The following is a 72,089-nucleotide window of genomic DNA, read 5'->3' on the forward strand; positions in this document are numbered from 1 at the left end:
GCACTCTTTGGCAAAGAAGGATTAAGAGTTTGTCAAAATTAGAATTGAACCTAGCATGTTTGTTTATTTATTTATTTATTTATTTATCTGTCGTGTCAGAAGTGAACCAAGGGTACAAGTTGTAATGTATAGGAATACACATACAAAGTTTTAAAAACTTGGCATTATACTAAATGTCCTTTGATTAGTAGCTGGCCACTTGGAGTGCCTCTGGTGTTGCTTCAAGAAGTTCCTCCATTGTACATGTGGCAGAGCTCAGACTGTATTGTAGTAGGTGGTCTGTGGTTTGCTCTTCTCCACACTCGCATGCTGTGGACTCTGGTTTGTACTCTCATTTCTTAAGGTTGGCTCTGCATCTCGTGGTGCCAGAGCGCAGTCTGTTCAGTGCCTTCCAAGTTGCCTAGTCTTCTGTGTGCACAGGAGGGAGTCTCTCGTCTAGTCTCAGCCACTGATTGAGATTCTAGGTTTTAGCCTGCCACTTTAGCCTAGCAGATAAACTGTGTTAATTCTACAATGTAGATACATCCTCTGTCTATGAAAACTTATGATACAAATTCTTCTCCTGAATTCATCTCAAAATTGCCCATGATCCCTTGGACACACATAATTGTAGTAAAATAATATTCTAAAATACATTATTTGCTTAACAATGTTATTCATACCTATTTAAAAATAAATCCCACTGAACATACTCTCCAACATTTCACAGATCCAAATTGGCCCACACATGTCCAAGGAACATCTCTATTCAGTGAGTTGATTGTATGCAAACTACATAGGGGTGAAAGAGGGAGGAGGAAACGTATCTCCCTCTATGATCCACTTTGGAGGTTAAGATCGGGGGAGGCCCGGCTCTCGATCCCACCACCCTTGCAAGCATGATTGGTGGGGGATGAAAGACAGGACCTTCTCAGTAGTAACCCGTCATCTGTGGAACTCCCTTCCTAATGAAATCAGGTCAGCCCCCTTCCTTTTATCCTTTTGGAAAAACTCAAAACATGGCTGTGGGACCAGGCATTCAAGGAGCAAATGCAGCAATAATAATAATGACTATTTATGTGACTGATAATGAACGGACCCCGAACTATGATTTAGAGTTGTGCAATTTTTAAATTATGTTTTTATAATTGATGTTTTTAATTGTATTGTTTTTATAACTGTTTTGGCCTCTAATGACTGCCATTTGTGAAGCCACCCTGAGCCGCCCCCCCCCCCCCGGAGTGAGAAGAACGGGATACAAATGTATGAAATAAATAAATAAATAAGGAAAGAGAAATTAGGATATTTTAAAAGCAGTTTAAAGAGTAGGACAACTGGGGATAAATCAAGACTGTTCAATGGGAATAGCTCAAGACAATTATTGTATTCAGTGTCACTATATCCCAGGTATATGTTTACACCATAAGGAAGCAATTATTCCTAATTATTCCAAGGCAAACTGGATTCAGCAGAGCTTACTTTGGTTCAGATTTACCTAGAAATGTGCTGTATAGTGAGATACTGCTTCCGGGTGTCTTCAAGACTAGTACAGTCCACATTTAAAATATACTGTAAATGGAGGGAGGGGTAGATTTAAGTTTTCTTGAATCCTCTGTGTATCAGTCTATGAGTTTCTAATCAACAGCTGTTCCTGACAAAGGTCATTTGTGTAGGACTAAAGGTCCATGACCACATCATCTTCAGGCTGAGTCAGAAGCAACCTAGGTCGTCTGAAGTCATTAGCAGCTTCAACTATGACATGATAGGCAATGACATGTGAATGCCCTCCTTGCCCCAGATTGCAGTGTTCACTTGCAGTCCAGGTCAACCTGCACTCCTGTGGAATTTGTAAAGATCTCAAGGCATCCCATGGCAACACTCCCACTCATCCGATAAGGCTAAGGATCATTCCAGAGATACAGTAACCTTCCTGTAGTGAAGTGACTTACAGTAATAAGCTGGTGTCGCTTTGCCAACATGCACATCAGGGCCTTGTGTCAGATTCAGCATTATAATGCTTATTATACTTTTCTAGTGACAGCTTGAACAAAAACAAATTAAGCAGTCAGAGTCTCGAGAGTAGCTTTCGTGACATCTTGATGTCTCCTGGCCTCAAGGACCCTGGGTTTTTGGGAACACCTGTGCCAGAGAGTTCAGATCAGACCACAAGCGAAGCAAGGATTGCAGCTCATGCCCTGCAGCAATGTCAAGAAGGATCAGAAAAGAAAGAGATGTCTCATTTTCAGTAAGACTTATGCATAACCAAAGATATATATCCAGATGAGGTTACTGTATAAGTAACGAGTTGAAACTGCAAACCTGGAAATTTCTTGTTCAAATCTTGCCTCATTTATAGCTCATTGGTGCCAAGTCTACAAAATCCAGGATACAGCTACATTATAGAATGAATGCTGTCAAACTGCACTTACCACCTCTTCACATGGGACATTTTTGTTCCGTTTTGCCACTAAGTTTCACAACAAAGATGGGGCCTGCTGTATGTCATCACACAATGCATGACAGGCCTCACCCACATTCCTCCCAAAGTGGGGTGGAAGCTCTGAAAGGCATTTCCTCCACCACGACAGGGAGGAAACTGTATTTTTGGAAGCTCTGATGGAGCTATCTGCACTTTCCTCCCCTTTTCCCCAAATGATGGAGGAATGGGCAATGGGTCAGCCACACATTGCCACCCTTTCTCCCATCTGATGAGGACAGGGTGTCAACACAACCTGTCCTCCCCACCATGTGATGGGGTAAGGAGGAAGGGCACACGCGCCTTCCCTTCCGCCAGCGATTGTTGCTGCAATGGCACAGCCCGAAAGGGCTGTGTGAAAAGGTACTACATTGTAAATGTACCCTAAGATATTTGTATTTTGGGCATATCATGAGAAGATATAACCTAGTTGAAAAAACAATAATGCTTGGTAAGGTAGAAGATAGTAGGAAAAGAGGAAGACCACACAACCATTACAGATGGATAGACTCTAATCAAGAAAGCCATGGACCTAAATCTACAAGACCTGGCCAGGACATGATGCTAGAGTGAATTGGAGGTATTTCATCTATAGGGTTGGCATGAATTGAAATCAACTTGATGGTAGTTAGCAAAAATAAATAAATGAATGAATGAATAATTTCTAACCCACCCTATCTCCCCTAAATTACAATGACATATTAATAAGGTAGCTACTTTATGTTAAGCCAAATCATTGGCTTTGTAGCTCAGTATGTCAACACTGGCTGGCAGGATTCTCCATGGTTTCGGGAGATATCTCCTAACTGGAGATATCAGAGACTGAACCCAACACCTTCCACATATTAAATATCTCCTGTAATACTGAACTACAGATACTCCCAATAATTAGGTTTTGTTATTTATGACTGAAATGTATATTTTTCCTAGGCTAATCGACCTTTCTAGTGTAGATTACAAAGAAATAAAAATGCAATTACTACCAGAAAAAAGAGGCCACCTAAGCAAAAAATAAATCAAGTTTGCTGCAGAAACAGGGCAGAATGATGTGGATCAGAGTTTTATAGTGCAAGTGGTGTTCTATTTTGAAATTTTAAGATGTAATTGTTTGCAGTCATAAATGACTGCACACAATTACTACCAAAGATATCTGGGTGGCTTACAATAAAATAAACCAATTACAGTGTAAAATTAAAACCATAATGTCTAACTACAATATAAAACCACCAGCAGAGGATAAAAAATAATAAAATTTCCAGCACCACTAAAAATTCAACAGCTTCTAAAAATCCAGAAACACTTCTATAAATTACAAATTTAAGACTAGGGAAGCCTGCAAAAATAAAGAAGGTCCTCACTGGAAGAAATCTACACTTCACAATTGTAGTACTTTTATATCACTTAAAATACCATGACACCTTTGGAGTTGCATAGGTTTTGTGCCAGAAAACTGAATTTTAAGGCACTAGAAAATTCTAAGCACAATCAAGAGTATATCTACATTGTGGAATTAGTACAGTTCAACACCACTTGGCTCAGTGCAGTTTAACACTATTTTTAACTGCCATGGCTCAATGCTATGGAATCATGGGATTTGTAGTTTGGTGTGACAACAGCACTCTGGCAGAGAAGGCTAAAGACCTTTCAAAATAACACCCATAATTCTGTAGCATTGAGCCATGGCCATTAAAAGCCCTATCAATAATGACCATTTAGTGCAGTACCGCAGTGACGGTAGACAACAAACACCCATAAAAGTCCAAGAAAACCCTTAATATGCAGCAATGCTCTGTGGTTTATATAATCATCATCATGGCCTCCAACTGGTTCCTGGATTTCCTGTTTAATCATCTGCACAGAGAAACCACTTTCTCTGACACCAGTTTCAAATTGAGTTAAGTCAGTGGTTCTCCACCTGTGGGTCCTCAGATGTTTTGGCCTTCAACTCCCAGAAATCCTAACAGCTGGTAAACTGGCTGGGATTTCTAGAAGTTGTAGGCCAAAACACTTAGGGACCCACAGGCTGAGAATCACTGACTTAAGTGGTCACTGTAGATGTTCCCAGAATGGTACCAAACTGCATTAATTCTACAATGTAGAAAGATCTACCTTTAGTTGTTTATACATCTGCAATTATATTTGTATATTGATACATTTTGCCCTATTTTGTGGACGTTCAATTCTTAAACTTGGTGTAATGTTGTTCATTTTTTATTTGAACATTTTGGGTTGAAATTCATCTGATCCATTAGAGTGTTTTGGAGTAGCCAGGTGCTAAATATCAATCACCAAATATTAGTTACAGGCAAATTTGGAAAAGGGGAAGCAACATTTATTTTTCGTTCTATGTTATCATTGTGGGGAATTTAAAGGGTGGAGAGCTTCATTTTATTATTATTTTTCCTCTCCAAGATCCGATTAATTTCAGTTTTAAAAGGCCTGATGTCTAAAAGGAATGTCACCTTTAGTGGTTTATCTTACAAACTAATGATTTTTGTGGCCTTGTACCCACCGGAATATTGATGTAAACAAATGAACATCTTCTCCACATTTTCTGATTAATGCCAACCATCAGGTGTTGTGAATAAAATCTCATTAGTGTTTTGATTTCATTCAAAGAAAGCTTCATTACCATGCAAATAGAAAAGGACCTTGTTTCCAGCCTGGCTAATTGCCATCAAATACACAATACTAAGAATCAAATTCCTGTGTAATGGATGCCCTGCGCAGCTTAATGAAAGACAGGTAGCTCCATCTTAGCTCATTAAATATTATAAGCAAAACACCTACTGCATCAGACATGGATTGGTCCATTTGTTTTTCCCATTATAGATTTTCCTTGGCAATGTTAAATATTCTAATTCCTCTTCGCCCATGTTTACTTCTGATCCTTTGTTTCAACCCCTGACACCTGCAAGTGGCTTATACATATAAGCAACAATGTCCTAGCATGACAGCAAGGGGACAAAACCATCTTGACTTTTTGCCAGGTTTCCTGACCCCAAAGTTAACTGCTGGCACAGCAGCTGTCACCTGTGCCACTGTACCAGGATTCCTATTTCTGAATGTTTTCTTTGGTTTCTCTGAATGTATGTATTCAAATTTCATCAAGTTATAATTGTTACTGTTTGAAAACTCAGTAATCTATAGAATTCATCAGGGCATTACTCACTACTTCTTAAATTCTATCCAGTTGTTCATATAAACTGCTTCCATCCCTGAAATAGAAAACTATCTTGACTTCTCACCAACCAGAACAACCATGTTGTTCTGTAGAAATTGTTGTCATACACTTGTAAGTTGACTCTGACTTCTCCAAGAAGTCAGAGTCAATTTAAAGTGTATTCTGAGAAAAGTTACCATTGGCTTCCTCAATGGCTAGAGAATGTGACTTGATACCACTGAGTTTTATACTTGAGTAAGGATTCAAACCCTGGTCTCCCAACGTCCTAGTACAACTTTTCAACCACTATATTTTTTTGTAGGAATGGTTAAAATGTATGCATCACATCCTACCAAGAATTGGATTTTGGTTGTGTGTGTATGAAATATGAATCAAGTTTTTTGCTGTTTTGCAAGTGTGTGTCAGCAATGAAACAGTTAACAGCAGGCCAGTTTGACTGACAGCCTGCTGTGGCCTATACAACATGATTTCCGGCCTAGGAGGTCGGGACTTCCTTCGGACTAAGGAATATGCTTCTTATCTGTTGGACTGTGTGTGCCAAGTCCAGCGGCAAAGGAAGAATGCCTGCTTCCAGCAATGGCTTTTTGCTATTATGTAAATAGCTGTGAAAATATTGAATAAATGTTTGAACTGCAGATGTCTTTGGTCTGTACTGCTTCTCAGAACGAGAGCAAGCAGTCTGACATTGGAGAAGAATTGGTGAAGGGCAGAAGGTCACCAATTCATCAGGGTGCTGATGCGGAGCTGATGATCAATGGTTTTTGAAGACACCCACCCACACTCACTGTCAAGAGTCAGACGCCAATTAGCGAACAAAAATAGAGTTTGGGTTAAAGGCACCGTCAATTGTGCAAAATGGGAAATGAACTCCCTATAATAATTGGCAAAACCCAAAAACCTTTGCACATCTTTTTTGGAGGTTAATTCTTGCCAGGTATTGACAGCGTCCACTTTTCGTGGGTCCATTTTTAGCTCCCTCCCAGATATAACATGTCCCAAAAACTCCACCTCAGACACATGAAAGGCACACTTTGAGGCCTTAGCAAACAACCCATTTGCCCTGAGCCTAGACAGAACCTGACGCACATGTTCCCCATGTTCACGAACGTTTTTCAAATAAATTAATATATCATCTAAATAAATCACCATAAATTTGTCCAAAAGGTCCCGGAACACATCATTAATGAACCGTTGGAATACCGCTTGCACATTGCACAACCCAAATGGCTTTACTAAATTTTTGTAAGCGCCATAACAGGTGTTAAACGCGGTCTTCCATTCATCCCCAGCCTTTATACGCACCAGATTGTAAGCCCCGCGCAGATCTAATTTAGTGAAGATGGAAGCTCCCTGAACCCGAGACAATAACTCAGGAATTAGAGGTAGAGGGTACCTGTACCGAACAGTGTACTTATTTAGCACACGGTAGTCGCACACAAGTCTCAAGTCGCCTGTCTTTTTTGCCACAAAAAAGACTGGAGCGGCCGTAGGCGAGTTAGAAGGTCTAATGAAACCCTTCTGCAAGTTTTCATCCAAATACTCCCTTAAAGCCTGTCTTTCAGGTACCGTGAGCACATACAACCTGCCTGCAGGCAACTTAGCTCCTTCCACCAAGTTGATTGCACAATCATAAGGCCTATGTGGTGGTAATTTATCCGCTTCTTTTTGACAGAACACATCCCAGAAGTCCTGATAACAAGATGGAACACCTTCCATATCCCCACCCACTTTGTTTAGAGTTAAACACACTGGCGGGTCCAAGCTAATAGTTTTGCGAGCCCAATCCACCCGAGGATTGACCTGTGTCAACCAGTCCATACCTAAGATGACATCATATCTAGGTAGTGCAGTGACATCAAAAGTTAACGTCCCCTTTTGCCCTTGCACTTGCCAGGTTACACCCGCTGTTTCTTGATCCACCATCCCGGAATGCAACAACCTTCCATCAGCACCCTCCACCCAAGCTGTGACTTTTTTCTTCAATATTGAGATCTTATTCCTTTCTGCAAAACTTTGGTCTATATACAAAACGGTAGCCCCTGAATCCAAAAATGCCTGAGTGCTAACTGGTCTCTGACCCATTACACTTAATTGTATGGCCACAAACACATGCTTATTTCCTCTAGGCAATTGCATCATAGGCCCTAATGCGCTGGACTCATGGCGCATTAGGGCTTCCCTTTTCCCGGCAGCTGAGATGGTTTTAAAGAGCAATTATGAGCAAAATGCCCCTCATTTCCACAGTATAAACACAGCCTTAATCGTCTGCGTCGATCTTTTTCCTCTTGGGACAGTTTGCGTTGCACTCCAAGCTGCATGGGTTCCTCCCCAGAGTTCTCAGGGACACTAACATGATACTCCACAACTGGAGTCCTGTGAGTTTTCTTTCTAAACTCCAACCGAGCCTCAATTCTACAAACTTTGGTTACCAACTCATCCCAATTTTGAGCTGGTTCCACACAAGACAGTTCATCCTGCAAACCATCATTCAGCCCAGCAGTAAATGCCAACATAAAAGCATGTTCTCCCCAGTCCAACTGATGCTTAAGCAAATTAAACTTATTCAAATAGTCAATTAAAGATCCTTTACCCTGCTTTAACCGATATAAAGCCCAACCCGCATTTTCCTTTTGTAAAGGATCTCCAAAAGTCTCAGTAAGAGCTGCCTTAAAGTCCACCAAATTATTCTTAATTGGGCTATTGCCCCTAATTACATTAACTGCCCAACGCCCCGCTGGCCCAGTTAGTAAACTCAAAATAAATGCAACTTTGTTAGTGTCTGTAGGAAACGAGAGGTCAGATATTTGCAAAAAGTATAGGTCCACTTGAGCCAAAAAGGTTGGGAGTTTCTCCCTGGCTCCATCAAAACGTTCAGGAACAATAACTTGTCCTTTGATCTGCTGTGCCTTCTTTAAGGCTTTCAATTCCAGTTCCAAAGCTGCCACTCTGGCGTCCAGCCCAGCCATGTTAACTTGGCCCTTTGTTGTTGTTGTTTGGCGTGTGGCAATCTGTCAAGAGTCAGACGCCAATTAGCGAACAAAAATAGAGTTTATTCAGCAGATAAGCCAAAAGGTAATGTTAACACAGAAAAAAAAACCTTGAAACACTTCACTATCAGTGCTTCAAGAGCAGTTCAAACAAAAATATAATTCAGCAACACAAGCAGGTAAAAACAAAGCTAAACAAACTTAGTGCAAACTGCACTTTCTGAGTCCAAGCCCTGCCAGCCAGCTCTGTAGTTTTCAAAGGAACAGTTCCCAAAAGAAAACACCAAATTGGTCAGGAAACAAACAAACAAACTAAGAATGCAGTAGACTGCTTCCACAATGTGGATAAAGCCGAAGGCTCCAAAAGGATGGTGAAAAGACGTCGTCCGGGATTCCAAGGTCAGGTCAGGAGATAACAGCGGTGTCCAAAGAGCAAGTCAGGAGTCAAAAGCCGATAGTAGTCATCAATCACAGGGCGAAGGCAGTAGCAAGGTCAAATTCCGATCCAAGGTCTGAAGAGGGTGCAGTCATCCAAAACAGGTCCACGATAAGACACAGCGAGAGCCAAGCTAGGTGATAACAGCAGATTCAAATCATAGTCCAAGTCCAGTCTTCATGGAAACACAGAGATCCCAATGGCGCCTCAGCAACACCTTGCCACACGCAAAGTGCAGTGGCCAAACATTCCCATTTTATTCCCCTTCCTCCTGGGTGACCAAACACTCACACCCAAACACCAGGTGTCCCAAATCTACTCAGAGTCTGAGCTCCACACAGCTAGAGCTCGTGGATCTGGAGTACCTAGCAATTCGTCGGAGTCCCAATCATCCTGCCCACACTTAGCCCCATGAACACTTAAAGAACCATCCTCCCTTCTCCAAGCATCCCAATTGGGATCAGCTCCTGCAGAAACCACAGGTTCAGAAGTATCCATAGACTCCAAATCCCCAGACATCTCCGGTGGCTGTGCCCATTCAGTGCCCGCTTCCCCAGCCACCACCTGTTCCTCAGCATCCATCTCCCCATCTGAATCTTCCTCAGAAGATCCCCCATATAGCTCTCTAAGTCGCTTCCTGTGCAACTCCTCCAGTGAACCCTCATCACGAGGGTTTTTTCTTCCTCTTCGAATTCCATCCCCATCAACCATAATCCCCGAAGGCACAGTCACAACACTCACCCTGGTAATAAAATTGTTGTCATACACTTGTAAGTTGACTCTGACTTCTCCAAGAAGTCAGAGTTGATTTAAAGTGTATTCTGAGAAACGTTACCATTGGTTTCCTCAATGGCTAGAGAATATGACTTAACACCACTGAGTTTTATAGCTGAGTAAGGATTCAAACCCTGGTCTCCCAATGTCCTAGTACAACTTTCCAACCACTATATTTCTTTGCAGGAATGGTTAAAATGTATGCATCACATTCTACCAAGAAAAGCAATTTAGAACACACACAAATACAGACATTATTTGTTGTTATGTGCCCTTAGGTTTACTGTAACTGATACTGACCCTATCATGAGGTTTTCATGGCAATATTTATTTAAAGGAAATTTGAAATTGATGTCATTTTAGGCTTAGTGAGTGTGACTTTCTCAAGGTCACCCAGTCAGTTTCCATGGCTGAGCAGGGATTCAAGCCCTAGCCAACATATTTAAACCGCCATATTACACTGACTGGTTCCACTATTACTATTAAAAATAACCCTTCACATTTGATAAAAACTATAATCAATAAATGAATACAATAAATAAAGTATGCAGCACTAAAAAAACAACACAGTTCTGGAATTGTTCATCCACAGTACATAAATTGCATCAACACACTAGAAGGAACAACACAGATACATAAAAATTGAGCAAATGTCCTCATGTCTGGAGAAATAAGTATTTCTTTTCCTGTTTCCCAAAAAGAGTATTATGTCAATTCGAAGCAGTGTCAGCACCAGGCACAGTTTTCTCAGAGGTGTCAGAGAAAGAAAATAATTTGATATTATCTCAAGTGTACACACAGAGAGCAAGAGATGGGGCTTCTACCAGCCCCATCTGTTTATCAAAAAGATACAACATTTAGGACATTGTACAAAGACTGGGGAAATAGAGATTTCAGTCACCTCATAGTGTAGAAACTCACAAGGTAACATTGGGTTAGTCATTCTCTTTCAGTTGAACTTACTTAATTGGGCTATTGTGAAAATAAAATGGAACAGATGCTGAATATTACCGTATTTACTTGATTCTAATGTTCAACTTTTTTTTTACTAAATTGTCTTCCCAAAATTAGGGTGTGCATTAGAGTTGTGTAATATGGTAAATACTTTTTTGGATTTCAGGGTTTTGAAAATTGAGGTGCACATTAGATTCGATGGCGCATTAGACTTGAGTAAATGTAAATCATGACTAAAGGTACACCTACACTGTAGAATTAATGCAGTTTGACCTCATTTTTACTGCCATGGCCTGATGCTATGAAATAATGGTATTTGTAGTTTGATGAGACACCAGCACTCTTTGGCAGAGAGGGCTGAGGACCTTGTAAAAATATAGATCCTGTGCTTCCATAGCCTTGTGTCATTGCAGTTAAAGTAGTGTCAAACTTCATTATACAGTGTAGGTGCACACTTAAATCAAGTTCAGAAAGGTAATTTTAAGAATAATAAATGTGTTGACACGCTATAAATTCAGCAGGAAGGTGGAGATTTTGGTGCTCTGGATTCTGGAAGTTGTAAGCCAAAGGATTATCCTTGATCAGCGCTTGCTTACCAATGACTATGGCATATCATTTATTCTTAAAAGTACTTTCTCAAACTCAAATATATTTCTACTTAGCATGAGCTTAATTTTTAATAAAGTCATAACAAAGGTAAATGGGCTAGATCTTAGCCTACCAAAACATTGCAGGAGAGAAACATGAGTGATATTCCAAACTCCACCAACATAAGATGTGATTTTTGAAAAGTATAGCAATTCAATTGCCATTTAGGACAGATGGAAAAGGTGAGCAGCAAGTGAAGACAGCTCAGTCGAGTGCCGTCCCCACAGGCACTTAAGGCAGCTTACAGGTGCTCCAGGAAAATGGTGATTCTCAAAGGCTCCACTTACCCCTTGTTTTGTTTTGTTTTTGGTATTGTGTGCCTTCAGGTTGTTTCCAACTCATAAAAACCCTAAAGCAATCCTATTATGGAGCTCCATGATATTAACAGTAAAATACCACTAGCAGAATGTAAAGTTCCAGCAGCATGCATGCAATGTTCATTGGACAAGGGACATCTGGGCCCCATCTGGCTACAGTTGGACAGCCTAAAAAAATGAATACCTGTTGTCTTTGTAGACTTGTGGAGTACTTTACAGTAGCTCTTGGTAGAGCTGTCGAGTACAAGTTTATGACCATGAGAACACTGAATAGGGGCTTTGAAGAACCCTATCAAGGTTAGCCCCTAGACCAAACTGAGCAGGCACATTCATTGCCTGTTCACAATGATGCCCAACTGTGGTGAAATGTACCATATTTATGTTTTACACTGTTTATTTTCACTATTTTAAATTTAAACTGTTCCAGCTCATTTTTTTAAAATGCCGTCTATATGCCATGTTCAGATCCTGCTATATAGGGCAGGATAGAAAAATAAAACTTTAAATAAATGTTATTTCAGCAAGGTAAAATATAAACTCCAAAGTACTTTAACAAGTACATAGTTTTAGCGCATTGCCTTTGGTATCAGTATTCTGAAGCGGAAAGCCAGAATAAACTAATGAAATGAAACCATCAGGCTGGATATGTAGATTTCAAGATCATCCGAATTTCAGCTCCAATAGCTAAAGGCAGAAATGGTTTTCAATTTTTTTCCTTTAAAAAACACCAATCTACACCATTGGGAGGCCTTCAGTAATAATCTCTCCAGCTAGCATAACTTGTTTTTCTTCAGCTATCATCAACCAGCCCAGCTGTCATCCATAATCTTTCTGATAATGTGAGCTGCTGTAATACCCCAGAACTCGATTATTTTGTAGGAAAGTTTGTTGAAATCTGGCCAGAAAGACCATTCAACAGATCTGGATTCTCAAGTGAAAATTACAGCTTTAATTAACCTAAGACTGAAGCATTTTTCCCTGGCATTTTCCTATTTAGATAAGCTCGTAGAAATGTTATTTGGTGGGGCAAAATTAAAATCACTATTCAGACAAATAAACAAATAATGCTGCCAACCAACACCCCCTCTCCCTTCACCCTCCAACTGTATTCTTCATAACATCCGCATGTCCAATTCATCCATATATTTAAGCTATGTCTGCTTCAATTATGAAGGCTTCACCCCAGGGATTCTTCTCTCCAAGCTATTTTATCAGAGCTATGTTTGTACTCCCCCTCCTCCCTGAAAATCTTTTGGGATAAGAAGTGATAAAATGAAATACAAGGCAGGAGATCAGAAAGTGAAAGAATACATAAGAAAATAAATGAGGGGAAGCAGAATGGACTAAAGAAAACAGTTGGATGCAAGAAAATGAGAAAGCACAGAGCTGAACCAAGAGTGGGGAGCCTTGATCTTCTCTAAATAAACTCCCAGGGATGATTCAATGACAGGGCACATTTACTTGGGAGTAAGCCCCATTGAACTCAATGGGACTTACTTCCAAGAAAAAATATTGAGGATTAAATTCTTACTTGCACTAAGCAAAAAAAAAATCAATTTTAATAATACAATAAAACTTTGCATCTGGGTTTCTGTTTCCTATTGCCTATGCCAATTGTCACTACTGCATGAAATTAACATTTAATTCACATATGGTAGGTCCTCAAAGTCTGCTGAATTTGATTCCTGGACACCTCTCCCTCTCTCTGACACACACACACACACACACACACTTACACTCCTGTGGAAACTCTGTGGATGTCCATTTATATACAATGGTGTAGTAAAATGGCATCCCTTATATAAAATGGCAAATAATTCAAATGAGTGCTGGAGAGAGTCTGAGGATCTGTGAAATAGCAGTGGTTCTGGTAGGGCACACAATTACCTGCACATCAGCATGTTTCTCAGTATACACAAAATGAAGGTTTACTTTCTGGATTTTTTCCAAATATTTCAAGTGATACTGGTTTTAATATAAGGGTGCAGAACTCATAGATATTGAGGGCAAACTGTATATTGTCATATACATCAATACGAATGATGGCTAAATAATTGAGAGCAATCCAGGACAGTCCAGATCATCTGTTCCCCAAGTCCCAGTCTCTTGAGTACTGGCCTGAATGTAACACTCCACTGCTGCCAAGAAACTCTTATTTGTAAAGTTACTTCAAAAATTAGTGTGGAGAATTCTTCAGAATCACTGCTGGCAAGCTAGTTTAAATCCCAAAGCTACAGCACAAACTCTGCATTACTATGGTACCATATTCCAATTTTTGTTTCAGATTTAAGCCTCTTTTTTAGGAAAATAGAAACAAGGGAGTAGCTTTCTACATGACTTGCAGAATGTATATTTTAGAGATAGAGAGGGTAGCTGATGGTAGAAGAACAAGCTACTATAGCCCTATATTGTATGGGGTGAGTCTCAGGCCTGAAAACAATGAGGTACATGAATTTGGGGAGGCAAAAGGCAGGTTCAGGCCCTATATCAGAACCTTAAAAACAGGGTTTGGGTTTTTCCTTTGTGAAGACAGGGCAAAATATTTCATGCTGTTCCAGAGTGGCATGCATCTTTATTTCCTCCTTCATTGCAAAGCTCTCCTACTGACTTTGAGCATTTGAGTTTCAGCTATCTTGGCTCAATCCCACTGTTTTTTTATTGTTTCTTTCACTAAAATATTCAAATGATAGACCAGTTTGTCCATGAAATAGGTGAAGGTGGAGGGGCCCTGGAGGAGGAAGACCGCACAGAGCCTCACAAGACTGGAAAGCCTCAAAAGTTTATGATTTATTTATTTTATTTTTATTTTATTTTGAGCTTCTGGACCTTGGTATCGTTAGCCTGGAAAAGAGAAGGTTTCAAGGTAATATGATAGCCACATTTAAACATTTGAAAATATGTCATATTGAGGAGGGAGCAAGCTTGTTTTCTTCTGCTCCAGAGATAGAACACAGATCAATGGATTCAAACTGCAGGAAAAGAGATTCCACCTGAATATTAGAAAGAACATCCTAATTATAAAAACTGCTTGGCAGTGAAATATGGTACATCAGATTCTATTGGGATCTCTTTCTCTGTGTGTTTTTAAATAGAGACTGGATGGTTACCTGTTTGGGGTGCATTGATGGTATGACCCTGCATGGCAGGAGCTGAACTTGTTATCCCTAGCAGACCCTTCCAGTTTTGAGATTCTACAGTTTTATACTACTGGAGAAAATAGCTTATGCCTTTCTCTTTCTTTGCAAATGAAAAACATCATATGTTGCAACCCATTAGATTTTAGTTTCATGGGGCTACAACAGGGGTAGACATAGTGTGGCCCATGATCGATATTTAACCTTGGACCTGACTTTGGTTCCCAGAAGCTTGCTATGAGTTCCTCAAATCCGTCCCCAGCCCAATTTCTTTCTATAGATGGAACCATGGGAGATAAAGTAGAACCATAGTGCTATAATGATAAACAGTAAAATGACACTGGCTTGCTTTTGAGAAGCTTTTTATGTTCGAACCAGAACTTGGAAAGGTTACTTTTTGTACTAGAATTCACAAAATTCCCCAGCTAGCATACATTTTTCCCAAGATTCTAATTAAAAGTATCCACTTGTGATTTTAGAGATACAATAGGTTCCTTCAATGATGTTTCAGCTGAATCCAAGTTCATGCTGTTCATATTTTCTAAATCTGTTTTATATTTTAAACAAATACTTTTAAAAATATTTCATACCCGATGGCATATATTTTGACCTGATATCAGCATGGTGACTTACTTTCCTGGGAGTATATGTATGGTTTGTAACCTCTCCGTTTCCAAATACTACAGTGAAACAATAAAAGATTGGATTTTCACTGTCTAACTGATAATTTGCACCAGTTTATTTAAATATAATGGCTACTTTCTGTGGCAGAAGAGATCCATAAACTAATCTGAAATAAATTTATGCTCAAGAGTTACAGAGGTAAGGTAAGAATCCGAACCTTTTGTTTCTTACGTTTTTTGTCTGTATTCATACATTTCGTGAAGGCAATGAATAGTTTAGACGAGCAATTCTCTTTCCTGAGGGTTTTCTTCTCCCAGTCATTTTCATAGCAGCTTTGATAGGAATTCCACTGAGAGATGAACTGGAAAAAATAAACTACAAATCAGAATGCCATAAGAGGGAAACATATGAAAGTAGGATGCAATAAATAAACCAGCAGGGTTTATGAATATGATGAGGAGGCACACACACCTCCAAGCTATCAGTGTTCTTAAAGGCAACTCATGGGGTGAAGAAAAGTTTCAGATCAAACTAGAAGTTGGGAGGCAAAAGAAGCAAGAACATTTATATTAGTATTAAAAATGAGCCAGACCATTGCATCTATTTTCACAAACTAAATGAGCGTACACACGATTTGATGGCTTAAGGAATTATTTGGGGGAACTGTATGTCTAATTGTGAAACTCACTTCCTTTTATTTTTTTATCTCTGAATTTCTTTCACATACCCTTTGAGTCATTATCACATTGCTTTTTATTATAATTGAATTATGATGACATCTGGCAGGCAACCAGATCCATATCCAGAAAACAAATGGGAAGGGACACATTTTTTTTAGCAAATCATGAAGAGTAGTTCCATAACACAAAATAATTTAAATTATATTATTCATTCTATTTTTATAGATACTTAATTAAATCAACTTTCTATTTAAGTTACAACATTACTCTTAATTGGTAATGTATTGGTTACAAAGGAATACCACATCTGTTGGAAACACTTGAAAACTGGATCAATACACTTTGACAGAAATCAAGCTCCATTGATAAACTTTGGTGGATACTCAAGAGTGCCAGTCAGTATTTCTTGCCCCACTGTGCTTCTTCTGTGTCTTTTCAAAAGTTTAAAATTGAAAACAATCTTATATTGTAGCCGTCGACACTGGCAATGCTGCAGAAATCTGAAGAAGTTTCTTCACATTCAGAAAAAACTGTCCATCGCAGACAAGATATACTTACAGTCTATTTGATGGTTTTTCTGCAGGTGCAATATTTTTTCCATTTTTTACACCACAGGTCAAATTTTTCCATCAGTGTGTCAATGTCTTAAAGGCATTTGTTGTAAAATTCTGTGCACTTGTTCAAGTTGGATTTGAAATGGTCACAATTAATAGGAAGGAACACTTGCAGTTCCTGAACTACTTCACTGTGCCTTGTAAACCTTTCTTGAAGCCGACTCCAGAAAAAATCCAGAAATGGGATGTACAGGGCCCAGCCTGGGTGCAACGCAGGCAGGTTAGCTTCCTTCTTTGCCTCCTACCTCGCCTCCTTCACCCTTTAAGAAGCTGCCGCTGCTTTGACTTGTCTACAGTGCCTTATTGGCGTGTGCATGAAGGCACCTTTTTCTCCGCGCCTTTTCCCCCCGCAGCTGTGCTGTCTATTTTGCCCTGCCTGGGCATAGCAAGGTGCTCCTCCCCCACTGAGGCGCTTCGCCTCTTCCAGCATCCTTCTTTGCATCCTTTAGTCTATCACATTCCATTGGTGTTGGTGAAGTTGCCTGCATGTTGCTTTTATAAGTCTGCCTTGATCAGATGTGAGGAATCTTCACTTTTTCCCCCATAGACTACACCACTGATCTTGCTGTGTCAAAAATCTCCCAAAATTCTTTCACAGATTCTGTGTGCATCTCCCTGGCTTTTTCTAAGAGACTGTCAACACATTTCAGACTACCAAAAATGTCTATATCTACTGTTTTTCTAAGCAGAAGGGATGGAAAAAGCAGTCACCCAAGCAGCCAGATTCCAGGCGCCCACTGTCTTTCAGCACCCTGAGCCGGGTCATCACGTCTCTCCAGGGGATCTGCTCATCCCGCTACGAGGTCAAGTTATTTTCTGCAGCATTCACAACTACTTTCTTTGGGGCTCTCCGTCTGGGGGAGGTGGTAGCTAACTCAAAGTCTAACTCCTCAGGCAGGGCCCTGCAGTTTGGGGACGTCTCTAAACGGTGCAACTCCCTGGTCCTTCAGATCTACAAGTCTAAGACAGACCAGGGCAGGAAAGGAGTTTCCCTCCATATCCAGGGGTTGGAGTCAGGACTTACGTGCCCAGTCTGATCCCTTTCTAGGTTCTTGGATACCCGTGGTTCATCCCCAGGCCCTCTGTTTATTCATCAGGACTCGAGCCCTCTTACCAGATACCAGGTTATGGCCATCTTCCGCTTATCCCTTAAGAATCTGGGCTTCTCTTGGGAGGAATTTGGTGGGCACTCCTTCAGGATTGGGGCTGCCACCACTGCAGCATTAGGGGGTGTGCCTGTTGATGCCATTAAGGCTTTGGGCTGCTGGAAGTCTGTTGCTTACATGTCATATGTTAGGCCAAGCATGGAGGCGAAGGGGACTGCCAGCTGTTCTCTTTCTCATCCCTACAGGGCTGTTCCAAAGGGCAAGAAAGGAAATGGCACCAGTACAAAGGCTCACAGAGCAAGGAACGGCACCAGCAGGTCGACATGCGGCTAAAGCATTACCGGGATAGACACCCATCTAAATTGGATTGGGAAGATCACCCACCCTTGCTTGGACTTGCGAGCTTCTCTTTGGACAGCTTGGAATATCAGCTTCCCCAGGGGACTCATTACTTATGGACTGGGACTGTTCTTGGGTCAGGGCTCTGTGCCCCTCCTGTTGGGTTAATTTCATCCTTTTGTTGGATCACGGGGTGTGTAGGTTGTTTGTTTTTGGTTTATTGACAGGATTGGTGGCAAGGGGAGTGGGTGGCCCACCCTCCTTTTTTGTGGCGTTTGGGCATGGGCCCTGGATCTGGTTGGCCTCCCCCCCTATTGGAGGTGGGGGGAGTGCCCGGTTTGCCAGAGGTGCGGGGTAACGTTGGCTCGATCTTTTACCCGGCTGCACCCTGGCGTGCTTGGTATCAGTCAGCACTGGGCTGACCGATGTTAGATCCAGGACCCATGCATGTCAGCCAACCCCTTTTGTTACCGTTATCAATAAACAAGTTGTGGTCAATTTTTACCCAACCACGTGTTTGAGTCTTCCTTGGTTTCATGTTGGAAGGTATGTTCCCCTACCCACGCAAAGAAATTAAGAATATTGTGTACATGGTTAAAGATAACAGTATAGAGAAAATACATGGTTGGAGAGATGGGTGATGGGTGGACAACACTAGTAGCTTTTTTATTAAGAAAAATTAGTTAAATGTTAATAAGAAAAGGATGCATAAAAGATCAAGGTATATAGGTAATAACCAGCAATAAGACTTAGAAATATGGATGCAAAAGGTGTATGTGTATTTGCACCATAATTAAGTGTAAATAATATGATGAAAAAGTAATAAGTAATAAGTAATAGTAATAATAATAAACATGGGAGGCTTCCTGTGTTCTGCTGGCTCCAATTGATCTAGCATGGGTCCTCTACGGAAGGGTGATGCTTCCCCCATGTGGTGGGGAATGTATCACCAAAAGGGAGCTGTGCATGAGGTGACATATTCACCCCACTGTCCCTCTCTTTTCTCCCTAAAGCCAGGTGAAGCATGAAGCTTTGCCTGGCCTTTGTGATGAGGCCCTAATACTCTTAGATGCTTTTTACATGTGCTGCTGCTATTCCTGAGATCATTTATCCTATATTCATTTGCCTAAATTGAGAACTTCATATTTATCCTTGATAAAATAAATCGTGTTCGTGTCTTTTAAGACTATCTGTTGATTTTTCTGCTTTGAGATATTAGCTAGCAAATCTGGGAAGTCTAACAGCAACACCTTCACATTTCATTTCCATTGCCCCTGCATACAAACTTTCTATGCTGTCCAAACTAGAAACATAGTTGTCATTTGGGTTGTTGTATGTCTTTCGGGCTGTGTGGCCATGTTCCAGAAGCATTCTCTCCTGACGTTTCGCCCACATCTATGGCAGGCATCCTCAGAGGTTGTGAGGTTGTCATTTCTTTTTGGAATGATGAGGAACCATAGCTGTGGGGTTTTTTTTTTTGTTATAGTCCATCCATCCTCCAGGCCTCCACCTAACAATAGTATTGTTTGCCCCCATTCTATCAGAACTATATATGTAAGAATATATTGGGAGATCTTACTGAAAGCTTTGCTATAAACATGATATACTGAATCCCCAGCATTCCCCGGATCTACTGAGTTTGTAACTTATACAATGGCACAGCCATTTGTAGAAAAGTACATTTGAATTGCTCAAAATTGCATTTTAAAAATGTGTTGTTTTTATAAAGTGGTATGTCAAAGCAAGAGTCTGAATTTTAGGTGCTTTCTTTGAGTGTCTAGAGAACATATGCATGTGTTTAATTACAAACTACAAGCTTTCTGGGGAAATATTTTCTTTTACTATACAAGATTATCCAGATGGCTGGAACTAAATTGCATAAAAGATTGTTATGACTGGCAGTTTAAAAAATTCAGTAATTTCAAACAAAAGATTTATACTCTGTACACAAGCAGTACAGTGGATGTACAATTCTCAAATGAGTTCCATTTGCTGCTGGACACAATCAGACTAGAACTGGTAGAGGAGGAATATAACAAAACTGGCACATGTGATTCTTAACCATTCTGTTTCTTTGATCCTGTATTTTTGCTTTTTACAGAACACATGGATAACTTATAAGGCAGGGGCAATTTTTGACTGCAGTGGGCTTTTAATGATGCGCTGCTTTGTAGTTTTTTATATCCTGTCCTTTAATGAATTTTTAAATAGTTTTAACCCTATAGATTGTCTAATTGAACAAACCTTGCCAAGAAAAAACTGCAATGAAATGACTTGAAGGTACAGGATAATAACAACAAAGACACATTGCATCCCAAAATTGGAGAAAATTAAGGATAATGATGATGATAATAATAACAACAACAATAGAAAATATTTGCAATTTGTCTACAGTAAAAAATAATAAGAAGCCTATGTAATCTTCTATCTTTGCAGCAAAGGTACATACAACATTTGTAGTGGATCTATTCCTTGATCCTACCATATTTGTTAAAAATGTCCTGGACTAGATCTACGACCTTGTCACATGCGCCACAGGAATCACTGGCAATCCCAGCGGCTCCCACCCAGGGGGTGTGGGGACCTTTCACATTACATTGTCCTAGCTTCCCCTCTATCTCATCACACAGTGGGAATCCTCTTTAAGCTGGCTTAGCACATTTTTGCTTATGGAAAGATGAGGATGCTCCCATTGTGCACCACCAGTGATTTTTTGGTGGCAGCAGTGTTTTTTCCCTTACTTTCACCACAGAGCTGCCCAGAAATAATTTCAATATGTATGATGGGGGCCAGTGGGCTTCTATGGCGAAAGTGGAAAAAACCGGTTATGCAGCCAAAATTAAGACCATGTGAAGAAGTCACTAGATTGTCCATTCTAGGTTTTCTACTGTATGTCTAGAATGGCTAGAACAATTGTGCTGTTGCCTTAAAGGAAAGATCTATAGAACAATATAGTGTGCATCTTTCACATATCTGATTACCTATAGTTTTACTTAACTTTACTACTGAGATTTCAGGCCTATAAACAAATGCCTTCCAACATGTTACAGACACATGTAGCCAAGTAACATCAGAGCAAGACAGAATAAAGTTATCAATGAGGAAAAACACACAAGCTAAGGAAAACTGAAACAGTTGATTTTTGTCTGATCTCACCCAGAAGAGTAAGATTCAACATTTCCTTTTCATGTCCTGCCACTGAGGGCCCTTCTACACTGGCCCATATGTGAATTACATTGGCATTTTAAACGCCAATGCCATTCACATACAGAGGACAGACTAGGGACCAAAACCCTGCCTTTTTGGCAGAGGGACAGATATTCTCTTGTGCCAATTCTCAATAGGCACTGAGGGTATTGCTACTTTGGAAACAGGAGCATTGGAGGGGGGATTCCTCCCTCCCTCCCTCCCTCCCTCCCTCCCTCCCTCCCTCCTCTCTCCACAGCTCCTAGCACATCATTTTGATGTAACAGGAGCTCCTTAGAATCTTGTGCCTCCATCCAGATGCCTTTCAGGTAAATTTTTTTGGTAGCAGGGAGTGGATGATGGCACTGTCATCCTTCCTCCCTGGGCTACCAGAGCCCAAGGATGCAAGATATCTGTGGGGACTGATGCTGGGATCGTGCATGGGGATTTCAAGAGTCAGTTCCCACACCACAAATATCTGGGAAGATGCAGACCTTCTTGGAAGGACCACATGTGTGTATTATTTCTGAAGATCCTTGGTTATTTGAGTATTCAGTTGCATGAGAAAGGATGGAACATTAGTATTCTTTATAAATTGGATATGAAAAGCAGAAAATAATGGTGATCATTTTATGGGAACTTTTCACCCCTTTGGTATGCCTTTATAGTCCTCGGCTTGTCACATGTCTCCCATCATGCACCAAAAACACAGTGATAACAGGAAGATAAACATTTAAATCATGTGTTGTCGAAGGCTTTCATGGCCGGGATCACAGGGTTGTTGTATGTCTTTCGGGCTGTGTGGCCATGTTCCAGAAGCATTCTCTCCTGACGTTTCGCCCACATCTATGGCAGGCATCCTCAGAGGTTGTGAGGTATGGAGAAAACTAAGCAAAGAGGTTAATATATATCTGTGGAAAGTCTAGGGTGAGAGAGGTCAGTGTGAATGTTGTGTAGTTAATCACTTTAATTAGCATTGAAAAGCTTATCTGCTGTCTTCTTCCTGCCTCTGGGGCATCCTTTGTTTAGAGTCGTTAACTGCCCTTGGTTGATTCATGTCTGGAAATCCTCTGTTTTCAGAGTATTGCTTTTTATTTACTGTTCTGATTTTTGAGTTTTTTAATCCTGGTAGCCAGATTTTGTTCATTTTCATGGTTTCTTCCTTTCTGTTGAAGTTGTCCACATGCTCAAATAGTATTCTGTGTCCAGGCTGGTTCATCAAATGCTCCAACTATTTGAGAACACAAAAATGCTGGACCATTCTAACAACTATCATGTCAGACTACACAGAGAAGCCATTGAAATCCACAAGCATGTGGACAACTTCAACAGAAAGGAAGAAACCATGAAAATGAACAAAATCTGGCTACCAGTATTAAAAAACTCAAAAATCAGAACAGTAAATAAAAAGCAATACTCTGAAAACAGAGGATTTCCAGACATGAATCAACCAAGGGCAGTTAACGACTCTAAACAAAGGATGCCCCAGAGGCAGGAAGAAGACAGCAGATAAGCTTTTCAATGCTAATTAAAGTGATTAACTACACAACATTCACACTGACCTCTCTCACCCTAGACTTTCCACAGATATATATTAACCTCTTTGCTTAGTTTTCTCCATACCTCACAACCTCTGAGGATGCCTGCCATAGATGTGGGCGAAACGTCAGGAGAGAATGCTTCTGGAACATGGCCACACAGCCCGAAAGACATACAACAACCCCATTTAAATCATGCCTTTTATCTATTCATATTGCTGTTCATACTGAGCAAATGATCCATAATTCAATAAAGAGGAGATCCTGGAGTTGTGGTGTTGAGTTCATCACCCTCAAGGTTCACAAGTGCAACAAAAAGACTATGCTACAAAGTGCAGTATAACATCTCTTAAGATGGGTTGCTAGTAAGCGACCTACAATTCTGAATCATTATCGTTGTGTTTCCAACCCTCAGGACTCATAGGCACTCCATTCTAAGCTTTGAGGTCTTCAAAAGCCAGGGAAAGCATGCTTCTAGGAATGAAACTACAAAGGGGTCATCTATTCTTTCTCTTCAGTGTCCTGCATACACAATTGTGAAAGAGACTGGTTTTTAAATTAAATGGGGTCATATAAACTTTCAAAGATCCATCTATTTATCACCAGAGCCAACATAATATGGGTCCACAGACCATGTCATATATTGAAATGCCTTCCTCCCTAGCTAGTGTGCAGCCCTGGAACAGAAGCCCTATTTTCCAGATTGTGGGATTTTCTTAGAATGGAATCTCTGGTTTTCAGACTAGAAGGGCTTTGCATATTTCAGGATTTGATGCCTCAGGTTTGTGAACAAACATTGACCATTTTTATTTAAATGCTCAAAATGTTCTATCCATCCGTGACAGTCACAAATTCTGCATTTAGAACTAAGTTTTCAAGTTGCCCTTCGAATAAAGAATACCTTAACAATACATGACAGGAGTTCTGAATTAGCATTCAAGAGCCAAGGTAAGATATATTAATATTGCTGAAACTGTTTCAAACAAAGAATGAGTTTCTGTCATTGATTTCTTGTTTAATTTATACCACACGTATCTAGAATAAAAAATTAATTTTCATTTAATTTTAATGCATTGGTGTATTAATTTTGATATAATTAAGCCTAGCGAGGATACATCTCCTGAGTCGACTCTCCTTGGATATTTTAGCTGTGCACTGCACATTTCTCACTTTCTACTCAGGGCAGAGCCCTGTAAAGAGAACTAAGGATAAATTATTATTGGAAGCTCATTTGATGACAGGAGAGATTACAAATGCTATTAAAGATTTAACAGTTGGAGTTGGGGATGATGGAATACCAGTCAGACTATCCCCCCCTTCCCCATCTGCCTCTGGATATGTGGGCTCCACTATTGCTATAATTAGAGAATTAGTACAAACTTACAATTGGAGGGGCAAGGATTCTAACAATGCTTTCCACTTTCGAGATTTTATCCGTTTCTTTTTCCCATTCCATACTCCCAATAAATGCCTGAAACATTGCACTGAGGTGGGGAAAAGCTTAGGTAGGAAAGGATAATTAAGCACAAAGAAAGAATCAAGCCTTGTCACAACAAAATAAATGTCGACACTAAACCAGTAATCAGATCCTTGAACTCGTGTCAAGTTTTGGGAATGCATCTGAAATTGTCTTCATCTGAATTTCATCCTGGAATTTGCAGTGCTTAATGACCCAGCATCATTCTCAAAATAAAACTGGTACACTTGGGAACTGCTCTGGTTGCATTTAAACAAAAACCTTCTTAACATTGTGCACAGCAGCTTCCATTTCCTTTTGATTAGACTTAGGTAATAGGAAGTGCCAAAAATGTTTATGACTTAAAGAGCCAGCTGTATAAAAATTCTACAAACAGGAAGGCATTCGGCAAATAAGAAAACTGAGAAAATAGTTCAACATTTAACATCAGTTGTTGTTGTAAGCTGCAAAATATCCTTAAAAAATCAAGAACCTTCCCTCAGTTTTACTTTTTCTAAAAAAGAAAACCTAAATATCGATGAAAATGTTTCCCAGATAGGCAAATCTCCATACAAATACTGATATGTCCACACAGCAGGAAAGAACTGGAAGTCATCACCATCCTCTCTAACTGTCCCGACTTAGTAGAGACAGTCCCAATAAACTTCATGTCATTCTCCTGTTTCAACTGCTTTTAATGGCCCAGTTTCTCTGTCAACTTCCCATCTCCCCCTTTGTGTTCAACTTAATCTAATTGCTGTAAACTGAGTTTAAAGTGCAAAAGTAGTTTGCTCTCAATTAATTCAGCAGCAAAAAGAGAAGAGGAGAGGGCAGAATAATAACTTCCCCTGTAGTTTAAGTCAAGAGCAAATTGTTGTAGGGTCTTGTAACTTGCTATTCTTCCTAATTAATAGCTTTTGGCATCTTAATATTGTTGATTATATGTCTTCTGGTTTCAGACAACAATATTACATATAATTATATACAATAATTGGTTGTCTGCTGAGACACTGGAAGTAGCCCAAAAAAGAAGGAAAGCAAAAGGAAACAGTGATAGGGGGAGATATGCCTAATTGAATGCACAATTCCAGAGGTTAGCCAGAAGAGATAAGGAACTACTTTTAAACAGGCAATGCATGGAAGCAGAAGAAGACAACAGAATAGGAAGGACAAGAGACATCTTCCAGAAAATTAGAAACATCAGAGGTAAATTTCAGGCAAAAATGGGCATGATCAAAAACAAAGATAGCAAGGACCTAACAGAAGCTGAAGAGATCAAGAAAAGGTGGCGAGAATATACATAAGATCTGTATAGGAACAATAATAATATCAAGGATAGCTTTAATGGTGTGGTAAGTGAATTAGAACCAGACATCCTGAGGAGTGAGGTTGAATGGGCCCTAAGAAGCATTATAACCTCTCTGTGTTTAAATCATGTTTTATTAAGTTTGCTTTTATCCTTATATGTTAATGTTTAAATTTTAATTGTGTGTGTCTTTTTGTTCATTGATGTGTTTTATATTGTTATTGTTTTTATTTGGGCTTGACCCCATGTAAGCCGCCCCGAGTCCTTTCGGGGAGATGGAGGAGGGGTATAAAAATATAGTAATATTTACACAACAACGTTGTATGACACAGCAAACAAGATAGATATGCTGGATTTCATATCACAAAATCACAAGTTGAACACTTCCCAAGTGTTTAGGACTGTGTGTTGTATTTTCGGATGATGCACGCAGATCCCAGTAGGGTGGCCTTTTGCAGTTGGCAGATCATGATTTTGTCAATGTCTATTGTTTCCAAATGCCAGCTGAGATCTTTTGGCACGGCACCCATTATTATTATTATTATTATTATTATTATTATTATTATTATTATTATTATTATTGCTAATAACAAGGCAGCAGGAGACAACAGGATTCCAGCTGAACTGTTTAAAATCTTGAAAGATGATGCTGTCAAGGTGATTAATGCCATTTGCCAGCAAATATGGAAAACACAAGCATGGATATCAGATTGGGAAAAATCAATTTATATCCCCATACCAAAAAAAAGGGAAATGCTAAAGAATGCTCAAACTTTCGTACAGTTGCACTTATTTCACATGCCAGTAAAGTAATGCTCAAGGTCCTGCAAGGTAGACTTCAGCAATACAAGGAGCAAGAGCTGCCAGATGTACAAGCTGTGCTTAGAAAAGGTAGAGGAATGAGAAACCAAATTGCCAATATTGACTGGATAATGGAGGAAGGTAGGGAGTTTCAGAAAAACAAGTATTTCTGTTTTATTGGCTATTCTAAAGCCTTTGACTGTTCTTGATGGTATGGGGGTACCAAGTCACCTTGTCTGTCTGCTGAGGAATCTGTATAAAGACCAAGTAGCCACAGTAAGAACAGACCACGGAACAACAGACTGGTTCAAGATTGGGAAAGGAGTATGGCAGGGCTGTATACTCTCACCCTACCTATTGTATGCAGAACCCATAATGCGATGTTCAGGGCTTGAGGAATCCAAGGCTGGAGTTTAAATTGCTGGAAGAAACATTAACAAACTTAAATATGCAGAGAATATTACTTTGATGGCTGAAAGCAAGGAGGAACTGAGGAGTCTTAGAACCAAGGTGAAAGAAGAAAGTGCAAAAGCTGGATCACAATTAAACTTCAAGAAAACCAAGATTATGGCAACCAGACTGATTGATGACTGGCAAATAGAAGGAGAAAACGTGGAGGCAGAGACAGACTTTATATTTCTAGGTGCAAAAATTATTGCACACGCAGACTGAAGCCAGGAAATCAGAAGACATTTACTTTTTAGGAGGAGAGCAATGACCAACCTCAATAAAATAGTGAAGAGTAGAGACATCACACTGGCAACAAAGGTCTGCATAGTTAAAACAATGGTATTCCCTGTAGTAACCTATGAATGCTAGAGCTGGACCATAAGAGGGCTGAGTGAAGGAAGATAGATGCTTTTGAAATGTGGTGTTGGAGGAAAATTCTGAGAGTGCCTTGGACCACAAGAAGATCCAACCAGTCCATACTCCAGGAAATAATGTCCGGTTGCTCACTGGAGGGAAGGATATTAGAGGCAAAGATGAAGTACCTTGAGAAGACAGCAAAGCCTGGAGAAGATAATGATGCTGGGAAAAGGAAGAGGGTCCGACCAAGGGCAAGATGGATGGATGGTATCCTTGAAGTGACTGGCTTGACCTTGAAGGAGCTGGGGGTGGCCACAGACAAAGAGAGCTCTGGTGTGGGCTGGCCCATAAAGTCATGAAGAGTTGGAAGCAACTGAATGAATAAACAACATATACAATTAACAACAATCCTAGATAAAAGCACACAATTGAACGAAGTTAAATATACATACCTGTATCTATGTCCACACTAATGTATTTAAAAGAAAAAGTCATAAACATCTAGTGCAAATTTTCTCTTTTTGGTTTCAGTCTTTCTGTTATGAACAGAAGTGAGATATACATCTGAAGGAAAGAATTCTCTCTCTCATGATTTCACATAACCCCAAGTGATTCCATAACAAGATTGAAAAAGAAAATGCAAAGAACAAATCAAAACAAAAAAATAAAGCATACTAAGACTGCTAGTTTAAAGTGTGTTTGCTTTGTTTGTTTGTTTTAAAAGAAAGATTTATTTCATTTTATTAAATCTGAAGCCACTAAAGAAGAATCCAACAACTGTCAGCCACCTAAAACAAAAGACAAGCATCCTTTAAGAACTTTATTGTTTTCCCTTTCCTACTCCCTTCTATATTTACTTTATATCCCATGGCTCTTTAGCATAGAATACAGGGAAAACGCTACTATTGTGTGTAGAAAATGTGATGGGGGAGCTCAGGCTAATGGAAAGGTCCCAGATTGTATTACTCTTCCTTTTACACTGTGCTAAAATAAACCAACTGGTGAACTGGTATAAAATGTTGCTGATCATACTGACTGAAAATATCCTGGGATAAGTAAAATGTATATCGATCTTTAAAATAAAATCAAAATAAACATGAACGAAATCTAAACTTTCTCGAACTTTTTAACTTGTCTGAATACATCCTTAGAATCTTTCTTTAGCCTTTAAAATACAATATATAGGCTAGAATCCTATATCGGCTATCTCTCCTGGACTTTGATGGAGACAGCATTCATATAGGTTTCAATTGCTAACAGAAAGAACTCCTTCTTCTCAAACAGCTGATCCTCAAATCAGTATGTTTCAGGATGGAAATGGCAGTAGTGTCACACTCATAACTAAGTAGCAACTGTGAATATGAAACAGTTACCTGGATTGACTCATCCCTAACTCTTTGGTATCCACAATCATTACTAAGCAATTTATCACAAGAGAAAGGAAAGTTGTAAATACAGCAGGACAAAAGTATATTTTGGACTGACCATAATATGCCGCTTCTATCCTACCACTCTCCAGGTGGCAGACCATGGGATAGCATTTCCTATACAAAATGGGACTTGATTATGCACAGATTTTGGTATCCTTAGGAGGTCCTGAAATCCCAATGGACATCAAGAGCCCATTGTAGATCACAGAATTTACTACAAGAAATTTGCATTTTTGTCCCTTCCTGAATGCCTAATTGCAGCTCCTGTGGTCTCCAGCTCTCCCTCTCTTTCTTAACTGACCAAGTCCCTCTTTGATGGTTTCTCCATCCATTGCACCAAACCAGTAATTCATGGGGGATACATGTAAGATAACACTAGACGAAATGTCTTTCAAATAGCACTGTACTATTCTTTATCAATGTGCTCCTCAAAGTGGTGTCCCATGGATTGGTGCCAATACATCATTCATCAGCAGCAGATCTTTGGAAAGCTTCCAGGAAAGAAATAATTATAGCCAATCAGGAAAAAAAAACTGTTACAAGTCCCTGACCCATAGTCAGGTTGAGAATTGTTGATCTCTGTGTGAAGTCACTTAAGAAGCATTTCTGTATAGCAGTTTCTGCACAAAAAATGGCTGGACCTCCACTCATTCCATAGAGATTAACACCACAGATGTTATAAATAAATAAATAAAATCTTACAGAAACAACCACTAACTGAACCAAATAAAAAGATACTTTCTCCATCTAAATTTGGAAGTTATGATAATGTAGTTAAAAGTAAACCATAGTGAAGTCGACAAACTGGAGAAATGAAATTGAGAAAATAACAAGGGCAGAGAAGAAGATAGCTATCTTGGCTTCTTCTTCAGGCAGCCGTTGTTCTAGTATGTGTGCCAGCAGCTTCTTTTTTTCTCCTAGAGCAGAGGGAGGCTGATGCTAGTATTACTGCAGTAAGGTTGGCCAACTTTTGCTTGTTCATTTCACTAGTACTCCTTTGGGGAGCACATAAGCTGTTTCTGGCACAGCTTGCCTTGCAGACAAACAGGACATGGACACAGAGGACAGAAATTAATCCAAACTACAAGCAAATGAATACATTCACTATGCTAGCCAAAGGGAACATTAGACCAATGGAGTATATGCCAAATGTATATAGATCCAATGACAAAAGAAAGAAAAACATCTTCTTTGCAAAAATATGAATCCCTTACTTTTCGAAGTTAGTACCTTCTCTACTCGGTAGTACCTATCTACTGAACTCATCACACTAGAGCATGGATCCACTTTAAATCCAGTTGCTACCTGCTGCAGAATTCTGGGGTTTGTAGTTTAGTAAGACCCAGGACCTTTCTGGCTGAGCAGTTTAAAGGTCCCTCCCTAAACTACAAGCCCCAGAATTCTGCAGGAGGCAGCAACCAGATTTAAAGTGGATCTATGCTTTAGTGCAGGGGTCCCCAAACTAAGGCCCGGGGGCCGGATGCGGCCCTCCAAAGTAATTTACCTGGCCCCCGCCCTCAGTTTTATAATATAATATTTTATATCAGTTTTAATAATATAATATATTGTATATACATATAATATTGATAATAATCTTATGTTATACAATATAATACTAATAGTAATACCATATAATAATATTAATTATTTGTTATATATTACATATTATATAATAGTATAGTGGTATAGTTCAATATAGTAATATATAATGCTAATATTGTGTAATGCTAATAATATAATATATTGTATGTACATACAGCTGCTCTGAGTCCCCTTCGGGGTGAGAAGGGTGGGATATAAATGTAGAAAATAAATGCAGTAAATAAATAATTAATTTTAGACTTAGGCTTGGCCAAAGTCTGACATGACTTGAAGGCACACAACAACAACAACAACAACAACAACAACCCTAATTAACTTGACTATCTCATTGGCCAGTAGCAGGCCCACACTTTCAATTGAAATCTTAATAGGTTTATGTTGGTTAAAATTGTTTTCATTTTTAAATATTGTATTGTTCTTTCGTTGTTGTTGTTGTTGTTGCACTACAAATAAGACATGTGCAGTATGCATAGGAATTTGTTTGTATTTTTTTTCAAATGATAATTCGGCCCCTCAACAGTCTGAAAGATTGTGGACCGGCCCTCTGCTTAAAAAGTTTGGGGACCCCTGCTTTAGTGTGATGAAGTCTGAATTTTAAAGCTGGTATGCAAGGTACTGACCTTTGTTTGGTAATACATGGGGTCCAGCTTCTTGAATAGCTCTTTAAAAGTTCAGATTCATATCTGGAATGGATTTATGGCCCCTTTCACACAAAAACAATTAGTTACCACTGAAAAAGGGGAAATCAGATTCTTCTGCCTTATCTGCTATCTTGCCATGTAGACAAAGCATAACGTTTGCCACACAAACACTGGAAATCATAAAAACTGTAGGCTGTTGAAAGAAAATCACCGAGATACATTTTGGTAGAAACTTTCATGTAATCTCTATAACAATGGTTCTCAAACTGTGCTCCGCATTCATAGTCAGGGAGTGTCATAGCACCATGCTGCTTCCCACCTCCTCCTCTTTCCTCCTCCTGAGAAAAGCAGAGAAAGTTTTAAGCTGCCAGAAATAACAGCAGCAGCAGCAGCAGCATCCTCTTGGGGTACAGACCCATTCCCCCTGCCTCCCTGGCTGCCCAGACTCCTCCCTGCCCCACTTTGAATAAGAAGTCTGCTGAAATTCCTTGTATAAATGTTTATTGTGGTATTTGAAGAAAAAAGCATACAATCTTCAAAATTCAACAATTAAGATACACCTGTTATTTCCCCAGTCACGCCACCACCCATGATTTCTGACACCATGCCATATGGAACTAGTATCTAACAGACCTCTTTCCTTATCATTACAATAATAAATACCTCGTGTGGCTGGTTTTCTTCTGGCTTGTCCCTAGATAGATCCGAGGAAGCAAGACTGGACTATGGTAGGGTTGTCTTCTTTTTTAAATATCCAAAGGCAAGACCCCATTTTCTAACAAACTCATCATTGTTTCTTCCCTTTAAGCATTGGAGAGCTTGGCGATTTTGATATACTCAACTAATTGCTCACTCACCCCTCCTCACTGAGGACAAATATTTCAAATATTCTCTATGTCACTATATTCAAATCCCCACTCAACCATGAAACTCTCTGAATAACCTTGAGGTAGTTACTACATCTCAGTACAATCAACACTGTGGTATATCTATAAAGTGAAATTATGAAATATGTTGATCTGAATTCTTTGTAGAGAAGACAAAAAAATATCCATACACTTCTCCACCTCCAATCCACTTTGCACCAGACACCCAGGTTGGCATCACAGTATAATTCACTACATAAGTTGTCATATTCTGCATTTTGTTCACAGATGCAAGGCTTATTTGACCTGGATATTTCATTCCATGCATGCATATTGCTAGTTTTGAATATAAAGTTTGTTGAAACATGTTGAACTGCTTTTCTGTTTTATAGTGTAGGAACATATCCTTATTCTTCCCAATTTTTTCCCTCTGGTACCCTTTCTGATAAAGAAGTGAATCATCTACTTTGTTAACTGAGATATACCTGTATGTGGATAGGGCCAGCATCATAAAATTGTTTGAGTGTTTAATTAGAACCAGGGTTCAGATCTCCACTCTGCCATAGAAATTCCCTCAGGGGAAAGCAACAGCAAACCCATCTGAATATATCTTGCCAGGAAAATCATATAATAGTTTTGTGCTGGATTTCCCATCGGTAAGAAACTACTTGAAGACACGTAGCAACAACAAGAACATTGATGTTTTTTGTTTAGAAATGTTGCGCATAGCTGGAAGTGTAACTTAAACACTCCAACCCTACCACAGTCCAGTCTTGCTTCCTCGGATCTATCTAGTAGGGACAAGCCAGAAGAAAACCAGCAGCACTGAAGATCCCGCAAGTCTTATCTTTGACTTGATCTGCCTTAAACTGATTCAAACATTTGCACCTGTATCACCTCATCTTCTTCTGACAGGATAGGAGATCTGTTTCCTCCTTTGTTCAGTTTTTCCATTCAGAACATCCCTCAAATGGTTCTGCTTGGAGATAAGCAAAAAATGTTTTATTATTTTCCATGGCAACACATCATCAAGTTATTAAAAGCATTTACCAAGCCCAAATTTTGCTCAAGGCAATCCAGGCTGATAGGAAATGTTCTTTTCTACATTCTGTCTCAAATGTTATTCTGTTGTCAATGAAGATGGTATTGAGAGATTTCACTGCAAGGAGAAGCCATTCTCCTCTTTGGCCATTTGAGAGCTAGGGGGAGGAAGAGACAGGTAATAAAATTCCAACATTAGCAACAGAAAAGTACCTTTCCTTGAGATTCAGCTGTCCCCCTCCTGTGAAAAGTAAACCATTCCTTTCTTAGAGAACATTAACATTTGTCCAGGAGTCTCTGTACTGTTACATTTGTAGTCCAATGAAAGAGTTTTTGTTGGTTCTCTGTCCTTTTAAGATTCCTGTTTAAACTTTTTAAAGTATCATTTTAGTGCATTTGCAACTATCTCTTCTCATTTCTCTTCACTGCCCTCCAACAAAGAATCATTGTTTAATGTAATGTAGATCCTTCTGCTATTGGTTCATGCTTTCACATCCCTCTGAGACTGAAGGAAATTCAATTAGAACTACAATAGAAGATTGCAGGATCAGAAATTTAGAGCAAGGGGAATTTGTACAAGAGCTTGCTTCAGTTCTCTACTTCACCCCATAAAATGTTTGCAAATGATATCACAATGAATATTTCAGTTTTAAAAAGCCATTCTTCCAGTATCCTGAAAAGCTGCTGATACTTGGTGTTTTTTCCCCCTTTAAACAGTCATTTTAATTGTGTTAATTAAGGAGTGAATAAGAGGAAGATTGCTTGAGAAGACTGATTGACTCTTCCTTTAGTTTGTTGAGAAAGAGCCAGTAGAGTAAAATAGGCCACAACTTTTAATAGGCCAGATGTACATGGTTCAAATGAATCTCAATCATTTAAGGTGATGAAGGGAGACCAATATTCCTCATGTCATTTAAGTTCTGACTAGACCAATTTTCCCCTGACTTAAGGCTGAGCCACATGCTGCTTGACTGGGGATTTGGATGGTTACCCCAAAATTGGAAAAGACTCCTGGACAACTCCCCTCTACTTCCCAGTCAGTCTGCTGAGGTTAAATAGCTTGCCATCCATCCAATAGATGATTTCCAGCTTACCTTCATTGAGCATACCCTCATCGAGGGTATTGAGTATATCCTCATGAAGCCAGAAGCTGGAAAATGTTAAATTGCCTCTGTGTCTCTGTCTTTTTTTGTGTCTGTATGTCGTATGTCTAATGGCATTGAATGTTTGCCATGTATATGTACATTGTGATCCATCTTACATCTCCTTCGGGGTGAGAAGGGTGAAATATAAATACTGTAAATAAATAAATTCCATACTGATGGGAAGCTTCCCATCAACAAGGTGCAGTATCATAGTGATGAAGCTGGAGAATAATGTTGAGACAATAACACATCCCTGTTTGACACCCAATTCCACCTTAAATGGGTCACTTTGGGAGCCATTATTGTCCAAGGCTGTTGCCATGAAGCTGTCATGGAGAAGCCGCACAAATTTGTCAGGGCATCCGATTTTTTGGAAGATGGTCCAGAGAGCACTGCAGTTCACTGTGTCAAATGCCTTTGTGAGGTCAATGAATGTCATGATGGTTTTGTTACCTGCATTTTTCTTGGAGCTGTTGTGCAGTGAAGATCATGTCCACTGTTCCTCTGGAGAAGCAGAAGCCATTCTGGGATTCTGGGAGGGTGTCTTCTGAAATAATTAGAAGGTGGTTTGCGAGGACACTTGTGAGGATGTTCCCAGCGGAAGTTAGAAAAGAGATATGTCAATAGTTTCCACATTCTGTTCTTTCCCCCTTTTTGAAAAGGATGATGATGGTGGCATCTTTAAAGTCTGATGAAATTTTCTCAGTTGACCACACTTTTTAAATGAGCTGGTGACATTGTTGTATCAACTCAGGTCCACCCTCTTTAAAGATTTCAGCAGGGATCCCATCAGATCGGCTGGCTTGTGGTTTTCTAGTTAGCTTATGGCTTTGCTGACTTCTTCCAAACTAAGCAGTGCTGCAAACTCATCCCTGGTTTGTTGTTGTGGGATTAGTGAGATAACCACTTTGGCCATGTTGGAGCTGCGATGCTGGAGACTGTGGTAGCGCTCTTTCCAACATAGTGCAATTGATATTTTACCCTTCAGAAGTCTGGTTTCATCTGATGAGCACAGGGGGTATATGCCATGATTTCTTGTTCTATAGATGATCTTCGTAGTGTTAAAGAATTCCTTTGCATCATGGACATCAGCAAGGTGCTGGATTTCTTGAGCCTTTTTTGTCCACCAGATATTCTAGAGTTCTCTGGTCCTTCTTTGGACCTCAGCTTATGCACTCGTGTAGATCTTTTTCTTAGCAGTGCATTTGGTGTCTTTCTGCCATTTTTTGAAATCTTTCCTGTTCTTATTAATTAATTGTTGGATCTCTTTGTCAAACCAAAATCACAGCAACATCTGTTATGAAATGTCAATATGCTGATGATAATGTGGTCTGTGCTCATTCAGAAGAAGACCTACAAGCAGGGTCGTAGCCAGAAAAAAAATTCGGGGGGGGGGGGGTTGAAAATTTTGGGGGGGGGGGGGTTTGAAAATTTCAGGGGGGGGGTGAACCCCTAGCACCCCCCACCCCCACTACAAACCTGTCAATATCTGCTTGAGATAGTGCCTGGAGGGACTCTTAATGTTTTGTGTCTCATAGATTTAGCATGGGGATTTGGTTAACCAGTTAAAATTCATGAGTAAACCAGGTTTTTTTTATAACCTGAAAAATTTCAGGGGGGGTTGAACCCCTAACCCCCCCCCCCCCCTCACTACAGGCCTGCCTACAAGCCATTCTAAGCACCTTTGCAGAAGCATACAAAAAGCTTGGCCTCTCACTGAACATCAAGAAAACCAAAGTGCTCTTTCCACAGGCACCAGCCAATCCCTCTGCAATGCCAGAAATACAGCTGAATGGTGTAACATTGGAAAATGTTGACCATTTCCGCTGCCTTGGCAGCCATCTCTCCACAAAAACAGCATCAACACTGAAATACAACACCATCTGAGCTCTGTGAGTGCAGCATTCTTCTGAATGAAGCAGAGAGTGTTTGAGGATCAGGACATTTGTAGGGAGACCAAGATGTTTGTTTATAAAGTATCCTCACAACCCTGTTATATGCCTGCAAAATGTAGACCATCTACAGATGTTACACTCAACTACTGGAATGATTACATCAGTGTTGCCTCCAAAAAATCCTGCAAATCTCTTGTGAAGACAGGAAGACAAACATCAGAATTCTGGAAGAAGCAGAGACCACCAGCATTGAAGCCATGGTCCTCTGCCATCAACTGTGCTAATAGAAACTAATAGATCAGATTATTTTCACTGGTCAGTTTTTATTAAATATGTTTTAGAGAGTGAAAAAGGAAAACAATACAACTTTGTTGCACAGGAATTTTGGATATGACATTTGTTTACTGGTTGACCCATAAATGTATGGCAAAGGAAATTATACTTGTTCAGGCCTTTGTTATGTGTTTGTAAAATGTTCATTGTTTCATGTTTCGTTTACACTGTAAGCTGTTAATGTATGTAAATAAAAAATTTAAACCAAAAAAAAAACTGTGCTGGATTGGTTACGTTGTCCAAATGCCCAATCACTGTCTCCCAAAATAGTCACTATACTCCCAACTGAAGAATGGAAAACGGAAGGTTGGTGTACAGGAAAAGGGATTTAAAGATGGACCCACCACCAAAACCCTACACTTGGAAGGCCATTATACTCAGAGATGAATGATTGCCAATGACTTCCCAATTTTTTTACCCTTCCCATTTTATTTTACTGGTCTCTTTTTTTCATTTTCACTGAATATCTAACACTTGTGACTTAAGCAGTTAATCCATGATACAAACATCTAATTGCAAGTAAATACATAAACATTGACTTTCCTAAACCAAGCAGGCCCGACACTGTAAATCGTCCCTAGGGAAGGTAAAAAGGTGCCCTGTGATGAGACCAGCAGATACCTAGGGATGCTCATACTAATGCAGCCTAGAATAGCATTGGCTTTTTTATTTGTCCCATTTTGGCAGTGAAGAAAGCAGATGAGAAAAAATGGACTCATTTAAAAACTCACATGGTGCTGGAGGAGAGTTCAGTAGATACCCTGGACTCTCCCCCTGGCCCCGCAAAAAAAATCTAGAGCAAATGAACTGTCTCTAGAAGCCAATGAGAAGAATTGACTCATGAGAAAAGACAATAATGCTTGGTGAGGTCAAAGGCATTAGGAAAGAAGGAGACCATGTTACAAGTGGTTAAAGGAAGCCATGGTTCTGAATCTGCAAGTCCTGAGTTGGGCTGTTGTTGGGAGGTTGATTTTGAAATCTGTCATCCTCATGGTTGCTATAAATCAAAGTTAACATGATGGCACATAACCATAACATTGGCTGTGTGCTTACTGTAAGCGTAGAGAGCATAAGAAACACACAATAGAAAATTATTTGAATTGGCATTTGGTGGTTCTAAAACCATAGAAAAACCAATCAGTACACTAAAAAAAGGAGCTTTGGTCATAGAGACTTTGCTGTATAAAACCTGAGGCATACATTCTTCTAGTTTCTCTGCTTCCCTAATTTGACACCTTACTGTCAGCAAAATAAAAAACTGTTCCTTCCTCTTGAACAAATGAAATTAAAATATCATTGTCACTGTTTCCCTTTGATCACTGCAAAAGGAAAAGGAAAAGGAAAAGAAATTGCAGGTGCAAACACCTGTTGTATTTAAACATCAGCCTGTGCTGACAGGCATTCTCTCTGTCTGTAAGAACCAAACAAATTGGAGAATGTGTGTGAACTAAGTGGAAGCTATTTCTAAGTCGTGTGCCTTCCATTTTCCTTCATCAATTTCACACTCAAGATTGGTGCCAGACAGACTGGGGGTGTGTGGGTGAGAAAAAAGTATGCAGACAGAAAGCAGCTGGAGCAAAGGGTAGGAAAGAACTGGAAATATTCCATATAAAAATATCAAGTGAATATGCAAATTAAATCTGAATTACATGACATAGTAAATAAATGTAATTTAAGATGAAACTCTGTATTCACTTACCTAGAAGTAAGGCCCATCATACTAAATGGGATTTACTTCTGAGTAGACGTGTATCACACTCTTCATTTTGGCCTGTCTCAGCTATAGGGCTAATTCACATATTCATTTATACCTAGGGCAAACCTGCTTTAAATAGAGACTAAATGCAGTTATTTCACGTATAATCTATTAACAGATTATTATATGTATCTAATAATCTGCAAACAGAGGTAGGATTTCATGCGTCTAACAAAAAGTATTGTAGCCTGTAAAGGTAGTCAGACATCAAATGTATTTGACTTTGCAGGGTTGTAAAACATCTTTTTTAATTGAAAAAAGTTACAGTATGCACATCTGCAGTGAAGTATTATCAAAGACCCCCAACCCCACCCCTAATAAAAAGAAGTCATAGTTTAGTTCCTGTGTGAATTGTAGTTTCCAAAGGACAGAAGGCCAGATGAATGGAAATGGCTACCAACCACACAACCTCCCTCAAGCCTCTCAGGATCCACAGCAACCCCAGATCCATTGCCCCATGATCTTTCTCTCTCCATTTCCCCCCAGCTGAGCACCAATCCAGGTAGCCACAATGCATCAAAAGCACCTCCATTTTCAAACCCTTGCTACATTGTATCTCTCTATATTTCTAAATTTTTATTTATCTCATATGTGAATATGCACATGAGTGGAGGAGATAAAATACAAACAGATAAGGGAAATAGCCCTTCCTACCTTATGCTTAGCAATGGCAAGACCACAATCTCTACACCCCCTTTTCCCTTTATAAGCCTATCCCAAGAATACCACATGAACTCTTTATTATTATTATTATTATTATTATTATTATTATTATTATTATTATTATTATTATTATTCTTCTCTATAAAATGAAGCCAAATGTGTTGCAGTTTGTGTAGAACATAGTCCATCAAGACACCAGAGCTTCACACAGATGAAAGAGGACACATACATTTACTCTTTTTCAGCAGAGTCCTAAACATAAACTTGTGGCATTGCATCAAAAATAAATCCCACAAAGTAACAAAACTTATATAGTCCTTGTATGCATCACATAAATGCAAAGAGCACGGCTTTTCCAACTCCCAAGGGAGGGATTCAGCATGTATCTTAAAATATACCCAGTTATACTCCACTGGGTGTGGCCCAAATTTACTGGCCTTAATTAGCACCTGCATATAATAATCACCAGCATGAGGTTTTTTCCTTAACACAAATAACTACTTCAATCTTGGTGTTGATGCTTACAAAAAACTCACCCTGTTCTCAGTATACCTTAACACAATGTACATGAACTCATGAACTATAGAAACCTCTCAAACAACCTCATGAGCAATTCCAGAATGGGTATTCCACACCCTGTGTGGGAACCAGAGATGGGACATAATCTGTGGAACAAAGGATCTTCCTGGATCTCAGCAGGAGTCCATTTGCCTGCTGACCAGAACTTCCTCTTTGGGGACCTCAGCTATCCATGGAGCAAAGGTATAGGATGAAATTTTGATTGCAATCCCATCAGCAATAGACATATTTGGGACTCTTTCTTTGTCTTCCCAGCATGGGAAGATGTCTGAAACAACAACTCTCATTGTCTTCTCCAGTAGGATTCGGTATCTGCATAATCCTGCCAAATCATCTTTTAGACTTTTCTTTGTCTCCAGCATTCCATCTCTACCCACCCGTCTCTGAGGGCCCATTGGAAGCCCCGGGCCTCCCTGCCCAACTGGGAGGAGATCCCCGGCTATGTCACTGCTGCCTCCTCCAATCACGGCGTACACCAGCTAGGACCCACCTCCTGACCAATCGGAGGCCAGGAAAATGCCAGTGGGCTTCTCAGTGCTGGCTAATCAGGGGAAAAGGTGGGAGTTTCAAAATGTAGCAATGTTAGTGCATGAGAACTCTTGTGTATAAAAATGTCTGCTTATGATCATGCTTTTACACTAGTACCCTTTGAGTATCCGTTGCTGTACGAATGTCCCTTTTGTGAAAATTGAATAAATTATCATTTGCCTTCAACCTGGTGAGATTCCTGGTTCATGACTTGAAACATCCGTGGTTAGAGAAGCTTGCCAGATATCCCTCGGTATCCACAGAACTTAGAAAAACTTCAAACTTCTGGCATCAGTAGCCCTATCCAAATTTGTCTGGGAGTAAACTCTATGGTAAACAATATGATATACCTGTGAAGACTGAGGAATGATTGCACACTTTCCATTACAAAACATCAATTATGTGTGTTTCCAGTTGTAGGCACCATTAAATCAACAAGTACAAGGGCATTGGAACTTCCAGAGACCAAATATAGGGCAGGATTTTATATTCTCCCCCAACTCACCCCAAGTATGTACCAAATAACAATATGAGCTGTAAATAAGACTCAAGGCAAATACTTCAGGGCTCTGACATACATTTTCTGTGGGAGGCACTCAGATGAAGCCACGCTGCTCCCATTAATGTTAATGTGAGTTAACCTAGTATATGGGCTGACTCAGTAAAAACCGTAACAAGGTGATCATTCAGCAAGAGTTTTCTGCATACTGTTAAAAACTAAGCCACAAATCAGCTTGCGTCTTCCAAAAGGAGGAGGAGGACAGAGTGCTTTTTCCCATCAAGAAGAAAGCTCTCGCTTCCAGTTTTTTATGAAGAAAGAAAAACAGCCTCTGATCCAGATTCTAGAATGTGTAGTTCAATCCTAAACATGTTAACTGACGGGTGGGCCTTACTGAGGTCATTGGAGCTCACTCCTTCAAAGGTGTGAAACAATATTATCAGACTTTCCTATTAAAAAAGAAACTGTCATTAATAGAAAGCAAAAGCACACTCTTTGCTTATCCTCAACATTGCAATTTATCACCATCAATGTATCACACAGTCATTTGTCATCATCACCATTATATTCCTTGCACAGGTAAAGTTTGACATATGCAAAATACTGTAAGATGCATCCCAAATATCTTCAGATTGTTTTCAATTTGTTTAGGCAGCTCATCAGTTTACTTACTCCTCTGTGGAAATGGCTCGTATCAGCTGGATTTCTAAAGTCTGTCCAACTTCCCTTGGCTAACTTCATCTCTGTCCTCATTTCTGCACTGAAGAGCTATCTGTTGATATGCACTCTTCTTTTACCACACTTTGAATGCTCTTCTACAACTGGTTAGTACATATAATCACTGGTTAGGGAGTTTTTTCAGCCAGTTCTAAATCTTATTGGATAATAAGGTGTTTCGGCTGACAAAACTGGTCCTGTCAGTAACAATGGGGCAAAATAACACCACACAGACCCAGGACATCAAGTCCTGCTCCAGCAAGTGATAGAAAATTTGTCACTGATTTACAAACAATGAGAAGAAGAGAGAGGTAGAAAGTTCAGTTACATTCACTGTTGGGTCATGACATTCAGTTTAGGCCTGGAGGCAACTAGCATGATTTGAGAACAGTCCATGTGAAAAGCATTGCAGGATAATAATAATAATAATAATAATAATAATAATAATAATAATAATAATAATAATATACCGCCCTATCTCCCGGATGGGACTCAGGGCGGTTTACAGTCATAAAAGCAACACAAACATTACATAACAACATAACACACATTATTAAACATGGTAAAATACAATTATAACAATAAATCACAATTACATGACCAGATCAAGGGGGCGGGAACCATAAACCCAATATATTAAAATGTGTCATTTTAGGCTAGGGAAATTTTGTGCAATATATTCAGGCCCAGAAATCGGCGGTAGTCCAATGTAATTACTCAAAAACCTGCTGACACCACCAGGTCTTCAGGATCTAAGCAGCAGTTTCCAAGGAGCCTCTAGTGGCCTAGGGGATAAAAGCCTTGTGACTTGAAGGTTGGATTGCTGACCTAAAGGCTGCCAGGTTCGAATCCCACCTGGGGAGAGCGCGGATGAGCTCCCTCTATGAGCTCCAGCTCCATGCGGGGACATGAGAGAAGCCTCCCACAAGGATGGTAAAACATCAAAAACATCCGGGCGTCCCCTGGGCAACATCCTTGCAGAAGGCCAATTCTCTCACTCCAGAAGCAACTCAGGTTGCTCCTGACACACACACACACACACACACACACACACAAAGCAGCAATTTCCAACCTTAGGTCCTCTACGTGTTTTGGAGTTCAGCTCCCACAATTCCTAACAGCTGATAAGCTTGCTGGGATTTCTGAGAGTTAAAGTCCAAAACACCTGTAGGATGAAAGGTTGGGAACCACTGGTCTAAGGAGATCACATACTAACCATGAGACAACAATGTAATATAGCAGCCAGAAAGCCAATGCAATTCTAGGCTGTATCAACAGGAGTGTAGTATTCAGGCAAAGATAAGTATTACGGCCACTCTATTCTGCTTTGGTCAGACCTCACTTGGAATATTGTGTCCAGTTCCAGGCATCAGAGTTTGAGAAGGTTCCTGATAAGCTGGAACATGTCAACAGAAAAGCTACCAGTATGTAATAATAATATAATAATAATAACTTTATTTTTATATCCCACTTCCATCTCCCCGAAGGGACTCAGGGCAGTTTATATGGAGAACAAGCCCAATCTATGGTTTGATTTAATCTCTGTTGGATTGGGCTTGTTCTCCATATAAACTGCCCTGAGTCCCTCAATAACTCAATAAAATCAACAACATTACAAAAGACAAATGACATAAAAACAGCATCATCAACAACCAATAATCTGTACCATAATGAGTACTAAAATTCGGGGGAAAGGAACTTGTGCAATATACTTCTAGAATAGGACTGGAGAACAAAATGTAGGACAATAGTAAATTAGAACTGAAAGAGCAATGTCATTTTAACGCTAAACCTATAGAACGAAGGACAGGGATAAAGTGTGAGGACTGATAGTAGTTATAGTTGGGGCTGAATTTCCTGTGAACTGTTTAATCGAAAGCACAACGGAACATCCACGCTTTTAGATCTTTGCAGAATGTGGACAGGGTGAGTGCCAGTCTAATCTCCCTGGGGTTTAGAGAGAGTTCCAGTATGGTAACAGGTCTTTAAACAAAGTCCTGTGGGAGCTGGGTATGTTTGACTTGGAAAAAGAAAGATTGAGAGGGGATATGTTTGAAGTGATGCCATTTAGAATGGTGGTTCTCAACTTGTGGTTCCCCAGATGTTTTGGCCTTCAACTCCTGGAAATCCTAACAGCTGGTAAACTAGCTGGGATTTCTGGGAATTGTAGGCTAAAACACCTGGAGACCCATAGGTTGAGAAACCACTGATGTAGAAGATGGAGAAATCTTGTTTTTTGTTTTGTTTTTGCTGCTTCAGAATGACTGGATTTCAAATTATAAAAAAGAGATTCAGATTAAGCATTAAGAAAAACCATCCTGACAGATAGGACTGTTCAAGAGCTGAACAACTGTCTCTCAGGTTGATGTGGTCACCTTCTTTGGAAGTTTTTAAACAAAAGATGGCCACCTTTTGGAAGTGCTTTGGTTATGTATTAAAGCATGGTGGGAGACTGGACTAGATGGGCTTTTCGGTCCCTTCCAATTCTCTGATTTAAAAGTAGACCAAGGCACACATCAAAAGTATTTGTTTTCCCTGATGCTTTTCTGTAACATATGGTTACCAGGAACTATACCAAAAACATGTTGTTTAGTCAGTTTGGAAGCCCTTTGAACTGGCTTGAAAACAAAGGAATTTTTAAACAATGAAAGCCAGGTTTACTGGCAGTCATACCACCTTGTCCCCCCGTCATGAAATAGAGAGACCAGACAAAAAAAGTATGATGATAATATTTTGTGTGTAGACAGGATAAAAAATGAATTTCTCTGAGGAAACTTGATTTCTTTATTCTCACCTGTATTAGACAGGTGTTGATTCATTTACTGTAAAATGACATGGGATATCTCATGGAAAAATTAATTCAGTTTTGCTTTTTAATCAGTTTTTGTATCTTGGTTTTCTTAAATCACATTTGTCACCACTATGATCCAGGTGCACCAGTCTAACACCCAAATAATATTGGAATAAGTACAGTGGTGGTGGCTTCCATGACAGCAGGGAATTAAAGCTGGTCTATTTTCATCTGAGTTTTAATTGCTTTCTGTTTTCAGATGAAGTATTTTAAAAATAGGTATTCAACAAAACACAGAAAATACCTTGAGTATCTCTTTTGAAACTCTGGCCGAAACACAGAGTAGATTCACTGATCTACTATCATGGAAGCCACCAACCGCCATTGGGTGGCAGCAGTTTATTGCTTGTTTTTAAAAGAATATCAACCTTTGCTTTAGTAGGGGAATGTGAGAGATAGTAGTGTATCTCATAAACAAAACAATTAATGTTCACAAGCAGAAGGTGCTAGACAACTAGTTCAACCTGATCATCTCACACAAGCACATAGGATCTAACAAAGAAATAAAACATGGTTTAGCTCCTTCATAAAAAAATTGAAGTAAGATTTCAGTGCTTGTAAATACTACAGGTTTCATAATATCTCATGAGAGACTTTGTAACAAGTGTTCTTGAAACAAAGAGGAAAGAGAGGAAATTACAGACTACAAAATGGTGGGCAAACAGATTGATGGATAAAGGAAGAGAAAGTGTATAGCTAAAACCCACAAACAGGAAATGGCATAAATACATGCTATGCCCAAAATTATAGAGATGCATGAAAAGCTACTAAGTATAAAAATGCCGAGGTTGCAATTTTAAGCAGTTAAAAACATAGATTGGAATAAAAATGTAGAAAGAATGTAAGACATTAAGAGAACATATTAATGCCACCATCACAGTTCCATTACATACATCATCATTGGTTTAACCAATTGGTCTGCAAATAATTTACATTTTGTTCATAATCTTGCACCCTAGACTATAAGAAGATGACATAGACATTAGACCATGTACATAGCTGGTTATGCTAGTTGGGGAATTTAGATAACTGGACTCCAAAAATGAAAAAGCCCCCACAGAGTAGTTGAGTATATCATCCACTTTCTTTGCCCTGAGAAAAAGAAATATCTAAGGGAATTCTTCAAAAAAAATTGGTAGTAAGCATCAAGAAAAAGACAATTTCAAAATATGGAAAACAGACTAATTCAGGGTACAATCTATCCATGTATTAAAATGGAGTGGTAGAATCAAAATGGGAGATTTCAGTTTCATTTTAATCTCCTTTGCGAAGGCAGGAACAACCTACCATATTTAAAAAAAACACCCTTGTTCAGATGGGGGGAAAGCCTCATGCACTGGGTTTTCTATTTGCTGGATGGACAACATTTAATATGACATGACTTTCATGCGAAACTTCAGCAAAGCATTTAACAATGTCTTATACTAGCCAAGCTACCACTTTGATTACATGTGAAGAGCCTCAGAACTATGATCCTTTTGATTTACTGGTTATCAGCAAGGAAGTTCTTGATGCCTTTCATTATTTCATCAGACTGGTTGTGATGTTTATCATGTCACCAATCAGAAGATAATACAGTTGGAAGGGGCCACAAAGGCCACCAAGCTCAATGTAGGAAATCCAACTAGACTATTCTTAATAGGTAGGTAGCTATTCAGCCTCTTTCCTGGGAGAAATCACACCAATTGGCAATGGATCCCTTTGTTGTCAGGAAGTTCCTTCTACCGTTCAATCAAAATCTGGTTCCTTGTAACTTAAATTCATTAGACCTGATCCTACACTCTAGGACAGCAGAAAATAAATCTGCACCCCCTCGCTTTGATAGCCCTTTAGATATTTTAAGAGTGCTTTCATGTCACTCCCACAGTCTTCTCTTCAATACAGTGAACATGTGCAACTCTTTCAACCTTTCCTTGTGTGTTTCATTCTCCATACCTCATGTTATCTCTTTTTCCTTTCTCTGAACCGGCTCCAAGTAGACTTTATAAAAACAAGTGGTTCCCAAACTGACTGCAGTACTCATGACCTGACTAGTGCAGAATATAGTGCAGCTATTCTGTCCCTTTTCTTAGAAACTTTAGTTCTATTAATGCAGGCTAACACATCATTTCTCTTTACTGCCATATTGCATTGCCGGGTCATGTTCGATTTATGAATAAAAATCCCAAAGTCCTTTTTACGTGTAGCACTACCAAGCCAGGTTTTCACATTCTATAAGTATGCATTTGTTTTTTGTAACATAGATGTAACATTTTGTATCTATGTTGAATTTCATTCTATTAGTTTCAGCTCAATTAGGATTCTTTCCGATTCATCATCTAGGTCAGTGATAAAAAATATTAGAGTGTTGGTCCCAGGACAAAACCCTGGAGCACTCCACTCAAGTGTTTCCTTCCGGTTTGAAGCATAGTAATTGATGTTGACTTTTTGAACACAGTTTTCCAATCGATTATGAATCCATCTATTCATATTTAATCAGTTTGCTAATCAAAATATAATGAGAGGCCTTATCAAATGCTTTGCTGAAGTCTAAATAAATGTCATCTGCAACATTCCCATTATCTACTAAACTAGTGACCTACTGAAAATAAAAACATCGGATTATTTTGGTAGGATTCTTGACAAACTCATACTGACTGCATTGCTACCCAGATACTAACAAATTGACCTCTTTATTTTCACTTCCTCCTTTAGTTTTCTGTGTGGCCACATTAGTCTTTTTAAATCTCTCTTATATTTATTATTCCATGGGATTATTTATGAATTTGCTCCTTTTAATCCCCTTTTTCTGCAAGACACATCAGGAATGTTTTGGATAGTGCTATGTTTCACAGAATTAATCTCCAAATAGATATCAGAACAATTAGTCACTAGGGCTGGGCAAAAAATCAGTTCTGTATTGTATGTCAGATCTATTTAATCATAGAATCATAGAGTTGGAAGAGACCTTGTAGGCCATCTAGTCCAACCTTGTACCAAGAAGCAGGAAATTTGTATTCAAAGTGATTTGTGCATATGACACAATATTAAGAAACATGGGTGGCACCTACACCCAAACTTAAGAATGGAAACTCTCACCCAGTACTTTTGTATAAGTTGCATAAGCATTGTAACTCTCTCTGTGACACTGTTTTAATTTTGAGAGCAAGCAAACTGTACTGGGAGGTGAAGCCAAACTTGTTATGCCTATCAGGGCTGAGGGTGGGGAAAGAAGGTAGAGGCAGAACCATGGCCATTCCCCTTTAAATTTAAGAATGCCATGAAGCTTTCTTCATTGCAAGTGGGGAGGGGAGAGTGAGTGGGAGAACAGAGCACACTCGAAAAGCAAGGCAAGGTTAGGCTAGGCTAGGCTGGGCTGGACGGACTGAGTGACTGACTAAATGCTATTAGGAATTAAAGTATGGACTTGTACATTCCTCACACCTTAGGACCGATTTCTTTTGAGTCAATGGTATCCGTCTCTCGGATGCAAGCAATCTCCAATTCCTAGGTGATTTGCGAAAGGGCATTAAGGCTACTTTGGAGAGCCTGGTGGGGAATAGGGGTAAAGTGGATGTTTACTAATGGTGTGCATTCAATAAAAACTTGTCTCATTTCATTTCCGGCTTTTGTTGTGGAACCCGATCCATTTTCGGAAAGCCTCCCAAAATTGGGAGGGTTGTTTTTGATTGTTTTGTTTTAGGGGCCCATTATTGGGGGGGGGGGGGGCTTCCCACCCACTGGCTCCCCTGCCTGGCAGGCACTGTGCTTCTTCTCTTCCTCCTCCTCCCTCCCTCCCTCACACCCACAATGCCCTTCATTAACTCACGGGAATCATGGCCAGGCAGCCCCACATCCAGACCTCAGCAAGCATGCAGGAAAGAATCACTGCCTCTCCCTCCTTTCAACTCAGAGAGTGTGGTGGGTGGCAGGCATGTGTGAATGTACAGGCACTCGGCTGCAGGCAAGCACTGAGAGGCCTGCCCAAGCTTTCCAGGCCTGCTTGCACACCCCATGCCAAACACAAACTCTCCCTGGAAAAAAGTGTGTGTGTGGCTGGGTGCAGGCAGGCCTGAAAAGCTCACACTTGCCTCTCAGTACCTATCAGCAGCCAAGTGCCAACACAATCACACACCCACACACACACGCCTGGAAAGGAGGAAGGGGAGGTGGTTCCTTCCGCCCTTATGCTGAGGTCCGGATGTGGGGCTGCCCAGCCATGACTCCCGTGAGTGAATGCAAGGCATTGTGGGTGCGAGGGAGGGAGGGAGGGAGGAGGAGGAGAAAGAGAAGAAGTGCGCACAAATGTCATTTCAGCTCCCCACGAAAGCAGGCTTTTGTGTCGAGCTCCGTTTCATGTGGGGAGGGGTCTTTTTGTTTTGGGCTTCTGAATAAATGAAAGACACGAAAGACACAGAAGTATCGATAAGAATGAAGCACACACACATCTCTAATGCTTACTCCTAATCTGTGGGAAAAAGCAGACATAGGTTTACATTTGATGTACACCTAAGGCACCCCTTTGTGGTGTAGGCCAGGAATGGAAACCCTCACTTATGTTTATGTAATTGGGGTGAGGGCAAACTGAAATGGCTTTGAAATGGGGACAGTTCTAGCTCCCCAAAATCCTTTGGACTTGGGGCAGAATTCTTCATACATTTTCCTGATGGGTTGCCCTGGAGACATTAAGTTTACTATATCTGGGGACCCAGGTGTTTCAAACAACTTAGACAAGAGGTAGGGCCACTACCTTGGCTTAAATCCACACCAGGATCATGCCCCTTTAGTTACATGTTGCAAGTCACATAAAGTTAATTCAGGTAACGTTTAAATAAAAGTTACCCAAAGTTAAATCCATGCTGTTGTCTGGTCTCTTATTTTGGTGGTGGGATGGCAAAGTCATTATTTACCTTTCTCCATTAGGACTACAATCTCTTCAGGCTTGTTTGAACATCTTGGCTCATTGTTGTATCTACACCAGTTTTATGGTGGATCCCATTTTCTCCCTCAACTTGTCCTCTAGCATTCATATTGTTGTGGTTAGAGCTTGCTTTGGAGCTGTTAGTTGATCTAGCATCTCCAAACTCCCAAGGATAAACTTTGATCAGACATGTCATGGTAGTACAAAAGACATTCCTCCTTCAGACTTCTCAGATCATCTTGTCAGGTTGGTATACCTGAACAAGGTGCCTTCCTCCACCGGCACCTTTCTTTTATTCTTGTTGCAGTTGGTGGCTACATTTACAGTTGCTGCTTCTTATGTGAGTATCATCATTGTCATTGTCCTCATAATGATGTAGGAAGCAATTGTTTATTTGGATCAGGTAGTATCTGAACTACTTGTGTATGAATGGGAGAAGATGTGAGCTACAATTCTGAAAAGATGAAGTGTAGTATGAACTTTTATCTTTATTGATCTTTATTCTTCTTTATTTTCCTGGTATTTCACAATTCAAATGCTCTAGAACTTCTCAAAAGACAAAAACAAACAATTTGTGTCTATATGGCATAACTTGTGGCATTTAAAAAAATAAAGGGTTTTTTTTTTGCAGTCTATAGAAATTAGGAATTTGCAGCATTTTTAACTGCTGTCCTGGTATCACAGACATTGTGGGATAAGGTTGCCTTGTGTATTCATAGCACATAATGGATCCCCAAAAGTTTGGCTATCACCATCGCATTGTCTATTCACTGTGTTGAATAGCACGCTGCAGTGCTTATAAGCATTGGACCATTCATGGTACCTCCTTGAATGAAAAAGTCAATAAAACGATATGTTGATGGGGAAAAGAAAAGTAAAAAAAGTCTGAATGGTTACAGGAGTCTTGTATTATTCACAGCATTACTATGGCAAGATGCCCAGTACTCATAAAAGATAAATGAGGTTTGAAGCACAAAGGGTGGGAGGCAAGCTGAAAACTAGTGAGAGAAGCAGAGGGAAAAGGAGCGAAGGAGGTGGTGTTAAATTTAATAGAAGTTCCTACTTTAACTGGCAAGGGAATGCAGGAGACATCAAAGCACTTTTCCTATAAATCTATATGAAAATGAACTTCGGAGTCTACTTTTCTCCTTTTATTGCTCAAAGTTCTCTTAGAAGCTGAAAAGGAGCATAATTCAGTAGCTTTTGAAATTGCTTTTGAGATATATAATAAACCTAGCCTATATGGAGGTAGAGTTTATCGGCCTTTTTTTGTATGTACTAAACATATACAATCACCAGATTTTTCTTTTTGCAAGATTTATTAAGGAGGCTCTTGAAGACAATTTACCTAGCTTTGCTAGTGAATTTCACTTGGAGGAACTATTAATAATTTCTCACAGATATGATACATTTATGCCGATAAATCCAGTGCTATCACCTTAAAGCTGCTCTGAGTCCCCTTCGGGGTTGAGATAGAGCGGAGTAAAAATACAGTAAATAAATAACTAAATAAAGGTAATTTGAGGACAGTTGTGAAATTATGGGGGGAGCCGGGACCTTTGTCTCAGTTGTTTTACATAACAAACCTAATGCAAGAGAAGAAACAAAGATGAATAATAATAATAATAATAATAATAATAATAAGTTTATTTGTATCCCGCCTCCATCTCCCCCGAAGGGGACTCGGGGCGGCTTACAGCAAAATCAAAATACAAACAATGATAAAATATAAAACATCAGGACAAAAACAAAACCAATAAAAAATATACACAATAAGTTAAAAAACACAACGCAGAATTAAAACATCAGGTTAAAAACAATGAGGTTGCAATAGTGGATAAGCAAAGTGTACAGTGCACATTATGGGTAACAAATTCATAAATAGATAAAGTGCATTAGAATCATTTAAGGTCACATTAGGTATGGTAGGGAGGAGTCCTGAGTAATATCAATCAATCAGGAATCGGGAAGAGCGACCAATGCAAAAGGTCGAGGAGGATAATAATTGTGATGGAAAAAAGATGATCTTAACCAAAGGCCTGAGTGAAAAGCCAAGTTTTCAGACTCTTCCGAAATGCCATCAAGGTGGGGGCTTGCCTGATCTCCCTAGGCAGCGAATTCCATAACCGGGGGGCCACTACAGAGAAGGCCCTGTCCCTCGTCCCCACCAACCGCGCTTGCGATGCTGGCGGGAGCGAGAGGAGGGCCTCCCCCGATGACTGAAGAGACCATACAGGTTCGTAGGGGGAGAGACGATCCCGAAGGTAGATGGGTCCCAAACCGTTTTGAGCTTTATAGGTGATCACCAGCACTTTGAATTGGGTCCGGAAAATAAGCGGCAGCCAGTGGAGCTCCTTAAACAGGAGGGTTGACCGCTCTCTGTATTGGGCTCCCGTGAGAACCAAGACTGCCGAGCGTTGAACTAATTGAAGTCTCCGGGCCATCTTCAAAGGCAGCCCCACGTAGAGCGCATTGCAATAATCCAATCTAGAGGTAACTAAGGCATGAACCACCATGGCCAAGTCAGACTTCACAAGGTATGGTCGCAGCTGGCGCACAAGTTTAAGTTGTGCAAAGGCCCTCCTGGCCACCGCCGACACCTGAGCATCAAGTGTCAGCGATGAGTCCAGGAGGACCCTCAAGCTACGGACCTGCGCCTTCAGGGGGAGTGCGACCCCGTCAAGCACAGGTTGCCACCCAATACCCCGATCAGGCATGCGACTGACCTGGAGGACCTCTGTCTTGTCGGGATTAAGTTTCAGCTTATTCGCCCCTCATCCAGCCCATCACAGCTGCCAAGCACTGGTTCAGTATCTGGGGGGCTTCCTTGGAGTTTGGTGAAAAAGAGTAGTAGAGTTGGGTGTCATCTACGTAGAGATGGCACCGCACTCCAAAACTCCGGATGACCTCACCCAGCGTTTTCATGTAGATGTTAAAAAGCATGGGGGACAGAATGGAACCTTGTGGGACCCCACAGGTCAATGGCCAGGGGTCCGAGCAGGTGTCCCCCAGCTTCACCAACTGGGAACGGCCCTCCAGGAAGGACTGGAGCCACTGCAGAGCAGTACCCCCAAGGCCCATCCCGGAAAGCCGTCCCAGAAGGATACCATGGTCGATGGTATCGAAAGCCGCTGAGATGTCCAAGAGAACCAGCAGGGTCACACTCCCCCTGTCCAGCTCCCTGCGGAGGTCATCCACCAAGGCGACCAAAGCCGTCTCAGTACTGTGACCAGGTCTAAAGCCAGACTGCGATGGGTCCAGAAAATCAGTGTCATCCAGAAAACCCTGAAGCTGCGAGGCAACCGCCCGCTCCAGGACCTTGCCCAAGAAAGGGAGGTTTCAGATAGGTCTGTAATTGTTTAAAATGGTCGAATCAAGGGAGGCCTTCTTCGGATTGGCTTCACTATGGCCTGTTTAAGGGAAGATGGAAATTTACCTTGATCCAAAGAGGAATTAATTAATTAGATGAAAGCTAAATTAACTTGTGATTGCTAGATTGCAGTTCAGTGGATACTCTGTCCAAATGCATAAGAACTTGCCATGTCACCCAAATGTGGTCACAAATTACAAAAAAAACATTAAAATGAATCAGGATTTGAATGGCACAGTTTCAAGAGATGAGATCCTGGAAAATGGCCTTGAACTACAGGTTTGCTCAAAGGGACACCTTCCAATATGTTGGACTACACTGTCTATCAATACAAGCCAGCATGACCATACTGACATCATATATTGGAAGTTCTGGAAAGCAAGGGATGGTTGAGTGGGAATGCAAAACTTTTGGTAAATAGTTTGATAAGTAGCTCACATATGCTTGTAGTGATTCCAAAGTTCTAAAGTTCACAATTCCCATGTTGCCATTCAAGGATGTCAACACAACAGAGAGGTCCAGTCCTGGGTATGCATCAGAACCATTAGAATCTCAAGGTTCTGTTGTTGAATCCTAGCATTTATGTCTTAATAATAGAGATTATGTTCTACCACAGTTCTGAAATTCCTGTGTGAAAAAGAACAGTGGCAATTAGTGCCAGACACTAACAAAAAGAACTATATAAGAAAACACACATAATTTCACCAACTTCCTTTTCCTAATGTACGAGCAGGTTTTCTTCTAGTGAGATTCACACTTATCTATAATTCACATCAGAGATCACCCTTAAGGGTTTGAATCAATGTTTGAAGAATTAACCCACTTAATGCAGTGAGAAACACATTTAAATAACTGTTATATGAGTGCAAAACAACTCTTTGAGCACGTATTCCATAGGCTGTAGGGTACATTTGACAGCCTTTAAAGCACTGTGAGCACTGATATACATTATAAATATACTGCACTGGCAATTGCCACATTTCTCCAGGAATTAATTTTTTTAACAGTACCTTTTAAAGGTCATGGGAATGTTCCCTACTTCTTTAGTTAAGGAGGGGACCTCAAAATTAGAAATGCATTTTAAATGGGAAGAAAATATATTCTAACACAGGACTTGAAAGTCTGGATTTTGACATATCATTAGCTTCAAACAAGGGATTCAATGGAAGGGTAAGAATCATCACCTAAAAGCAGTGGTGGTTAGCGCCTTCCACATCAATTAATAGAAAAAACAATTGTATTGGTCAGCTGGTCTTGTTAGGGAATTTCATACACTGTTAGGCAGATCTTTTAGGCAGAACTGTCATGTTAGAGAAAATATGTGTATGTCTCCTTTGTCAGCATACTGTCCTGCCTGTAAAGATGAGGGAGATGGAGGAAGTCATAGGAGGAAGAAGGTGTGGTCAGCACGGTGGTGAGGTGATATAGGCTTTATGATTTCTCACAGGACTCTTGAATACCATGCTAGGATCTCCCTCTATTCTCAGCTGATCATCCTGTCATTGCTACAAGGTAGGTACATCTCTACACAATAGAACAAATGCAATTTGATGCCACTTGAACTATCATGTTGTTTAGTGATTACAGACCATTAAAACCACAAGTTCTGGGGCATGACATGTCCAGCTTCTCAGAAGGCCAAATCAAACACAAATGGGTAGAAGGCAAAAGCAGAGGTTTATTCCCAATGGTCAAAGAGGATGTTAGCAAAGAAAGCATTTCAAAGTTCTGACATGATACAATTGAAAATACAGAGCAATTTTATTTCATTTGACAGCTATTCAAGAAACCTGCACCAGCTCCTGACTGGACCAGAAACTGTTAATCTAAGATCTGCACTTTGAGTGACTCAGGACTCTGTCAAACATCATTGCTGGTTTGCTCTTTGTGGTGGTGGAAAATTCAATAAACTGTCATTGGAGTGGCCAAGAGAGGCATGATCCAAAAGGAATGTGGTGTAGTATTAGGTAATGAATCCTTGGTGACCTTAATGGGGTTAGTTCAAAATACATAATGGGTGCTTCAGGAGGTGACCACTTCAATAGATGAGGCTGGCTTGAGTCGTCAGAACCGAGCTGTTCCTACCAATATCTCAGATAATATCAAGGCGAACTTAGAAACTCTAACATAAATACATTATGTGTTCCCTTCACATCTCCCAGAATTATAGAGACAGGAAAGGGATCTGGATGTGATCAGACACTATTCCAGAGACAATTCATGCAAAGTTTTTAAGTGGTGTCATACAGCATTAATTCAACAGTGTAGGTGCATCTGCAGTTGTATTGGAGCTTTTCTTATGCTGAATCTTTGGCCCCATCTACAATGCTTAAAACTGCATTATATAGACAGTATGTATAATAATAATAATAATAATAATAATAATAATAATAATAATAATAATAATAATAACAACAACAACAACAACAACAACAACAACAAGGCTCAAGGCAGGATACATCATTAAAGCAGTTATTATTAAAAGATGCACAGAGTTAAAAAAACAAATTGAAGTCCATTGATGAAATGCAGATTAAAATTCACAAATTTTTTTAAAAAAATTGACTTGAGTAGGCCTGCTGGAATTGATGGGTCTACAATTGTGTCTAAAATTCTGACAGCTGATCAAGCTGTTGAATCTTTTCCGACAGGTCATTCCATAGTCTTGGGGCAGCTGATGAAAAGGTCCTCTGTGTGACGGTTGCTAGTTGGGTTTTGACAGGTTGGAGTAGATGCCCTCAGAGAACCTAAGTGTCTGGGATGGATTGCTGGATTTTTCTGCTGCATTTTGAACTAATTGGAGTTTCCAAACTTGGTACAGAGGTAGCCCAATGTACAGCAGAAGCCCAACCTTGAGCATGTGCATTACCATCTTTATGTCATTGGAATCTAGGAAGGGATGCAGCTGGTGTAACAGTCTAAGCTCATAGTAAGCACTCCTGGCAGTCACATCTACCTGGGCTAACATTTGGAGATATGGATCCAGGAGCACTCCCAGGCTCCAAACACAGTCTGTGACATACCTCCACTCCCAAGTCAGGTCCTTGACAGCAAGCACCTCTCTCTCATCTGGATTCAGTTTCAATTTGTTTTTCTTCATTACCTCCTCCAGGTACTCATTCAGATGAGACACTGTATTTTTAGCTGAATGCATGGAAAAATATATTTGGAGATCATCAGTGTACTGATGGCACCCCACCTCATGCCTCTGGATGATCTCTCCTAGAAATTTCATGTAAATGTTAAAAAAACATTGAGGACAGAATGGCACCCTGTGGGATGCCATAAAACAGCTTCTTTTTTGTTATCCCCAAGCAGCACCATCCGGAATCTGCCTGAAAGGTATGACTACTACTGCAACATAATTCCCAAACTCTCAGATGTTCCAGAAGGATATCATGGCTGAGAGATGAAAAATTGCGAACAGGGACAAACACTCCTTGTCAATGGTAAGATGGAGATCATCCACTAAGGCAACCATAGTAGTCTCAACTCCATATCCTGCTTTGAAGCTGGTTTTAAATGGGTCAAGGAAGTGCATTATCTGAGTCTACAGTGACCATATAATGCAGTTTTAAATGTATTATAGGAGAATGTAGATTGACCTCTGTCAAAAATAAAGATCCGGCAGCAACTAGATGTGCACTCCAGAGAAGAGGCTATTACAATGAGAGTATATTCACTCATTTTAATGGTTCAAGAAGATCCATGAGAACTGGATCTGAAGAACTCTGATCATAGAGTGTTGGTATCTTCTTTTTTCTCCCTCTTGGCTCAAGGTTCGTAGCCTAATAAGTACTAGAAGCCTAGAAAAAACATTGTGTTTATTCTGACCAGGGCTGGCCCTAGGTAATTTTCAAGTGTAAGCGAACAGAATTTTGCCCCCCCCCCAAACCAATCACTGAAAAATGAAAGCATTGGATAAGCAAAAATGTTAGATAATAAGGAGGGATTAAGGAAAAGCCTATTAAACATCAAATTACAATATGATTTTACAAATTAAGCACCAAAACATCATGTTTTAAAACAAATCAACATAAAAAGCAATTCAATACATGGTAATGTTATGTAAGGTAAAGGTAAAGGTTTCCCCTGACATAAAGTCCAGTCATGTCTGACTATGGGGGATGGTGCTCATCTCCATTTCTAAGCCGAAGAGCCGGCGTTGTCCGTGGACACCTCCAAGGTCATGTGGCTGGCATGACTGCATGGAGCGCCGTTACCTTCCTGCTGGAGCGGTACCTATTGGTCTACTCACATTGGCATGTTTTAGAAACTGTTATGTAGGAATTACTATATTTGCGAATTTAGCACCAAACATTGAACTGGGATATAGGGCAGTGTGGACTCAGATAACCCAGATCAAGGCAGATATTGTGGGTTATTCTGCCTTGATATTCTGGGTTATATGGCTGTGTGGAAGAGCCCTGAGGGTCCTTAGGAATCCATAGGAATTAAAAGGCCACCAAAAGGGAATCTGGCCCCTGGTATTTAAAAAAAACTCTAAAATCAGGATTATCCAACGCAGTCTGCCTTTTATTAGTCAATGTTTTTGTAGTCAATGTTTTCAATACATCGTGCTATTTTGGTGCTAAATTCGTAAATACAGTCATTACTACATAATGTTACCGTGTATTAAGCTGCTTTTCTATCAATTTGTTGTAAATTTGGTGCTTAATTTGTAAAATCATAATGTAATTTGATGTTTAATAGGCTTTTCCTTAATCCCTCCTTATTATCCAACATATTCGCTTATCCAACATTCTGCTGGCCCGTTTATGTTGGATAAGTGAGACTCTACTGTATATATATAAACCCCACTTGCCTAGTTTCCAACAGACCTCACAACCTCTGTGGATGCCTGCCATAGATGTAGGGGAAATGTCAGGAGAGAATGCTTCTGGAACATGGCCAGGCAGCCTGGAAATCTCGCAACAATCCAAAATCCACATTGTCTGCTTTAAAGTGGATTATCTGAGTCCAAACTGCCATATAATCCAGTTCATAGCAGATAATCTGGATTCTGTATAGCTGTGTGGAAGGGATCAGAGAAAATGAAGGATGTCGGAAAATGAAAAACAGGATAAAGAGAAGGGGAGAGAGAAGGAGAGAAAAGCAAAGGCAAGGGGAAAGAAGGAAGGAGAGAATGGAGAAAAGGTAAAGGTAAGAAAGGAGAGGAGAAGGAAAGAGACAATGAGAGGATGAGAAAGAGAGAGAAAAGAAATCACAGAAAGGTAGTGAGAGGAAAGAAAGAGAGAGGGAGCTGCAGAGAAGGAAGGAAGGAAAGAAGGAAGGAAGGAAGGAAGGAGGCACAGAGAGGGAGAGAGAGTCCGCCCGGAGTACTGGCTGGCTGCCCCCCCCTCCTCCTCCTCCTCCTCATCCTCTGCCTCTTCCTCGGGGCTGTCCCTGCTCCCTCCCTCCCTCCGTCTCCAAGGCAAGGATGCATGTTCTCACAACAGAGATCAAAGTCGGGCGGTGCTTGGGAAAGAGGTGCATTTCTTTGGGTAAAGGAGAAGAGGAGAGGGAAAAGGGAGAGAGAAAGAGAAGAAAGGAAGGAAATAAAGAGGGAAGGAAGGAAAGAGAGAGGGAGAGAGGGAGGCATGAAGAAAGGAAGAGGGAAAGCAAAGCAGTGGCCAGTGGGGCAGCAGGTGCGTGTGGGCGAGCTCCCCTCCCGAATCCCCCCAAGAAAAGAGTGAAGAAAGCCCTGTGGGGGTCTCTTACGCTTTTGGAGAAGGGCTCCATGTCTGGCGCCCACCCCAGGGCCCCAGGAGCCCAAGAGGACAATGACAAAAGAAGCCCCTGATCATGCGTGAAGTGGGCGGCGTGGGCTGCTTGCTCTTGGGGTGCGTGTCTTGGGAGGAGGAGAAGAGAACCTTCCTCCTCCCTTTCTTCCTCCTTCCTTGACTGGCAGTGGTTTTGATTAGCTCAGCCCTCCTCCTTTTCCCCTCCCTCTCTCTCTGCCTGCTTCTCTCTCCCTCTCGCCTTCCCCAGTGTGCGCGTTGCATTGTGTGTTCCAGTGTCAGCGCCGGGAGGTGGGCAGCAGCAGCAGAGCAGGAGCAAGGCACATGCTCTGGTTCTGTCTCTCTCTTTCCTCGCCTCCAACGTTTCATCAGACATGGAGGAAGGAGAGAAGGCGACGTAGAGGAGGGGAGGGGAAGGGGGAAAGGAAAGAAGCAGCACCCAAGCCACTGAGGAAGGCAGCCAGCCAGCTCCATTTCCTGGCGGGACGAGGAGGCGGGGGTGCGTGAAGATGGGGGGGGGGGTGCACGCGCACACGGGAGTGCCTCAACTGCACCTTCTACAGGATGGTGCCACAGGCAACTGCCTAATTTGCCTTGCGGTTGAACCGCCCCTGATTCTGACCTTCAGGGACTAGAAAAGCTATCAGTTTAATTAGACAAAGTTTTTGTATTGTATAAATGAATACCTACATATTCATTCTCTCCACACTATTTCTTATAGACTCTTAAATTTAAGCCATGTTAGAAATTAGCCATAACTGAAGAAGCAGTGTGTGAGACTCTTTAAACAGCTTAAAATGTCAAGATCTGTGCACAGCTATATATACACACAGGCACAGCATATTTGCCAAATAGCATGCATGGGAATACAGTCTTAACAAACACTCCGTGGACATGAGTAATTTAATTTTCCTGTTTTCTCACAGGATTTACAACTCAAAGAAATCATGAGTAATTTGAAGTTGAGGAGGAAGAGTCCAATGAATGAATAAGTGTGTGTACCTCTTTGTGTGTTCAATAACTGCCACTGCAATCTGTTTATTACTTCCATTCCAATGGAAATCAGTGAAGAAGACAGAAGCCCAAATACCTGGTGACTTTTGGAAACACCTAGCTCCAATCATTTTATTAAATCAACTTCAGCAGTTGCAACTACATCACACACACACACACACACACATATATATATTAGGCTTGTCCGATCGATGGAAAAAATGTTTAAATTCTCGTTTCTAAAGTAGGGGGTGCCGGCTCTTCGATATAGAAATTATTTCTTAATTTTTCACCCAAAATTTTCGGATATTTCCGAAAATTCGTAATGTTTCTAAAATGTTTCTAAAATGGCGGGCGCGCATGCGCAATCGCCAAAAAACAGGAAACCAGGGGGGACTTTTCTGGGGGTCTCCCGCCCTCATTTCTTGAGCTATTCTCATCAAATTTGGTACAGTGGGAGAACACATTCCACACTCTTTGCTCAACAAATTGCAGAATGTTTCCTGTCTCCTATTATTTTTGGTGAATTTTCATAACTTTTTATAATACACTATTTTTCAATATTTGAAGAAACCTGTTCCTGGTTTGAAAGTCTTATTTCCTGTTCAGTTGGGTTCTTATCACTGTAAAAGTCCCTCTTCTACTTGTGTAGACTTTGGATTAGAAATGCAGCACACTCCAAGCAATGCCTTGGCAGGATTGGCAACGTCCTTTGGAAATTATAAATTGCTGTGGACCCTCTATTGAATCAAATCAATGTCTGACTTTGTGATTGCAGAAATAAAACTCAGCCCAAGGCTTGGGAATAGAAATGGAGCGCGAGGGAAGCAATGCCTTGGCAGGAGTGCCCACGTCCTTTGGAAACTATAAATTGCTGTGGACCCTCTATTGAATCAAATCAATGTCTAACTTTGTGATTGCAGAAATAAAACTCAGCCCAAGGCTTGGGAATAGAAATGGAGCATGAGGGAAGCAATGCCTTGGCGGGTGCCCCACGTCCTTTGGAAACTATTTCTTCCAATGTACCCTTTAGGTTTGAAAACAATGTGTGTCTTTGTGATTGCTGCAATAACACTCAGCCCGGGGGCTTGGGATTACAAACGGAGCGGGAGGGAAGCAATGCACTTGCAGGAACGCAGACGTCCTTTGGAAACTATTATTTTCAAGTTCCCCCCTCCCCCCTTTCAGGATTGCAAAGAAGGGCTGATGTGGTGATTGCTAAATTCCAAAAAAGAAAACAGAAAGGCAAAAGGTCTCCCTCAGGAGTAGATAGAAAGCACCCCAAGCTCAGCACTAGCACGGACGCAGACGTCCTTTGGAAAAAAAAGTTCCCTAAAGCCAGCCACAGCAAGGACTCTGCCCCAAGCCCCCAGCCAATTTCCCCCCAAAAAAACACAATATCGAACCAGCAACAACAGAAACACTCTACCCCCAGTTAGACCTCTCTCCCCCAAACAAGCAAGCAGCAGCTTCCCAGCACGCGCCAAACACCCTCTCTCCTCGGTATCCCAACCCAGAATGGCTTGGGTCGGCTGTGGTTGGGGATTTTTATAGAGATCCTCCACGTGGACACGGAGGACACTAGCCCCCACCTTTGGCAGCCATCGTGGAAGACTCTGATTGGCCAGGAAGCGGCCATGTTAGGCTGCGCTAGGCTCCCATTCATGTTAGGTTGCAGAAACAAAAAAAAAATAAAAAAAATAATTTTTAAAAAATATTAAAAAAAATTTGGAAGGAAAAAAATTAACGAAAATTTTAAGAGCTCCACTGGCTGCCATTTATTTTCCGAGCCCAATTCAAGGTGCAGGTTATCACCTACAAAGCCCTAAACGGTTTGGGACCCACCTACCTTCGAGACCGCATTTCCCCCTATGAACCCGCACGACCTCTTCGCTCGTCGGGGGAGGCCCTCCTCTCGCTTCCACCAACTTCGCAGTTGCGGTTGGTGGGGACGAGGGAGAGGGCCTTCTCCGCCATGGCCCCCCAGCTGTGGAACTCGCTCCCCAGGGAGATTAGGCAGGCCCCTACCCTACTTTCTTTCAGGAAGAGCCTGAAAACTTGGCTATTCCAGAAGGCCTTCATTGACTGATCCTTGTGGGATCATGTTATTTACCTATTAAGCAGTAGACCCTCTGGATTGTTTTTAGGATTCATTCAGCACTTTAAGTATTACACCTGCTGTATAATTATCCCTCCCTGATAACTTGATATTGCTTTGCACCTTGTCCTGGATCTTTTGACCCAAATCGGGATTTTAATATTATTGTGTATATTGACTTTTATGACTGTTTTTAATCATGTTGAAGTTTTACTGCTCGGTTTAATGTTTTATCTGATTTGTGCTGTCGTGTCTGGGCATGGCCCCATGTAAGCCGCCCCGAGTCCCTCCGGGGAGATGGGGCGGGATATAAGAATAAAATTATTATTATTATTATTATTATTATTATTATTATTATTATTAAGAAACAATTAGAGAATGGGCCAACGATGGTTCGAATTACATTGCCAGTTGCGCCCAGGGAAAACGTTTCAATACTCGTTTCAAAAAACGAGAACAATCCGAAATAATTACGAAACGAGAAACATAACGAATATTTGGACAACCCTAATATATATATATATATATATATATATATATATATAATGATTTTTCTTGTTATTCTTATTATTTCTAGCTACATATATATAGATAAATATAAATTATTAATAATAATAATAATAATAATAATAATAATAATAATAAATATTTACATTACAATTCACAACAGTAGCAACATAACAGCTATGAAATAGAAACAAAAATAATTTTATGCTTGGGGGTCACCACAACATGAGGAACTGTATTATGGGGTCACGAGATTAGGAAGGTTGAGACCCACTGCTATAGATAATACTTCTGTTATCTTTCACACCTGTGGAGAGACCATGGAAGTGGACCCCATAGTTAGTCTTATAATTAACCCAGTAGAGTCATTTGATCACAAACACATTTATCTATAAAAAGAGAATTGAGAAGAATCAATTTTTTTCTCTGGATCTCTGGAGAGATGCCATTTGTAATGCTCTGGATCTTCCTTGAGTTTTTTGCCAGGATGAGTAGGCAAGCTCATATAAGCATAGGGGAAAATAGGTTTTTTATTGTTTCATTTGAAGCAGATTGCTTATTTTATACTTTGAAATTCTAAGTTCAGTTGAGCTATCTAACTTGCAGAAAGTGGCCTCTCTTTAAGCCTGCCTTTTATTTCAAATAAATACATTTTTCTAGTGCTTTGGTATGATCACCTAACCTATCAGTAGTAGGGATTTATTCAACCCAGGCCAAGACAAAATTGTGATGGCAGTGAGTATATGTGTGGGCAGGGGAAGTATTTCTGGAGCATGGATAAGTGAAATCATGTATATTGAATCCTTGGATAAGTAGGCCATACTGCATATTCAGAATTGTACCTAGTCCTCTATTTCCCAGACTTTCAGAAAGAAGTGGATACCTCAGGTGGTAAATTCTGGGAGGCAACAGTAAGGTATTGGAGCAGAGAACTGTTGCCATCTGGTCTTCCCTGCCTCCACTAAAGCATGATAATCTGGGATCAGATCCTGGGATATAGGGCTGTGTAGATCCAGCGTAAGGACCTCATCACATAAACTTCTGGCTCCGTCCTAGGACGCTTCCAGGATGGAGCTAGGTTGCTGCCCGCCGGAGCCCATCACATGATGAAGGGCTACTTCTGGCAGGGCTCCATTTTGTCTCCATCCTGGAAGTGTCCTAGGACACAGAGGCAAGAGAACATGGGAGACTTCTCATGTTTTCATTAGTTAGAACAGAGCCAGCATGGGAGAAAGCCAGACAGTGACACTTTCCCCCATGTGATAACAATAATTTTCCCCACTGCCCCATGGATTCATCACACCGCCCTGCAAATCCCCCTGCTCTCGCCCACATTTGGGCTCTCAATGTGATTAGGTCCTTGGTTACTCTGATATCGTCCAAATGGGATTATGCCATTACATATTTCACCTCTTTATTGGAGTAAGATTTAACTGACTATCCATTCATCTTTTCTACATGTGGGTGGGGGGATGTACCATATTTCTCACTGTCTCATTCAGACCAGTCCTGCTCACTCATGATGCACGCCTACAATAGAAAAGATGGCACAAATGTGTATTCATACATTTCATCATCACCTCTGGTCTCTATGGCAGTGATTTCCATACCATTCCAAAGCCTGATTGTTGACAGATTCAAAATGTGAAGGAAAACAAATCAAAATGATTTTCAAAAGATCAAGATATTTATGTTCTCTATTTTCATGATTTAAGTGAGCAGAATTGAATTAGCTCAGTATAATTAAGCATTATGCTTGTGAAGTGGAAGAGCATGCTCTCAAATTTGTTCCCTACTTTTGATATACTTCATTTTAATATTCTTTTTCTATGTTATTGCTTATCATATTTCCTCATTACTTTTTTGAATTTCATTTGTTAATTAACACTAAATCCCTACAGTCTCATCCCAAGAAAATAAAATCATGCATTAGGGTGCCTTACATTTTCTGATTGAGTACTGTGGATAATTTAGATATTCAAACTATACACAGTAAGTGGATGTGTAAGTTAGGCAACTTGTAAAACTGAAATGTTGCATCTACCCAAAATGCAGTAAAAGTAGAAAACAGGAGTTCACTGAGGAGAAAACACACAAGTTGCCACTTTACACAATAATGCCTGGATCTCAAACATACCTACCCAGATATAAGCCCCATCAAGTTCAGACTTCTCTCCAGTTAAATTGTGTTGAATGTATTCATTTATTATATACCCTCCAACATTTCATAGATGAAAAACAGAAGAAATATGCCCAATATCAGAGTGCAGTCGAGATGGCAAAAGTTATAAACAAGGAAGAACACACATGCTAGAGGAGATTGATCTATTGCATGGTTTTAGTGCTCCCGTTTCCTTTTCAATTGGAAAATTTGGGTGGAGATGATGATGGCTGTAGAACAAGAAATCTAAAGAACCATGGATTCCTCACCCCTGGGAAAAGCAGTTTCAGCAGACACTGCTTATTAACAACAAAAACAACAATTCTTGATAAATCAACCAGCAATTTCTGAAATATACTACAGGCATCAGATCCTGTCTGATTTTGGAAGTAAGGCACTGTCAACCTTGATTAGCACCTGGAGAGGAGACAGCCAAAACAAATAGGTTCTGTAGGCTAAATTTCAGAAGAAGTTGGCAAAACCTTCCTGAGTGTTCTTGCCTAAGAAAACCCTCATGAGGTTGCCATAACTCGCCAGGTGACATGAAAACACATACATTGTGGATACACACAATCCAGTCATTTGGTAACTGATTTTAAATAGACATGGGTGGAGGAAGAACATGTTAGAGCTTTCCTATAGATGCTAGTAGCTGGCAGTAATAGGGTTGTTCAGTCTTGCTTCACCAATAAAATCCAGAGGAGGAGATGTTAGATATCTTTGCGGTTAAATGTGCTGAAAACTTCCCTTGTTATTATTATTATTATTATTATTATTATTATTATTATTATTATTATTATTATTATTATTATTACCTTACAATCTTCCCTGAAAAATAAATGTTCCTGGTCACATGAAGAACCTCCATACATAGACAGCCTCTTCAGACTATCATAATTCAGACAGAGTATGGTGAAGAAAGGGCTAAGGCTAAATTGCTCCTGTCTTCATGTCTTGTAGATTAATAAGCACCTGAAGAGGGTCCTTTGAGTGATCAACAGCTGTCCAAGCAATTTGCAAAGCAAAGTTAATCAACAGGAATATGTGCTTCTGAATTAACAGTGGTTATATATGGTCTATTAAAGCCCAGAAATTCAAGACAAATATGAAATAATCTAACAAGAAGTGCAGCACAAGGATTCATGGACACTGTTTACTATGCGCTTGAAGGTTATTTGATCATTTAGTTCTTGATAACTTGGCCACATGTGCCAACTTACTGTTGGCACTAGAAAGCATGTTTGGGCCAAACCAAAATCAGATTTAAAAAATAAAGCAATAAAGTAGGAGTAGCAGCAGCATCAAAACAACAACAGTTCTAATCTTTCTTGATATCGAGGGCCTTGCTTGCTCCATTTACATGTTGTTGTTGTTTTTCTCCTATGCTAACTTATTTGCCCTTCTATCCTGCATAAGATGCACACTGTAATCCTATACAACTGGGGTAAGGAAGATCGATTCAGGCCACACACAACTAATGGGATGCTAATTTTAAGCTCCAAGCACATTCTGCCTTGCAGGAATATACAAAGGTCGCCCAGTCTCTGTTTTAAAACCTACAGAGAAGCAGACTCCACCACATTCCCTGGCAGAACATTCCACTGACAAACAGCACTTACCAAAAGGAAGTTTGTCTTAATGTTTAAATGGACTCTCTTTAGCTGTAGTGTTCATCCATTGCTCTGTCTCCTACAACTTCATCACATGGAGAAAACGCTAGTGCGCTGGCAGGATGCTTCCTCCACTGAGTCTGGTGGATGCCATCACATAACATAAGGCAACTTCCGGCAGAGCACCATAGAGGAGGCGTCCTGACAACATGCTAAGACCCTTCCCGGGGAACATGGGAGGCCTCCTGTGTTCCATAGAGAAGAGTGGGGGAAACTGGGCAGAAATGCAGCAAACATGACAATCATGCCACCTCTTAACTTTATCTTCTCCAAACTATCTACCAGTTTCTAAATTGCTCCTCATACGGTTTGGTTTCTAGACCTTTTACCATTGTCACCCTCCTCTGAAAACATTCCGACATGTTAGCTTCTCCAGCTTGTTTTTCTTGAATTGTGATGCCCAGAGGTGAACATCGTATTCCATGTGAGTTCTGACCAAAGCAGAATAGTGTAATAGCTTTACTTCCTTCAATGTAGATAGTATACTGCGACTGAGGCACTATACGCTGAACAATGAAACATCAGAGGTGGGAAGGCCTTTGTCTGAATAATGGAAGTGGTAATTTTGGTTTATTGTGTCTCCTGCTGTATTGCAGCATGGACTCTAATAGATGCCAGGTCTTCAGTGACTTATGAGTCACCACATCTGGGAGCATTCTGAAATAGTTATGTGTATAGGTACATTTGTAAAAAGGTCAACTTTTTCTTTACTCCTACTAGAGATTTTAAGATATGTGTTTCAAATGCCAGATATTATAGTCTATCTTTCTGCTTCTCACATCTAAACAACACTACCCATTTCAGTAATGTGTCCAGAGGCAATTTGTTCTGAATTATTGCACAAATGACAAATTTCAAAGAAATAATAAGAACAAAACATCAAACCATTTTAACACAAATCCAATAATTTAGGCATTCTAAAAGGCACTGAGTATTGAGATAATGAATATATATTATTTATAGTTTTACAGGTTTTTTTTAAAGCATCTTTTATACTTGTCTGTTCAAAACAAAAGGTGTTGAAACTGGAACTTATCCCAGATAAGTGAATGTATATATATGTATATGTATATGCATATGAATATGCATATATATATGTGTGTGTGTGTGTGTGTGTGTGTGTGTGTGTGTGTGTGTGTGTATATATATATATATATAGCTTGCAAATATTGTAGGGGAAATGCACACACACATAGAGAGAGAGAAAAAGAGAATTTGTAAACGTTTCAGGGGGAAATGCATATGTGAAATTAGTATCTATAGTTATAGATCTATATCTAGCTGTGCACTGTTTATATAAGCATTGAATGTTTACCTGTGTTACTATGTTGGCAGCTGGCCTGAGTCCCCATGGGGAGATAGGGTGGGATCCAAATGAAGATATTATTATTATTATTATTATTATTATTATTATTATTATTATTATTATTATTATTATTAGGTTATTGTTTGATACCATATTGTTTTTGTTGCCCCTACTTTTCCACTTATAGAGCTAATTTATTGCTTTTCTTTGAAATACGGTAAATATTCAAAAATATTTAACCTACTGATGTCTCGATTAATGAAATTTTATTGGTATCTATTTTTATTTTGAAATTTACCAGTAGCTGCTGCATTTCCCACCCTTGGCTTATACTCGAGTTAATAAGTTTTCCTAGTTTTTTGTGGTAAAATTAGGTGCCTCGGCTTATATTTGGGTCAGCTTATACTCGAGTATGTATGGTAATTATTTTGTTTTTGCTTCATGCCAGCAGATTATTTGTAACCCAGGCCCCTTCCACACAGCTGAATAAAATCCCACATTTTCTGCTTTGAACTGGAATATATGGCAGTGTGATCTCAGATAAGTTCAAAGCAAATATTGTGGGATTTTCTGCCTTGATATTCTTGCTTATATGGCTGTGTGGAAAGTTCCCAAGAAGTCAAGAAACTGAGCTATTCATTTCCACCAGAGCAACCATTTCTAAATGCTCCTTTTCCTATTGAGTAGCCAACAAGATAAACAAACAATTGCCTAGTATTTTATCAAAGTCTGGCAATAAATGTGAAAATGTCCTAGGAAGCTGCTCCTTAAAATGTACACTCTAATGAGGTTTTGAAGTAAAACTTCCCAGACAAGAATACAAATTAATCTCCCTAATGTGACAACACAGCCAATATGTGTGTTTTTTAATATTCAGCATATTTGCATTTTTGTGCAGTAGATTTTTCTGACTATAAATCAGGTTCTTTTGATGGAGTTGATAAGAGAGGGAGCCTGCTGAAATATGCTAGGAGAATTCAGGCTATGTTTCACACAGAGCAAATACCCAAATATTGGGAAACACTGCAATATTCTTGGCACGCCAAGATCCTGGGGAAAACATTGTATTTTCTTGTCAGTGAGTTCAGGGTGTGCACTGCTGCTCTTCAATGGCATGGGAAAGTCATGCCAACTGTGATAAAGCTTTATTTTAAGGACAAAGGCATGAAAGAAGCATGAAGCCAACAACGGTACACCTGTTTCCAAGAGTAAAAAGGTATCTCAGATCTGCTTTGCTTTTAAAAATTTGGCCAAGGAGTGTATTTCAAAAGCCCAATAGCCCATAACATTATCCCCAGTGCTCTATGCTGTATGCCTAATTGGGCTTTTTCACATTTGCATAAGCATGATGCTTCATGATTAATGCATAAGGCACAGCATGGAGTCCTGTACCAATTCATCTGTATATTCTTTTCTGTTTTTCCCTAACTGCTTTCAAACATGCATCATGCCTAAACTGCAATCCATCATATCTTTTGGTACGGCAGTGTTATCGGAAATCAAATTGTATAAATTTCATTAGAAAGTGCTTTCTGAATCTTAAGCCTCTTTTGTCTTAATAATAATAATAATAACAAAAAAGTTAGCTGCTATGATGTCTTTGGCATTTACACCTCTTTTATAATAACAGTTTTTTTCTTTCCTTCTTATTTTCAAAATTAAGTGTCAAGTGTGTCGTTATAACTCTGGAAAGTCTACAAGATCAGATGAAATATGAAGATATTGTTGTATTAACAACCTAATTATTACATCTCATTATTACTCTTGGGGCTGCTTTACCCTAAGTGAGCTCCAACTGGTGCCTATAAAAGAGCAGCAACATGTTAATAATTCAACACCACATTTACTCACAAACATGAAAAAGAAAGAGAAAAACCCACTGCAAAAAAACATGGTAACAAAGAAATGCAAGGGAATGAGTAACTGACTTTAATCTAGTTGTATCTCTAGATAGTTCATACATATAATTTTTGTCCTGTTTCATCATATTTTTCAGGTGTGGCTAGACACAAAATATACAAAAAGGTTAAAAGCAACTTGACATCTAGTAAATTTAGCTTTCATGAACTTGAGCCTAATTTGTCAGAGACATAAAGAAGATTTGCTATCTGTAGGTATAAAGGAGTGAAAGGGGGGGAGTGTTAGGGGTAATTGCATTTATAAATAAAAAAATCAAATAATGTGATAAAGAGCAAGAATATATATACATACATACACACACACACACACACACACACACATTCAGAAGTATATTATTATGCAAGCCTTCAAGGTTTTGCTGGCTTCTTCAACAGGTAAAGATATGACAAATCATACATGAGGGATATAGTCAGTTATATCTGGGATATGGTCAGTTAAGATGGTATTGAAGAATTTCAATGCAGATAGAGGACACTCCCCTCATTGGCCCTGTAAGTGAGAAAGTGCAATAAAAGACAGATGAAGACCATGAAAGAGCTGCAACAGGAAAACAAGATCAAAACCAAAGGACAGGGAGCTGATTTTTGAGATTTTCTATCTCCAACAAAGGCATTTTCCCCATTGGATTACATTTTGTGAGAACAATTTGGCATGTTGTATCTATACAGCACCTAAAGGTATTTCCAGATGTGACACCACAAAGATTTCTTCAGAAATTCAATGAATATTGCCTAAGAAAAATCTATTACCTTCAAACAGGGCAGGGACCTCTAGATAGAATCATAGAATCATAGAATAGTAGAGTTGGAAGAGACCTCATGGGCCATCCAATCCAACCCCCTGCCAAGAAGCAGGAAATCGCATTCAAAGCACCCCCGACAGATGGCCATCCAGCCTCTGCTTAAAAGCCTCCAAAGAAGGAGCCTCCACCACACTTCGGGGCAGAGAGTTCCACTGCCGAACAGTTCTCACAGTGAGGAAGTTCTTCCTGATGTTCTCAAGATAAATTACTTTTCTCTTGCTAATGGATTAAAATTATTATTATTATTATTATTATTATTATTATTATTATTATTATTATTATTACCTGCCTTTCCCTGTGGCTCAAGAAGGGGTTACAACACAATTAAAAAACATGAACATTGCAATAAAATACATATTAAAATACACAAAACAGACATCAAACAAAGGACATGAGCTTAAGTCTGGGTAGGCCTGCCAGAAGAGATATGCCTTTAGATGGTTTTAAATTTCGACAGCTGATCTAGCTGTCAGAGCTCTACTAGCAGGTCATTCCAGAGTCTTGTGACAGGCGATTAAAAGGTCCTCTGGGTGGTGGTCACCAGTCGGGTTCTGGGAGGCTGGAGCAGATGCCCCCCAGAGGACCTAAGTGTTTGGGGCAGATTGTATGGGAGAAGGTGATTTTGAAGGTAACCTGGACCCAAACCATGTAGGGCGTTAAAAGTCAAAAACCAACACCTTGTACTTTGTCCAGAAACTAATTGGCAGACAGTGGAGTGCCACTGGGATAGATGTAATGTGCTTAGTCCTAGATGTTCCTGTAACCAATCTGGCTGCCATATTTTGAACCAACTGAAGTTAGCCCAAAGGTAGCCCAAAGTAAAACACATTGCAGAAGTCCAAACTTGAGATTGCCGGTACATGCACTACATTACATACCTCCATCCCCAGATTAGCACCCTTGATGGTAAGCACTTCTGTTTTGTCTGGATTCTGTTTCAATTTGTTTTTCCTCATCAAATCCATTACCTCCTCTAGGCATTCATTCAGAGGAGACATGTTACCCTGAGCTGAAGCTGTTTCTGAAGGCATGGAGAAATATATTTGGGTGTCATCAGCATACTGATAACACAGGCCTTTTCAATATTGTAGCTCTTTTTAATCTATCTGGGAGTCCTGAATTAAAAAAAAAACACACAATAAAATGCCATACCACACACAGTTCTCACAAATTTGACATTGTGATCAATTCGCTTGCTACTCAGTTTTCATTAAGTGCAAACAATGATGTTCTAGTGCAATTTCTTTTAGTGCTTTTGAACTGATTTTTTTTTTTGCATTTCATATCACTGAATTAAAGTGCTTTGAAAGTCTATTGGAAGACCCTAACCTATTTCTAATCATTTACTCTTTACCTCCAAAGGAAATCTTACTCAGTCACATATTAGAAGCAGTGAAATAATGAGACAACACAACAGTGTAGGTTAAACTATGGGGAACTTTTATTAAATGTTACCAATCAATCTCTGTGTAAACTGCCAACCAATGTAAGGGCTGATGTGTAATGGCACCAAGGTAGCAGCCATCCAAGACCCACTCCTCATCAATCAAGAGCAAGACACCATGGTCCCTGGCTGCAACCAACTATTGCTTCCAGAGTGACCATTCGGGGAAACGGATGGAGAATTTCATCCCAATTCCAGAAGGTGTTGAGATCAGAACTCTCCCCGCTCAAGGCCACTACTGTTCACCCTCACCTCGATTCTTTTCATCACAGATGAGGGTTCTCATTCATAGCCTACACCAGAAAGGGGTGCTTTAGGTGTACACCAGTATGTAATCTATCCCTGTTTTCCAGCATGATAGCCTATTTAAAACCCACTCGCTCAATTTGCCCTGGATTAAAGTGTAGGGTAGGTGAAACCCCCCTCCCCCAGAACATAGTGGGGGTGGAAATTCCTACCCTGCCCTATTGGTGACCTTTAAAGCACATTGCTAAATGGTGGGTGGGTGGATCAGTGATGAAATCAGGAATGAAGAGTAGGACAGGAAGAGTGACCACATCAAGTCATGGCCGGGACTATTTTATATCTCTCCCTTCATCTGAAGGGAGCAAAGCCCTTTCCTGCCCTCAAATTGAGGAGGGGAAAGCATATATATGTATACACACATATATTAATCTGGCTTTCTATCAAACACTTCACATGCTTATGGAAGGAAGAAAATGCTGCTTTCCCTGGTACACAACAGCTGTAGTTTTCTTGGATGGTGCTTAGTTGTATGGGGGAAGCTGGGCTCTTCTAGCTGGTTTTGACCACTAAGGCAAGAAAGAACAGCTTCTGCTTCCAGTACAGCCTCACAGTTGTTGTCAAGATTCAAAGTGTGAGCCTTGCAGAAGGAGATATTGGTTCCCTCTAAAAATGACATATGTGTCTATTGCTCCCAGTTACACCTGCAGATGGCACCAAAAATATACTGATTACAATTATTAATGTACTAGCTGTGCCCGGCCACGCGTTGCTGTGGCAAAGTGGTGGTGGTATTGGTTAAAAATTGTTGTGTAATTTTTATTTGACGTTATTTGCAATTTTTTATTAATTTTATTGTAAGTTATATTTTTATTTTTTATTTTTTATTATTTTCTTGTATTATTTTTAGTTATTTTCTCTTATTATAGTATTTTATTGTATTATTTTTTAGTGTTTTTTATTATTTTTATTGGGTTGCTAGGAGACCAAGTTGGAGGAGCTTAGCCTTCTAACTGGCAGCAATTGGATAAAAGCAATTATT

This window comes from Anolis carolinensis, chromosome 1, assembly GCF_035594765.1.
Source record: "Anolis carolinensis isolate JA03-04 chromosome 1, rAnoCar3.1.pri, whole genome shotgun sequence".
NCBI classification, from domain to species: Eukaryota; Metazoa; Chordata; class Lepidosauria; order Squamata; family Dactyloidae; genus Anolis; species Anolis carolinensis.